The following is a 72,089-nucleotide window of genomic DNA, read 5'->3' as shown; positions in this document are numbered from 1 at the left end:
TTAGGAGCATTATTTTATGATTTTTCAGCGTATTTTAATCATGACTATACGTCGGTTTGGTGTCGGTTCAGGTTGGCTCGGAGTCATGATTAAATGCGAAGTCATTAGGCGTCATAGTCGCATCTTTTGAACTAAATTGCGTAGTTGGTCATGTTTAAGCTATTGCATATTTTTCATAGCCCACTTAGGTTGCAGCGAGCCTGGGAACGATCCAATCCAATCCATTTGGTAAAATTACGGGACATTTCATTATGCCAATTAATTATTTTACGTGCATTAAATAGAAAATGATTATTTTGAGATTTATGCAATATGGCTTGTGGTTCATTCACTATGTGAGAGTGTTATTTTATACGGTCGCCAGTGACCGATCAGTTCAGTATGGTACCACCCGGTCGCCAGTGACCGGCCAGCTCAGTTCAGTTTCAGCCTCCCCGGTAGCCAGTTACCGATCAGTTTAGCTTAGTGCAGTGGCCACAGGCGTAAAACATAATCTCAACAGAAAATTTTATCAGTTATTTCAGTACAGGCTCCAAGGAGCAAACATTTTTACTGTGATTATCAGTACATTTATGCACGTATTTTAATTGCTCAGTACAGATTATTTTTCAGTATGCCTCAGGACAGGATATGTTAACTCATGCATATTTTAAATTCAGATTTTTACTCGTTAGATGCGATTTATGCATGCTGAGTCTTTAGGCTCACTAGACTTGATTGTTGTAGGTACTGATGAGGCCAGGGCCGAGGGCGGGGACCAGTGAGCTAGCTTGGGTCGGCAGTAGTGGCACCCGAGGACCTCAGTGCAGCAGTTGTTATTTTATTCCGCAAACAATTTTTATCAGTCGTTGGATAATTTTTAAATTGTTATTGTTGGCAAAACTTTATTTTCTTCCGCTGCTATTATTTTAAACATTGAACTTGATTCCCCAGTGATTTTATGAATGAGGCCATTTAAGTTCTTTTAAAAAGAAAATTTTTAATTTTTCCGCAAATTTCAAGAAAGGAGTTTTAGGCCCCTTTACAATTGGTATCAGAGCGGTGGTTCTGTATAGGGTTTCACTACTACTGACCGCGAGAAGCTCACGAAGCCACGTCTTCGGTCTGTAAGTTTTTCAGTTCAGCATTTTGTTCAGCATTTCAGTTAAAGCATGAATTATTTTGTCAGCATGCTTCCAGATTTTCAGTACTTCAGTGTTCATTTAAAATAAAGTATGGAATTATGCATGTTAGTTACGTATGGGTTATGTTGGAACAGTATGCCCCCTAGACGCATTTTAGAGCGCAATAGAGAGGAGGAGCCTCGCCGAGAGGACAGGGAGGAACGTAGACCGGAGGGAGACCTACCACCTCCTCCACCGCCACCACCGGACATGAGTGCCCAGATGTTAGTTGGGATGGCACAGTTCTTCGCACAGTTTGCGGGGGGCAATGCCGCAGCCGTAGCCGCAGCCGCAGCCAGGCCGACAGGGCCCGAGGCTGTTTATGAGCGATTCATGAAGATGCGCCCGAAGGAATTCTCTGGGACATCTGACCCCATGGTTGCTGAGGGATGGATCAAATCCCTCGAGGTTATCTTCGAGTTCATGGAGCTGGGAGACGCAGACCGAGTCCGGTGTGCCACCTACCTGTTCACTGGAGACGCCCGCTTATGGTGGGAAGGAGCTTCGGTAGCCCTGACCTTGGCTACACTTTCTTGGACCCGCTTTACGGAGGTTTTCTACTCCAAGTATTTTGCTGAGGAGGTTCGCACCAGGCTGACCACCGAGTTCATGAGCCTGAGACAGGGGGATATGACGGTTACGAAGTTCATCCGTAAGTTCGAGAGGGGCTGTCACTTTGTGCCCCTGATCGCGAATGATGCCAGAGCCAAGCTGATGCACTTCCTGGTGGGTTTACGGCCGATCTTGCGCCGGGATGTTAGGGTATCTGACCCTGCTACTTATGAGATTGCCGTCTCCAAGGCCTTAGCCGCAGAGCAGGATCTGCGGGATATCGAGAGGGATCGCCAGGGCAAGCGCCCAGTCCAGGCACCGCACCGCCCTCCTCCTCATCAGCATCAGCAGCAGAATAAGAGGCCTTTTCATGGATCGCCCAGGAACCGAGGCCAGCAGCAGCAGCGGGGACACCCAGCCCCAAGGACTCAGGAGCACCCAGTTTGTCCCAGGTGCTCACGTCGCCATCCTGGAGCATGTATGGCTGGCTCAGGAAAGTGTTTTAAGTGTGGTAGTCCAGACCACATGTTGCTGCAGTGCCCTCAGAGGAATCTGCCTACCCAAGGCAGAGTTTTTGCTCTCCATGCCGCGGAAACCAACCCGGAGACTATGTTGTTGACAGGTACCTTTAAACTTTAAGTTATTCTTCGAATTTCAGCATTTTGGGAATCGGGATTTAGAATTTTGAACTTAGAACTGTTATAGGATTGCATGCTCTACTCAGATTTATTTCAGAGGAATTAAGCTAGAGGAACCTTGACCTTTGCATGTCTATAAGTTTAGATCTTGTAGTGGGATTCAACTTAGAGCTCCGCTCTTTCAGGGAGAATTTTTATATCTGGTTCCGCTACCAAGGCCTTGATAGATTCAGGGGCCACTCACTCATTTATTTCGGAGGTCTTTGCAAACTTTCTCAAGATCCAGACCATTGGGCTAGATATAGCCTTTTCAGTAGTGTTGCCGTCAGGCGAGGAGATGGCAGCCACCAATGTTATCCGAGATATAGACCTTGAGCTGCACGGTAATCTTGTTTATGCGGATCTGATTGTGCTACCGATGCGGAATTTGACATCATCCTAGGGATGGACTGGCTATTGAGGAACAGAGTGTTGATAGACTTCCAGCGGAGATCCGTTCTTGTCCGACCGCCTGGAATGGAGCAGTTCGTATTTGAGCCGGACAGGTACTTTCCTTTACCGCGCATTATTCCTTATGTTCAGGCTAGGAAACTCATGCATAGAGGGTGTCGGGCATTTCTAGCGATCTTTTTATCTGTCCCCGAGGAACCCAGCCAGTCAGCCTCAGATGTTCCGATTGTCAGAGATTTCTTAGACGTTTTTCCCGAAGACGTCTCTGGTATGCCACCCGAGAGAGAGGTGGAGTTTTCCATTGAGCTTATGCCAGGTACGGCTCCGATATCCAAAGCGCCATACCGACTAGCACCGACAGAGATGGCAGAGCTTAAGAAGCAGATTCAGGAACTTCTCGACAAGGAGTTCATTCGCCCGAGCTTTTCTCCATGGGGCGCGCCGGTCTTATTTGTGAAAAAGAAGGATGGCTCGATGAGGCTTTGCATTGACTACAGGGAGTTTAACAGGGTTACAGTGAAGAATAAATACCCACTGCCGAGGATTGAGGATCTGTTTGACCAGTTGCAGGGAGCTTCGATTTTCTCCAAGATAGATCTGCGTTCTGGTTATCACCAGTTGAGGGTGAGAGATGCTGATGTCTCGAAGACAGCTTTCAGGACTCGTTATGGCCACTACGAGTTCCTAGTGATGCCGTTCGGTCTGACGAATGCACCAGCGATCTTCATGGATCTAATGAATCGCGTATTTCAGCCGTACCTCGACCAGTTTGTGATAGTGTTCATAGATGACATTCTCGTCTACTCCAAGAGTCGGGAGGAGCACAGCAGGCATCTGACCACAGTGTTGCAGACATTGCAGAAACATAAAATATTCGCAAAGTTCAGTAAGTGCGAATTCTGGTTAGAGAAGGTGGCGTTCTTGGGCCACATTGTTTCTAGCAGTGGCATTGAGGTAGACCCGACGAAAGTTGCAGCAGTCAGAGATTGGGTTGTGCCTCAGAATGCATCGGAGATCCGCAGTTTTCTTGGGCTAGCAGGATATTACAGGAAGTTCATTCAGGGATTCTCATCCATTGCCGTTCCACTCACAGCACTGACCAAGAAAAATGTAAAGTTTGTGTGGAGCGAGGAGTGTCAGAAGAGCTTCGATACTTTGAAGCAAGCTCTTATCTCAGCACCCGTTTTGGCTGTACCGTCAGGATCTGGTGAGTTTGTCCTTTATACCGATGCTTCGAAGCTTGGTTTAGGTGCAGTTTTGATGCAGCATGGGAGAGTGATAGCGTATGCTTCTCGACAGCTGAAAATCCACGAGAAGAATTACCCTACCCATGATCTGGAGTTAGCGGCCGTAGTTTTTGCTTTGAAGATTTGGAGGCACTATCTGTATGGAGAGAAGTGTCAGATCTTTACCGACCACAAAAGCCTCAAGTATTTCTTTACGCAGAAGGAGCTGAACATGCGTCAGAGGCGTTGGTTGGAGCTTGTGAAAGACTACGATTGTGACATTAGCTACCACCCGGGTAAAGGTAATGTAGTTGCGGATGCTTTGAGCAGGAAAGTCGCAGTGATGGCTCACTTGACGATTCAGAAACCTCTTCAGATTGAGATGCAGAAGTTTGATCTTGAGACTTACCCTCGAGGTAGAGTTCCTCGTCTATCTACCTTGACCATTCAGTCTTCCCTTTTGGACCGTATTCGCAGTGGTCAGACCGCAGATGAGCAGTTGGCACAGTGGAAGAAGAGAGATGAAGCCAAGGGCAGTGTTTTGTATGCAGTCAGCGACGGTATTGTGAGATACCGAGATAGGATATGGGTTCCCAGCAGTGATTCTATCCGAGCAGACATCTTATCTGAGGCCCATACGTCCTCGTACTCCATTCACCCTGGGAGTACGAAGATGTACAAAGATCTGCAGCTATTGTATTGGTGGCCAGGGATGAAGAAGGACATCAGGCGTTTTGTATCCGAGTGCCTGACTTGCCAGTTAGTGAAGGCCGAGCATCAGAGACCAGCAGGTTTGCTCAAGCCTCTTCCTATTCCCGAGTGGAAGTGGGAGAACATTACCATGAACTTTGTGACCGGATTGCCGAGGTCAGCCAGAGGATCGAATGCTATTTGGGTGATTGTAGATCGTCTTACCAAATCAGCGCACTTCTTGCCTATTAAGACGACTTTCACCATGATTCAGTATGCAGAGCTGTATATCCGAGAGATAGTCCGACTCCATGGTATTCCGGTTTCTATCGTATCCGACAGAGATCCCAGATTCACTTCCTCATTTTGGAAGAGTTTGCATTCGACTTTGGGTACGAAGTTGCTGTTTAGCACAGCTTTCCATCCGCAGACGGATGGGCAGTCAGAGCGAGTTATTCAGGTTTTGGAGGATCTTCTTCGCGCTTGCGTCATTGATTTCTCTGGGAGTTGGGAGTCGAACTTACCATTAGTAGAGTTCACCTATAACAACAGTTTCCAGTCGTCTATAGGTATGGCTCCGTATGAAGCGCTGTATGGCCGCAAGTGTAGATCTCCTGTTCATTGGGATGAAGTAGGAGAAAGAGCAGAGTTGGGTCCAGAGATTGTTCAGCAGGCAGCAGATGTAGTAGTCAAGATCCGTGATAGGATGAGGACTGCTCAGAGCCGACAGAAGAGTTATGCCGATAAGCAGAGGAGAGACTTAGAGTTTGCAGTGGGCGATCATGTCTTTGTGAAAGTGGCACCTATGAAGGGTGTCATGAGATTTGGCAAGAAAGGGAAGCTCAGTCCGAGATTCATTGGACCGTTTGAGATCCTGACAGAGTTGGGACGCTTGCTTATCGTGTGGCTCTTCCGCCGAATCTGGCCTGAGTACACAATGTCTTTCACGTCTCCATGCTGAGGAAGTATATGGCAAATCCTTCGCATGTGCTGAATTTCGAGCCGTTGCAGCTTACTCCGAACATATCTTATGAGGAGAGACCCGTGCAGATCCTAGACAGACAGGAGAAGAAACTTCGGAACAAGCTCGTTAAGCGAGTCAAAGTCAAATGGCTCAACCATTCAGAGGAGGAAGCTACGTGGGAGTCTGAGCCGGAGATGAGAAGTCGATACCCAGAGTTATTCGGTGAGTTCTAATTTCGAGGACGAAATTTCTTTTAAGGGGGGAAGGATTGTAGAACCCGTAAATCAGTCTACGTTTAAGCCATGCATAATTCTAGATTTTTAAATTTAATTGACTTCATTGCATGATTATTTTAAATGCATTTATTTGAAGTTAAGTTAGCTAGCAAGTAAGTTCATTTAAGTTAGCTAGGGAGGTTTGAGGATTTAATTTAATTATTTGAGGTGATTAAGAAATGAACTCATTTAAGTTATTAAATTAAGGGGTTAGCTCACTAAATTATTTAAAGGATTAGTAAGGCTTTCAAGGATTATTAGTTGACTAGATAACAAACACTTCCCACTCATTTTATTAGCATGATTTCGGCCCCTTGGATTTATTAAGCAATTCATTCCAACTCATCAACTTTGACCAATTCTTTGCATGTAATTAGTAGGATAATTCTAGGATTTTTGGGAGCACAATTTAATTAAATAAATGGACATATCCTAGACTAGAAAATAAGCAAAAATCGGCCACTACCTCCTAGAAGCATCCACCAACTCATTTGATATCAAACCATAATTCAAAATTCAAAAATGAGAAGACTTGGTCTTGATTCTTTCCTTATATCTTGCACCCACTTCCCTCACCCTCCTAACCATTTTTCCCCCCCTCTCCTTTTCGAAAATTCAGAGTGAATTCACACTCATTTTCAGTAGAAAAATCCTGAGTCATAGCTAGGGAGAAAGGGAGAAAAATCGAGAGCAAGAAAGGTAGACAAGAAGCGCTCCATCTCCTCCGTGCCGCGTCGTCGTCGTTTCGTTCGTTTTCTTTCGAAACAAAACCAGGCATGTCTAGATTTCTTTCAAACCTCAATCAAGTCATATTATCATTTATTTTTCAGTACATGATCATGTTTATTCAAGCAAAAACCGAGATACATGTCAAAACATTTTGGAACAACACATGCAGAATTTTCGTTTTTCCTTGGCATGCTTCACGTTTTTCTTGGTTTGTGAGTTTCAGGTGATTGGTTCGACTCCAGGCTCCCAAGGCGACTCCTAGACACGTAATAGGATGCATTAGGACCATTTTGGTCCATTCAAACCAGCCCCATGCTTGCTGGAAATTCAGAATGACAGCAAGTTCCCATAGGCGCAGATTTGTGTTTCGAAATTTCAGTTTTGTGTCAAGGGGTTTGGATCTGATCTTGGCTGCCCTAAGGGCTCTTATCCATGGTTGGATCACTTCCCTAACATGTCTAAGACGTGACTAAGTCGCCCTTTTGGTGGCTTTGTCCATGGCTCATCGGTTTTTAAATAATCAACAAGAACAGCCCCTTTCCCCATTCAGCTTCTTCCTTCGTTCAGCATATGGTTTCGGTTTGTGTTTGCTTGGTGTGGATCTTGGTTGGCCTATGGCCCTTAGCCATGGTTCATATCATGCTCCTAGATGTCTAGATCGTGCCATGGTCAAGCAAATGGCCATTGGAATGACACGAGACATCGATCATAGCATAAACACTACACACGCACGCACGTTGCTCTCGGTTGGACCCTTCGGTTTAGTTTTGGTGTGATGCGGATTGTGGCTGGCCTAGGGCCCTTAGCCAAGGTTCAAATCTTTACTTGGGATGTTGGTAAGAGTCTCTGGTCGGTGGTTCACGCCCCTAATGGCCTATAGTCTCGAAACCAACGCAAGTCTTGTAGTTGCGCAGCTGCTGGAAATTACAGCATGTTTCTGTATCGTTTAGAAGGCTCGTTTGAGTTCTTGGTTGGCTTTTAGCCCATGGCCTTGGACTGGACAGTGCCTCATTGAGTTGGGAAGGTCATGTTTTTGACCGTTCGTCATTCGGATCATTTTCGAGGTCGTACGAGAATTTACGGTGCAATGTGCCAAATTGACTCTCGAAAGAGCGTTTCGTGTTTTGGCCTCCATTCCACCTAGATTTCGACCCTATCATTTTAGGAGCATTATTTTATGATTTTTCAGCGTATTTTAATCATGACTATACGTCGGTTCGGTGTCGGTTCAGGTTGGCTCGGAGTCATGATTAAATGGGAAGTCATTAGGCGTCATAGTCGCATCTTTTGAACTAAATTGCGTAGTTGGTCATGTTTAAGCTATTGCATATTTTTCATAGCCCAGTTAGGTTGCAGCGAGCCTGGGAACAATCCAATCCAATCCAATTGGTAAAATTACGGGACATTTTCATTATGCCAGTTAATTATTTTACGTGCATTAAATAGAAAATGATTATTTTTGAGATTTATGCAATATGGCTTGTGGTTCATTCACTATGTGGGAGTGTTATTTTATACGGTCGCCAGTGACCGGCCAGCTCAGTTCAGTTTCAGCCTCCCCGGTAGCCAGTTACCGATCAGTTCAGCTTAGTGCAGTGGCCACAGGCGTAAAACATAATCTCAACAGAAAATTTTATCAGTTATTTCAGTACAGGCTCCAAGGAGCAAACATTTTTACTGTGATTATCAGTTCATTTATGCACGTATTTTAATTGCTCAGTACAGATTATTTTTCAGTATGCCTCAGGACAGGATATGTTAACTCATGCATATTTTAAATTAAGATTTTTCCTCGTTAGATGCGATTTATGCATGCTGAGTCTTTAGGCTCACTAGACTTGATTGTTGTAGGTACTGATGAGGCCACGGCCGAGGGCGGGGACCAGTGAGCCAGCTTGGGTCGGCAGTAGTGGCACCCGAGGACCTCAGTGCAGCAGTTGTTATTTTATTCCGCAAACAATTTTTATCAGTCGTTGGATAATTTTTAAATTGTTATTGTTGGCAAAACTTTATTTTCTTCCGCTGCTATTATTTTAAAAATTGAACTTGATTCCTCAGTGATTTTATGAATGAGGCCATTTAAGTTCTTTTAAAAAGAAAATTTTTAATTTTTCCGCAAATTTCAAGAAAGGAGTTTTAGGCCCCTTTACACGGTATTTGCCTCTGTCAAGAAGTCTCGCCGAATATCATCACCAGTAGGAACACAAATACGACCTCTAATGTCATCAAACCGTCTCCATTCACTCCAAACTCTGAATTACTTCTCTCCACAGCCCTGGCTCTCAACTCTGACAACTGAACATCAACAGCCTGCTCTCTACGGATCCTGTCCGTCAAAGTAGCCCGAATGACCAACGCTGAAAAGCGAGCAATGGTCCCCGGAACCACCAAAGCTATCTCCTCTCGCTGCAAGTCTAACAACAACGGCTGCTGAATCATCGAACTCAAAGAAGAACTCGATTTACGGCTCAAAGCATCTGCTACAACATTCGCTTTCCCTGGGTGGTAACTAATCGTCACATCATAATCTTTGACAAGGTCTAACCACCTCCTCTGCCGCATATTGAGCTCTTTCTGAGAGAACAAATACTTCAAACTCTTGTGGTCCGTGAAAATTTCACATTTTTCGCCATACAAATAATGTCTCCAAATCTTCAAGGCGAAAACCACAGCTTCTTCAAGGCGAAAACCACAGCTGCCAGCTCCAAATCGTGCGTAGGATAATTCTTCTCGTAATCCTTCAACTGGCGAGAAGCATAGGCTATGACTTTCCCACGCTGCATCAACACTGCTCCAAGACCCTTCTTCGACGCATCGGTATACACAACAAAATCCTCTGAACCACTGGGCAAAGCAAGAACAGGAGCTGTCGTCAACTTGTCCTTCAACTCTTGGAATGCACTCTGGCAATCATTGGACCACTCAAACTTCACAGTCTTCCTCGTCAGATTGGTTAACGGCAGGGCAATCTTAGAAAAATCTGAGATGAAACGACGATAATAACCTGCCAACCCAAGAAAACTGCGTACCTCTGATACAGTGGTAGGGATAGGCCACTTCTGAATCGCCTCAATCTTTGCTGGATCAACAGCTATGCCATCCTTCGAAACAACATGGCCTAGAAAAGAAATCTGCTCCAACCAAAACTCACACTTCTTCAACTTAGCATACATCCTCTTCTCTCTCAACAACTGAAGAGCAACTCTGAGATGCTCTGCATGAAGCTCTCTGGTTTTGGAATAGATCAAGATATCGTCGATGAAGACAATGACAAAGCTATCCAAATACGGCTTGAACACACGGTTCATCAGATCCATGAAAACTGAAGGAGCATTGGTCAGACCAGAAGACATCACAAGAAACTCATAGTGACCATACCTGGTCCGGAACGCTGTCTTAGGGATATCAGATTCCCTAACCTTCAACTGATTGTAGCCAGACCGAAGATCAATCTTCGAAAATACAGTAGCACCTTGCAGCTGATCAAACAAATCATCTATCCGTGGCAACGGATACTTGTTCTTGATAGTCACTTTGTTGAGCTCCCTATAGTCGATACACAGCCGCAATGATCCATCTTTCTTCTTGACAAAAAGAACCGGAGCTCCCCAAGGCGAAGAACTCGGTCGAATAAAACCCTTGTCTAAAAGATCCTGCAACTGCGTCTTCAACTCCTTCATCTCGGTAGGAGCCATCCTATACGGAGCCTTAGAAATAGGAACCGTACCTGGAGCTAGATCAATCACAAACTGAACATCCCTGTCCGGCGGCAAACCCGGCACATCATCCTCAAACACATCAGCAAACTCCCTCACAACATCGATATCATCTATATTCAACTTAATCATTCTATCCACATCCACAATCGAAGCCAGAAACACATCACAACCTCTACACAGCAACTTCTCAGCCTCAAGACAAGAAATAAAAGGAAGGACCAGCGAAGTACCTGCACTGGCGAGCGTACCTTCCCTATTGCCATCATCTGCAAAAGTCACCGTCTTAGCAACGCAATCAATCACTGCACGATAAGTTGATAGCCAATCCATGCCAAGTATAACATCAAATGCAACCATCGGGATGACAATCAAATCAGCAAAAACCAAACGCCCATCAATTTGAACAGAGCACGCATACACAATCGATGTCGGGCACAACACATCCCCCGAAGGCAAAACAACATTGAACTGGAGGGGAAGAACAGAAGGAACTATACCCAAAGATCTCAAAAACAATTCAGACATAAAAGAATGAGTAGCACCTGTATCAATCAAAGTCGTAGCTACTCTGCCTGAAATTAAAATAGTACTAGAGATCACAGAAGAATCATGGTTTATACCTTCCTTGGTCATCGTAAAGATGCGACCCTGCACCTTATCCTTGCTCGCTCCCCTTGGACAATCTTTAGCAATGTGGCCAGCCGTGTCACAACGATAACACATATGAGTGCCAAATCTGCACTCTCCTCGATGATGTCTGCTGCATTTAGGACACAGCGGCTTCTCAGGATCAACTGGAACTAGCGGTGGTCTAGGACTCGATTCCATCTTGCCCTTCCCTTTGAAACGATCCTTGCCTCTCTGATTCGAGCCCTGGCCTCTCTGAGCAACAGCTTGATGCCTCTCCTGCCTCTCTCTGGCGATATCCTTCTCGTCTTGTTCGGCCAACAACGCCTTAGACACAATCTCTTTGAAAGTCACAGCCTTGGACATGTTGATATCTCTCCTGATCTCAGCTCTAAGGCCTCGAATGAAATGAGCACCTTTATCTTTGTCATTTGAAGCAATATACGGAGCAAATAAACAACCCTCTTCGAACTTGAGAATGTACTCACCAACGTTCATGCCTCCCTGTCGAAGCTCCAGAAACTCAGTCACCTTCCTAGCTCGAAGTGCGTCGGGAAAGTACTTGTCATAGAACAGGTCTGTGAACTCTTGCCACTTCAAAGCTGAAACATCGACACCAACCTTAGTGGCATTCCACTAGATACGTGCAGCCTTTATCAACATGAATACTGCACAGCTGATCCTGTCTTTATCCTCATACTGAAGATGGTCGAAGATTGCTTCAAGCGCCTTGACCCACTCGACAGCCACTAACGGATCAGTGCTACCTGCGAATTCCGGTGGATCCATTCTCTTAAAAGCAGAAAAGACGGCATCAGTGCCAACTTCCTGAGCTACTTGGCCTCTCACTTGGCCTCTACCATGTCCTGTTCCTTGCAATCGAAGCAGCTGCTGAATCTGTTCGGTATGGACTTTGGCCTGCTCTTTAAGAAACTTGCCGAACTCGTAGACAACTCTCGAGGAAGAACTATCCTCACCCTCTGACGCCTTACGCTTAGGAGGCATACTCTACAATGTGCTTACAAAAGACAAATCAATAGATAACAATGAATAGATGCAAAAGAAAACATACCCGGACAGTTGAAAGTAGACGAAGTCATATGCATTGGTCCGAAGAACGGTGCTCTGATACCACTAAATGTGACACCTCGACCCGTTTACAATAAAAATAGCAGCGGAATTTAAAATTTTCTATCAAATGGAAGAAGTTTCAAAACACATCACCATAAAATGTTTAAAAGTAAATAAATGATCATTCAAATGATATAACAAAATACAAAATATCATTCCTATGATCATGATCCAAAAATACTTGCAAAATAACATCTTCCTTCCAACTTCGTATGCATATGACTCCGGGCCACAATCAACGTTCTGGTCCGTCGTTCTTATCTGCATCACATGAAATAACTGAAATGAGTATAAAACTCAGCAAGTGGAACTCTTACATAGCAATGATACATAGAATAATCTGTAAAACATGGCTTTGAAAACATAAAATACCATCAACTCTGAAACATGTATATCGTAGCAATAGCATAACAATGAGATGGTATTTCTCTTTACTATGGTGGATTGATATCAATAGTAACTCTGTCTGTGGTGCTCTTATCCCATCGATATAAATCGACAACTCTGAGGGATATAAGCCTATGGTCGTTGATCAACTAATTGCATGCAATCTCTGAGTATGTATCTATCAATCCATAAAACATTTAAACTCTTTCTTTGGGACATTTCATCAAACACTTTGATATTCTTTCCCTTTTGTATTCCCTTCTCAAAGTTGAGACATCAGTTGCCTCCACAATATACAACAAAGGTATCAATACATAATAGTGAATCAAATGAAGAGAATAACACAATAAAACCTTTGAAACACAATACATATATAATCATGTGAGCACAAGGGATGAATTTCCACTTACAAACCACAAGAACACCTTGAATCTATAATCTTGGTACAAAACCTACAACAATAAACCATGTATTGAATTCAACAACTCAATAATCATAAACCCATATCAATTAATCCATAAAATCAACACATCACCAAACCCATGATTTCTCCCAACTCCAAAACCAAGAATAAACTAAACCAAAAGCTTACCTTAGCTTTCTTGAACCCAAAATAACCTTGCTCTCACTCCAATAATCCAACAAGAGGCTAGAATCAAGAGAACAAAAGAAAGAAAATGGAACCCTAGCTCACCCCTTGAGAGAAGAATCGAGAATGAGGGAAGAAATGAGAGAAAATAGAGCAACACTTGTATATAAGCACTTAAAACTCCAAAAAACACGCTTTTTAAAAAAATCGCTGGCTGCTCGGGCGGACATTTTTTTTCCGCGCGGGCGCGGAACTCTCGGCCAAAATACCAAATTTTTGAACAAGGCCCGCCCGGGCGCACAAACATTCCCGCCCGGGCGCGCACTCTGCGCACTGCCACTCCAAAGATCGCTTCTGAAACGCCTCTTCCCTTCATAATTTGGAAAAGTGGTAAACTACAAAGATCTATGTCTTATCTTAAATCCCTCAAAATTTCAGATCAATTGGACGTCTGAGAAAAAAGTTATGCCCATTCTCCCAACATGTGTCACTGGAGGAACGTCGAAACACACGAAACACTTCGGGGCACTTTTGGCTTACCTTCCACAATGATTTGAACAAAACTCAAAATAAGAAAGTTACACCTCTATGTCTTATCTTTCTAATGAAAAAGGCCTCACCTCATTTGGATCAATATACAATTTATCATGAATTTAATCGTAACGCCGCTACAAAAGCACTACACATCATCTATAACCAACCATACTATAAATCATAAATCGAAACTCTTAACATCCAAACTATACCTAAACTTGACCAAGTAGTCAATAAAATTATGAAAACTTAAACCGTACCGTACACCAGGCTTGGCTATTACAAGAGATCTGATAAAGAAAATGAAACTGATTCAGAAGCAAATGAAGATAGCTCGGAAATTGATATGAAATAGGCTAACATCGGATGATGACTATTGGTATTTGAAGCCAAAATTGAGTTTTTAAGAGCTATTGATTGGTATATACGGATGTTGTATAGCCAATAATTGTGATTGATTCTATCACAAGTTATTTTGAATAGAATTTTGATATTATACTTCTTAAATGACTCCTCTAGTCGGGGATCAGAATCAGTAAAAGAAAGATAATTCAGAATGAAGACTATTCTGTTGTTATAAGTGTAATAGAGTAGTTAGAATATCGAAGAAGCTATCGGGGAGACTGAGTCTGATATGAAACAGAGATTCCCAGAGTTATTTCACTGATGTGAGTTTTCTGAGTAGCTTCTATTATACATTTCTTCTGATATGAATTGATTGCTTGTGATTTCGGGGACGAAATCATATCTTAGAGGGGGAGAAATGTAATGCCCGAGATTTTGATTCTGTTAATATGAGATTATTGATTATGATTGATTTAATTTAGACGGGCTATTACGAGACCAGATTGGCCAAAACATATGAAGGGTGCAATTTTGAGACAGAATTATTGGCGCCCGAGCGCCAATGTGCAACGGGAGCACGCTTCGGGCAGAAGATGCGGTGCCCGGGCGGTAGTTTGTGACCGCCCGAGCGCCAATGTGTAATCCGAAGGAGCTCGGACAGAGAATGCCGCGGCCGAGCGGTAGTTTAGCACCGCCCGAGCGCCGACCGAGATTCAAGAAAAAGAGACACGTTGCCTTAACATGCAATTGGGATATATATATAACGTTTATCCCTTCGAAATCATTCAGCCAAAAATCGAGAAAGGGTCTGAGGAATTGTGTTGAAAATCCTTACGCCTTTTGCGAGAAATCCGTCCGTCTGATTTTGAATCCGACTTCGGTATTGAGTTCCTAGCATCGTAGGCTACAACTGGACGTAAGTTTTACTACGTTTTGACATGTTTTAGAATTATGATATTGTCAGAATTGAATGGAACTCATAGATGTTGTTCTTGACATGTTAGACATCATAGAATCGAAGTCAGATTAAGAAACGGACTGATTATGGAATTGTTGTGATTTTCTGAAGTTAATTGATTGAGATATGATATCAGATTGTGTTAGTATCGATTATGAATTGAGAGAATTTTTATCTGGTGACGTGGTATTGACGGAGATACTGAGTTTGTACCGTTGTACCGTTGATTTTGAATTAAATCAAGATTGATCAGATTGTTATTGATTTGAAAGGTATATTGATATGAAATTATTGTTATTGTCATTGCCAGACAGGCTGTGAGTTCAGAACTTCGACTGAGCCAGAAACCGACGAACGAAAGGTATAAGTCAATGTGGTATTGGGACATCGACTCAAGTAGGATGTACTTGAGTTTCTCTAAATCACATACTTTACTTTATTGCATTGATATTGCATTGATTTGATTGATATACTTGTTCTCTTGATTTATAGATAGCAGGTATCAGACGGGAAATCTTGTGACAGAAGTGCCTGATAGTGGTGGGATCGCCACGGGCACATTGCACGATGTTACAGGATAGTGTAGACATCTTGGGACGGAAGTGCCTTACAGTGGCGGGATCGCCACGGGCACATTGCACGATGTCTCAAGATGGGATATTAGCGATAGAGCTACAGTCCATGACGGTTAGGTCAGGACACCAGATGTTGGTTATATCGAGTAATAGGATTGGAATTCTTCTATTACGGAATTCGATATATGAACACCATATTTGGTTATATCGAGTAATAGGAACAGAGTTCCTTCTATTACGGAATTCGATATAGGAATACCACATTTGGAAACCGGGATCCCTAGACTAGGATGGAGTCTAGTCTGAAACGTGGAGTCACGTATATGTTTGACAGTCTACGATTGTTTATGTTTCAGATTTTGATACATATATCTGTTACCTGATTACATGCTTTATATTTGTTTATATGATTGCATGTTTCATTGATTTATACTGGGATTTATTCTCACCGGAGTTATCCGGCTGTTGTCTTGTTTGTATGTGTGCATGGAAACAGGTGGGATAGGATCAGGGTCAAGAAGAGAACGAGGCTGGACTAGATAGCGTGGAGATCCGGGCTTCGAAGCAACTTAGGATTCAACACTGATATATAGTTGAATTCTTGTAGATAGTACAAGATTTATATTTTTATGTTTAATATGTAATTTGAATTGAATTACATTACGTTTCCGCTTTGTATTTTAAAAAAATTTAGACCCTGTTTATTATAAATGTTTGAATTATTCCTAAAGACGATTAAGGAATGAATTAGCGTCCGGGTCTCCACATCAACCCTCCTCGTGTATCCTAAAAGCATTTAAATTTCAACATATAAAATTTTAAAGGAGTAAAAACTCACAGAGTTGAGGCATGACTTCTCGAGCTTCTCAAAGTGGCAGTAACACAACTCTTTCGGGATCCTTCGCTCTGATACCAACTGAAACATTCACTACTTTTAACTTTAAAATCCTACTAAATTTATGTGTATATATATATATATTATATATATGTTACTAATAATCTACCTTAGTGTGCAGCAGCTAGGATCACTCACGAGTTGTTTACATAGTAAGCTGAAGACCTAACTGATCGCACAAACTGAATCAGTCTAACTGTTACGTAAATTGAGCAGTCCAGCTGATTGTCCTGTTGATAAGTGGTTCAGCAGGAGAACCTCAGAAGCCTGGCCAGCCGAAGAAGTGTTCAACTGATGAAAAAACCCAGCTGATCAGTCCATCTGAACGAGAGTGAAATCAGTTCCACTAACGAGCCAACTGATTTCACCAGCCCAACGGAAGATCAGTTCTGCTGACAAGTTCAAAGCATCAGTCAGAGTGTTTCAGTTGGAGATGTAGACAAACTCTTTTAGTGGATTCCAGCTATGCATGAAGGTATGTTGGAAACCAAATTTCAGTGATTTGACAAACTAAGCATCGAATTTGTTGGACTAACTGATCAAGTTACCAGGCTTCGAAAATCAACTATCACTTGCCTAACTGATGATTAATGTGCTAAATATTAAAGGCATCTGATACCAACGCAACTGATTTACGCAACTGAATGGGCAGTCAACTGACGGATCAGTCGTAAACCTATCAGTCGTTATATTCAGTCAAAAACACTCAAGCTATTATCCTTCAGCTGATCTCCCAGTTTTACACGTCATCAGTTGAGAACGACAACCGACAAATAGTACAACAGACTGCAACTCATAGTGGAACGCCTCATTTCAGAAATTGCAGTGTACGAATGTCAGAGAATATTGACGTGGCAATCAACGGATATATGGATTCAAACATTATTTAATATTACCGTTGAGAGGGAAGCCTATAAATAGGTGAAAAAGGCAGCTGAGAAGAGACAACACGAACTACTATTCTATTCAAGCTTGCTGTTATTTTTCTAAACTCACAACTCGTATTCAAATATCGAAAGCTCACTCTTATCAGATTGATCAGTAGCAATCAAGGATACATTTACGAGCTTGTTAGCACTTTGAAATCTTTGTTAGATTCATTCAGTCGTGTTAAATTTCAGTCACGCACTGTAAAAGTTTTTGTGAACTAAGAGTTTCAGTTTTGGCAGTTTTAAGTCCAAACTGAAGTGGGTCAGTACAACTCTTGTATTCGATCAAAGTCTTTTAGTGGAAATCCTATCTTCGTGATAGAAGGGGTGACGTATGAGTTATTCTATCCTCCGAACATCCAGAAACAAACCGTGTGCATTTTCATTTCAGTTATTACTTTCAGTTAGCTATTCTATCTCTCAGTCAGTTTACTTCCGCAACTGTTTTTCTCAGTTAAACTGATTGTTATCGACTGACGAGATACCGATTGTCAGTTTGTCACTAAACTGAACCCAATCTTCGAAAAGAATTTATAATCCGTGAGTGTTTATTCAACCCCCCATTCTAAACACTTATCACCTACTAACCGATCCTTTCAAGGTACAAAGCTATTGTCCAGTCAAATGAAAATAATGAACGTTGCATCAGAGCATTAAAGACAAAAAGTTTCGGAAGGGCAGTCCAAAAGTCGAGACACAAAGTCCAAGAAACGAATTCAAGATGCAACAGATACAATAAATGAGTCTCACTGTACGTTCAGTTTTTCCGCCTATATAAAGATAAGATCAGTGAAAACTCAACAAGAGGTGAGAGAAAAGAGAAGCTTCTACGCATATACGAGAGAAAATAAAGGGTACACAAATTGCACATCAGCTTTCAGAAGCAATCAGCCCAGAGAGAACTCTTCACAGTCATATCAGCTTAGATTAGAAGCTTATTTCTCTCGGTGTGTGCGAGCATCCTTGTTCAGTTCTCACACAAAAACACTCTCAACCACTCAAATACAGTCTTGCACAAAGACGTTAAACTTGTGTATGTAGTCTTTGACACATAGACGTTAAAGAAGTGTTGGCTGGAAGGTGCTGCCTTCAGTCGTAGATAGGAGTTCAGTTAGGCAATAGTGTAAGTCCTAGCTGAGTGGTTTTGTACAAGTGTTTGTATAAATCAAAGTCTTCTAGTGGATCCAACCCCAGTTTACATAAGTTAAAACGTTTTCTAATAAAACAGTTTTCTTCACGAAGGATTACTTCGAGTTTCTTCTGTTTGGTTTTAATAAAACTCGATTTAATTCATCGGTGTTAATATTTTTAGAATACGAGCTATTGCAGCTAATTGGAGAATATAATGTTTGAAATGCCTTCGAAGGCTCTAGCACACTTGATCCTTCAAAATATAATATATACAAGCTAATGCGGAAAATAATATCCCTCGGGAGTGTACTGCCGGACTCGATCTATCCAAGTGTCAGTGCCTCCCTCAATATCATCCTCACCTGCAGCCATCAAAACTTAGTAAGTCTAATGACTCAGAACGCTCTAAAAATACGTAAAAAATAATACATATACAAGAACATGCATTAAAAATCATACTTTTATTTAAAATAGCTAACGTAAATTTGTAAGCAAAAATAAATGATAAATCATTTAATCGTAAAACTTTCAATCATCATATATCATTTTAGGTGAAGTTTTATCCTTGAAAGTGACTAGATGTAATCGTATCATGCGGTCAACTGATCATTCTCAGCTCACCATTGCGTATGAGGACGGGCACTAGGCACTGCCGTAAATTGAAATACGATCGTCGGGCTCCCTATGGGACATTCTCCTATAGACGGGCTCCCTCTAGGGCATTCTCCCTCACGATATTCCCAAACATATCACATCATATTTGTCACAATCAATTCACATCCTTCAAAATATTTTCTTTCTTTTTTATTAATAAAATACCGTGTCCTTCAAAATTCGTAAAATAGTATTTTAACATGAAAAATCGTACAGTTTCAGCACAAATCATAAAATTTCATTTTTTCATCATAAACGTTTTAAAATATCATTTAACATGTATTATGATTCTTCGGGACACTGCCAGACCTTTCGTACTACCCGGGACGCAACATGACAATTTTACCGTTGGACTAAAAATTACTGATTTTGGCTTTTTCTTAATTTTATTGACTCGAGCCTATCCCAAATCATCGTATAAGTTTAAATTTGTTCTCTAATTTTTTTCTTAGAAACTCGAGCCTTTCGATTTAGTAACTTAATGACTAAACCATTAAGCGTTTTTAACCCGAATAAATTCAAAACTTAATAATTTCTTCTCAAATTTGAAACATAAACTTTTCATTCCTAAACTTAACATGACATCTTATAACACCCCCATAAAAATTTCTTAGACGTAAAATTAAGTTTCTCAACTAATTTCCCAATTCGTTTTAAAACCTAACCATATGCCCCATTTTTAATCTGAATCGACTCAAAACATAAACAAACTTTACCAAACTTGAACCATATCTTATTAACACCTAACCATACCCTATGCCACCCAAATCAAATCATTTAAGACCCTCAGAAGAGCTTAGAATGCCTATTGAATTTTCTGCACAATTAATCAAACCCTAGTCCAAGCCAACTTCAAATCCATCAAGCCTAGCCCTTAACCATCATGTCCAGACCCTATGTAATAATCCTAGGACCTATAATGAACCCTAGAACTCTACTGGACCAGCTTCTACAGCCCTAGCAATTGCAACCTTAAACCCGCGCCCCTACAAGCCTTAAGTGACCAATATCTCACGCTCCTTCCCTAGCCTTTGCACCAGCCTTCCCTTGGCCTATCTAGGACCATGACTAGATCGCCTTTTGACCCATGGACACGCCCCAACATTAACCCACATCCTGCCCCTTGAAGAAACCTAAAACCGAAACCCTAGTTCTCATATGATCTCAATTTTCGTTTCTTGTTTTTCTCTTGCTGTCCAGCCATTAGGCAAGCCTCTATGGACCCTTAATCATGCTGAAAATTGTTCTCTTTCATAACCCTATCATGGCAGCCCTTTTGTGCAACATAACCATGAATTTAAAAGCATAAAAATAAATTTTTTTCATGTACATGCCTCAAAATCGAAAATAAAAAGAAGGTTTCATATTATTCATGCAAACATGATTAAACACACATAATATGTTTTGAATGATGCAAAGAGAAGGTTTACAAATGTGCGTTTGCATTTAAAACACTCGAAATACGAATACCATAGCGGTGGAACGTCTGTGACTAATGGAGTACTATTTCTATTTTTTTCTATCACTTTTTCTTTTCAAAACCCCACTAAAAACTCACCTTGTGATGCAAGAAAGTCGGGTGATCGTTGTTGGAAGAAAGAATGAGGAAGAAAAGCGAAGAACGATGGAGGAAAAAAATCGTAAACTTATTCCTTGCAAGTCTCTTGAAAGTTCGGCCTATTCCTTCTTCTCTTTCAATTTATCTAAAAGGTAAGCGTGTATTTCGGGGTGTGTGTTTAGGATTTTAAAGTTTAGTTATTTAAACAAAAAAACCTTCTTAATTACTTAATTAATGGGATTAATCAATCCTAATTTTTAAATAATTAATTAGGCTCATTAAGATTTATAAAATTATTAGGCCCCAAATTAAAAGGTTTAAAATATTTATTTTCAAAAAAAATCCCTTATAAAATACATAGTTTCATTGCTCCCACTATTTAATTTAAATTTGAGTTTAAAAATGCTATAATTCTTAAATTATTTGAAATGAATATCTTCTTAACTTAAAAAATACAATTTAGTTTTTGAATCTTTTAACACCTTAATTGTAAGACCCTAGATTCGACGACTGTTCTCATTGTATCAAGACGGGTCTTTCCAGCGTGCTTATGTCCTCACTCACACGCACCCTGGAAAACTTTCCAGGAGGTCACCCATCCCAAAATTTTCCCAAGTCAAGCACGCTTAATTTTGGAGTTCTTATTTGATGAGCTACCAAAAATAAAATGAACCTTCTTGATATGAGTAGTACATATCAAATCTTTTAAGCCCTCTTCAACTGCGCAGTCGCATACCTGAACAGTTTCGGAATCCCTCATATTCCGGTATAAGATCGGTTCATTCATGTTCCCTCCGTCTAAAAGCCTGCCAGGAGCCGCTCATTGTCCGTGCAACCTCATGGCACCGGCGATCACCCCCTCCCTCTTCGACCCCAGGCCTCACATGCCCACCAGCTTCCGCTTGGTTCGTCCCCGAACCACGCTGTACTCGGAGAGGTCGGCTATGATACCAACTATAACGCCCTAGATTTGACGACTGTCCTCACTGTATCAAGACGGGTCTTTCCAGCGTGCTTATGTCCTTACTCACACGCACCCTTAAAAACTTTCCGGGAGGTCACCCATCCCAAAATTTTCCCAAGTCAAGCACGCTTAAATTTGGATTTCTTATTTGATTAGCTACCGAAAAGAAGATGCGCATTTTTTATGAGTAGTACATATAAAATCTTTTAAGCCCACTTCAACTGCACAGTCCCATACATGAACAGTTTCGGAATCCCTATCCTTCCGGTGTAAGATCGGTTCATCCATGTTCCCTCCACCTAGAAGCCTGCCAGGAGCCGGTCATTGTCCGTGCAACCTCATTGCACCGATAATCACCCCCCGCCCTCTTCGACCCCGGGCCTCACATTAATTGTCTCCGATCCTCCGTTCCGGCCAACCACCGATATTCGTATGAATATATTTAAATCAAGAAATAAAACTAAATTACATAATTAATCATTTATTCACTCAAAATATATATATATAATTCATGCATCCAAAATCATTTAATTAAAATATTTTAGCAATTTAATAATTTTCATTCATGCGGTCTATGTGGACTGATTTAAGGACGTTACAATACCAATGGTTGAAGATTCGATCATGATATATGAGTTGAAGGAACCATACTGTATGCTAAACATATAACTTAAGGTTCTTGCAGGAACTATCAGTAATACCTAGGTTATCATGAGACGATGCTAGTAGACGCTATTACCATAATCCAATGGATGCAATCAAAAATGAGTTATGACATTTTTATCAAGGTGTTGCTGAAAAGAATATGGCTAATTAGAGTAAACTCGAATAACAATAAATGTTATTCTGATCACTTAGAGTTGTAAACTCATAACTAGCTGTATTCCTAAACCACACACAAGTATCGGATTCAGTGTTCTCGTTGAGAAAGTAAAAGTTCAAGGAGTTGAATTTGACAACTGTAGTTTGATGGAGATCAAACAAAAAGCTTATGTAGGAGTTTATAAGTTGGTTCTATAAGATGGAAGAAATGGAATTTAGCTTAACTGCTAATTGAGGAAGGAGTGTGAAACGGTTTGTTTTGGTGAAGTAGTTCACAAAACTAGAAATTTTCAAATATGGACAGTGAAAATTTTGATATTCGAAATTTGCAATTTTTATTATATGAACAAGATTTCTATCCCTTGGTACATCGACGATGTCGGGTCGTCAATCGAAGTCATAATGAGTTCATAATTATTTATTTAGTGAATTTAAAATTATTAATTAAATAATAGTACTAGTAGTAGTGACTACTAATATGTACAAAATTCTCATAAAATATTCTAGAGGGATTTAAAGTTAATTAACTAATAATTTAATTTAAAAATTAAATAATGATTATTTAATTTTAACTAATGTGTCTATGCATATATTATTTGTACAATATGTGTATATGAAGATATAAAGATGTGTATGAAAAATAAATATATAATACATTATAAAAATTTGATTAATACATGATATAATAATAAATTGAGAATTTTATTTAATAAAAAATAAAGAATCCTGGTGGGAATAAGATTAGGAATTCTAATGGAAGATGAACTCCTGATGTGATTAGTAATCAATTTCTATAAATATTTCATTGAGAACCATATGAAATAAGACTGATTTAGCACACAAAATTTTGCTCCCTCACTTTCCACATACAATTTTCAATCATCGCTAAGTTTTGGAAGAAAAATTTCGCGGTGATGATGTCTCAACGTAAACATTTTTTAGGATCTCTAGTGTGATTTATACAAGGAATTTAGTCTCCGACAGTGGACTTGATTAGGCGATCAAGAGAAAGGAGATCCGTTCAAAAAGATATAAACACACATATATATAATCTAAACACTCTATGAATGTATAATTCATAGGACACTTAAGCTGCGTTTGAATGTTGAAACAAAATTTTTAAAACTTCCTTTGCATCTTATGTGCGAGAAACGGTGCCTCAACGTCGCCTCCCTCTAGCAATTGAATCTAAATATCTAATTTTTTTTTATTTTTAATGAAAATTAGAAAAACAACGTTGCCTTCAATCGTGAACCTAATTCAGAGATTGAAAAACGGAGGACGATCTAGTTGATTATTCACATGGATTTACAAAAAGAATATTTCAACCTAGAAAGTGGAATAATTGGAGCCAAACGTTTGACGCTAAAAGTAAATAACTCTAAGTCACCGAAAAAATTTTGATAGTCAAAGTAAAATTTCTTTGAATTTTTTTTAAAAGTTATGTGACGTCTGGGTGTGAAAAAGTGGTACATTACAGATGAAATGATGCAGTAATAATTCCACGAAAATTAGTGAGCAGTTGGTTTCGTTGTTATTTGTATAGCATGAATCCTGAGCCACACAGAAAGATGAGGTAGTGAAACCTCGGCCAACTGTCTTTGTCTGAACACCCAAATTCACAACTTTGGACATAATTTCCGTTCTAGTCATGGCTGCTCCAACTGCAACTCCACCTGCTTCCTATTTTCTTTTACTAAGGACCCAAAGCAGCTCTGCACGATCACTCGGGCCCAGGCCAAGAAAAACCAGCCCCTGTAGCCGAATCCTGGTCCGGGCCGTGCAAGATTCGGGTGAAAGAAAGAGGGCGCCTCCTGGTGTCGACACTAGGATTCATTGGGACAATGAGGAGGAAGGATGGATTGGTGAAAGCACGTCGGGATCCACCAAGGAGCAGAAGAAAGAGGAAGATGATCCTCTGGGCAAAAAGTTCTCTGATTTGCTAAACAGTTCATCTGATTCTTATTACCAGTATGCAGTCTATTCTTAATCTTCATCATTTAAGTTTATTGGCTAACAGTTGTTTTGTTTTCTTGGATTTGAAGTTGCTATAGAACTTCCAATCAGAAAGGATATTACCTAATTGAATTTTCAGATTCCTCCTTGAACTCGCCAAAAGAATTGATAATATCTTTGAATGGTACCAATCAGGTTCTTGGGAGTTCCTGCAAATGCTGATTTGGAAGAAATTAAAGCAGCCTACCGGAGACTATCGAAGGAATACCATCCGGACACGACTATACTGCCTCTAAGAGCAGCATCGGAGAAATTCATGAAATTGAGAGAAGTTTATAATCTCTTGAGTGATGGCGAGAAGCGCAAGTTTTATGACTGGACGCTGGCTCAGGAGGCAGCTAGCAGGGAAGCTGAGAAAATGAGGATGAAGCTCAAAGATCCATATATTCAAGATTTGGAAAATTTCGAATCAATTCCAGATATGGTGGATCGACTCGGAGGGAGGAACATGGAGCTCAATGATCAGGCGAAGCAAGCTCTTACTTTCGATATTTTGGTCATTATATTTGCCATATGTTGTATAATATATGTTGCATTCTTCAAAGAACCTTACTAGTGATAACAGTGGTAGACATGGAGAAGCATGTAAATAAAATCAGCCAAAGAAAAAACATAATGCTGTTTGTTGTACATGTGAATGGAACACAAAATTTCTCAACAAGATATCATCAATCTGAAAATCACACAAAAACACATCAGTAATCCTATACGCTCTTTTATTTACATGTAAAGAACAAGTTCAAGACATGGAATGACGTCTTCTCTTCTGAAAAAGAAAACGACTTTCAGAACTAGGCTTGCCTCCTCCTATAGGCTTATCCTTAATCCAGAAAAACGAATGGAGCTTGCTTAGCTTCTTAGTAAATGACTTGAGTAACTTGTTGAACGGGTGTGCTTTCACGAGCTCTTTTTTCATTGTGACCTGATACTTTTCAAGATCCGTTAGCCTCATTCTCATTCTTGCAACTTCAAGCTAAGTTCACGGTTTTCCCCCTGACTGAAGCGCCGCGGAAGTTTAAAGATTTTATTTTGGCAATCAAAATGTTTGGACACTCGTATGATTTAAATTGAATAAACATACATAGGATGTTAAAGAATATACCTTTAGTGAATTTTTCACTTCGCACCAACTACTCAGGTGTTAGCGGACGTAGCTTTTGTTGTAAATTCCTACGTACGTTCTTCAAGTCTTCTTTCTTCAATCTCCTAATCCGGTCCACGACTGGAAGATTAGTTCTTCTTCAAAATTGCACTAGTAATTTTGAAGATATTTTGCGTAGAGATAGAATATGAAGAAGAAATCGACTCAATATTATTAATTAGGACAAGTCGAATTTTTCTTGCAAAAGAAAAGGGATTTCGAGAGCAGCACTAGAAATTGGGAAGAGCCAATGTATATATTTTCTTAAAAATACTTTCGGATGCATGTTATGTAAATAATCAAAATCCTTATTATTATTTCTAATCATTTCTTTACTTAATTAATTAGATCAATTATGTTAATTAAAGATTCCAAAAAAATTCATCCCATATCATGGTCGATCTCGATTTTTAATGAAAATATTTTTGAGAATATCATGTATTAATATTTTTTTTGTTTTGTGTGCAAGGTTTTAAAAATTATGGTATTATGAATATTTCCATATTACATAAATCAATACCTTTATAAAAACTTAATGGGCTCAATTTAATTATTAAAGTCCATTTGAACTTTAACAAATTAGTATGATGTGCTTATACTCTTATAAGCTCATGATCCATGCTTCCATTATATTAATCTCATGATAATCCCGTTCGGCGATCCAATATCATCGATGTGACAATTTCAATGTGTTTGTTATTTTGATGCATACTATAATTTCGAGAACACCAATGTCTAAATAAAGCAGGTGCATTCTCTTTGACGGTCTTTAGCAGTCATGCTCTCAAAATTTTTATAAGCTTTTATAAACTTTATTTATAAGCTTATCAATTGATCATATCAAACTTATTTTTTATAAATTCAATTCATTGAATTTATAATCTCAATAGGAACAAGTAAACCAGTGCTTGTGTGATCCTCAATAATTCAGGGATACAGCTAGTCGTGAGTTTACAACTCTTTGTGATTCAGGACAATTTTCTTTATTCGGGCTTACCCTAATTTGCCCACGTTCCATGTACCAATATTTAATCATTAAAATGATGGAAACCATTTTCAGATTAAACCCATCGAATCATGGTAAGAGCGTCTAGTAGTATCGTCCCAAGATTCCCTAGGTATCACTGATAGTGCCTGCAAGAACCAATCAGTTATGATTAATGTACAATATGGTCCCTTCATCTCATATATCCCAATCGAATCTGCAACCATTGGTTCATCGAGGGTTGCATATTAATTCAATAGCTATGTGATACAATCATGAAATATTTGTAGTGTTATCGCATGCACAACTAGAGAACTCCTTCCCTAACGTACATCTTACACTCAGGCAAGAGATTTCATGCACAATTATTTCATTAAATCACATAAGATATCCACACCCGTAAGTGAACAATGAATTCCCAACTACAATGCACTGGATTCTACACATTTCGCAATTGCACCCAACCTCGCCACATTGTGACCTTCGCGGAGTTGGTAAACGAGTCAAAGAACAATCCTAGTATGTAGAATCTCAGTGTTGTCCCGGGTCGTAAGAACTAATCATGTACAATCACAACTAGGGATTTTTCCTCTCGAAGAATGATAAGCACTTGAAAAGTCCGAAGGAAGGTTGTTATCTACAATCATCGTATGATTACCCATCTGTATGACGGAACATCTCTATATCCTTACCCTGAAATACGGTACACAAGATCACAGATGCTAGTCTCAAGTTCAAGCGGCCTATTCTTATTTTAGGCGGCTGAATCTACTAGGAACGAATTTAGAATATACAATGTTTTCAAATGAGTTTCAAGATCGAATTACGATTCATTTGTGTTAAAGTATAATCAATGACTTTATCTATACTGATTGCATGAGTATACAGATAAAGTAAAATAAAACCATGAAGTTAAATTATATTAAAATTAAGATTGTTTATTACACTTGAGTTAATAAATTCCCTAGCCAACCGTTGGCTTGAATGACATCTACTCTAACATCCGTACCCTGCGCCACTACCACAACGCTGGCTAAATTGTTGTCGTTCATTGATCGAAAGAAAAATCAGTTGTGCCCCCAAACTCCATTCATGGCGTTTCTTAATCTGATTTCACTAGTAGAAAAATCGAATTTTACTTCGACAGGCGTTACTTCGGCAATAATAAATTACGAAGTAATACATTACCAATAACTTCAGTAATAACACAAGCGAAGTAAAATAATATATTTTACTTCGGATGTTTAAAAACACGAGCTTCACTGTATTTTTTTATTATATTTTACTTCGGCATGTCAATGTTGATGAAGTAAAAAATAAGGAAAATAAGTTCATACTGAAGTAAAAAGATGAACTGATAAGTTTAATTAATTTAATATCGATTATATCATATATCCTTCAGAGGAGCTCATTTCGATCGATCCACATTTTCCTTCAAAATTAACCCTAATTTCAGTCTTCTTCGCTTCGAACCGTGCCGCGCCGCCGCCATTCCATGCACCGCCGCCGTTCCACCACTACCACCACCGTTCCAAGCACCGAGAGGGAAGTTGCGACTGGAGATACACCACGTTCGCTTCAAACCACCAACACCACCGCCGTTCCACTCACCGAGAGGGAAGCAAAACACCACAACCACCACCACCGTTCAAATCACTGAGGCAGAAGAAGCGACTGAGATACACAATCGCCGTCCCCTGCGCCTTTGTTTCTTCTCCATTTTGATTGGAACGATATTGGTTTACCTGTGTTAGTCCGTCACCAGTTTTCCGAGGTATGGTATTGATTGGAACGATAATTGGTTAATTTCTTGTTGTCGCCTTGGTTGTCCATCTCTGGGTTCCTAATTTTCGGCACATGTGAGAGTAATTCAAATCAAAATTAATTAAGAACAATGTTGCTTTATTTTCATCAATAGGTAGTCTTCTTTCGTTTTTTTTGCGTTCAAGAAATTAAATTGAAAATGACATTATTAAATGTAATATTTTCAGGTTTAGATCAAATTTATTGTTATATATTTCTGGTATTTTGTTGTATTGAAATGGATAAATCTTGGATTCACTCGGATAAAAGGTCAAAACCGTACGAGGGGTGTGGAACTGTTTATCAGAGGTTGTTTAGAGAATCCCCATATTGACCCCAATTTAATTCATTGTCCTTGTTGCAAATTTAAAAATATTAAAAAAAGACCAGCTAAGTCCATTCGAGAGCATCTTTATTTCCATGGTTTTAGTCAAAATTATGTGAATTGGATTTGGCACGGTGAGTCTGCTGAAAGTGACAAAGTAAATTGGAGCACCAACAAGGAGCCAATTGGTAACTATCACAGGAGACTTTGAAACCACTAATATGTGTGAGGCAGCTTATGATAACTATACAGAAAATCCAGAAGCGTTTATGGAATTTTTGGAGGAAGCAGAGAAACCTTTGTATAATGGATGTAAGCGTTACACAAAGTTGAGTGCAATTGTGAAACTATACAACACCAAGGCAAAGCATGGGATGAGTGACGCTCTATTTTCCGATCTACTAATGGATTTTGGGGATATGCTACCAGATAATCACAACCTGCCAACCAAAATGTATGATGTAAAAAAGACATTGAGTTGTTTGGCATTGAGTCATGAAAAGATTCATGCTTGTTCCAATGATTGCATTCTTTATAGAAGCAATATAAAGACTGCGTAAACTGCCCTAAATGTGGCTTGTCACGGTGGAAGCTAACCAAGAAGAACGTTGAGAATAAAGGTGTTCCTGCAAAGGTGTTGTGGTATTTCCCTCCCATACCAAGATTTAAGCGCATGTTTAAATCTCTACATACCTCCAAAAATTTAACATGGCATGCAGAAACCACAGGAGTTCCCGGTCAGTTACGTCATCCAGCTGATTCACCATCTTGGAAGTTGGTGGATCATATGTGTCCCGACTTTGAAAGTGAACCAAGAAATCTTCGCCTGGCACTTGCAGCTGATTGCATTAATCCTTATAGCAACCTTAGTAGTCGGTACAGTTGCTGGCCAATTATGTTGGTCACCTATAATCTGCCTCCAAACATGTGTACGAAGAGAAAATTCATCATGCTAACTATGCACATTTCAGGGCCTAAACAGCCAGGAAACGATATAGATGTCTATCTTGATGTGTTAGTTGAAGATTTGCAACGATTGTGGGATGGAGTTGATGGTGTCTATGATGCTTAACGAAGACAATTTTTCACTCTTAAAGCAGTCTTATTATGGACCATCAATGACTTTCCAGCCTATGGTAACCTTAGTGGATGTACTACACATGGTTATTATGCATGCCCAGTATGCAAAGAAGATACTTGTGCAAAGCATTTGGAAAATGGGAAGAAAATGTCATTTGTTGGTCATAGACGATTCCTACCACGGTTTCATCCATATCGGAGGCAAATGAAAGAGTTCGATGGTATCGAAGAACATGGAGAATCATCTACACCATTATCTGGGGTTGCTTTGTGTAGAACCCGTAAATCAGTCTACGTATAAGCCATGCATAATTCTGGATTTTTAAATTTAATTGACTTCATTGCATGATTATTTTAAATGCATTTCTTTGAAGTTAATTATTTTATTATTTCAGTTCAGTAGTTTGATTTTTAGCATTTCAGTTATTTCAGTGAGGCCGGACTGGAGTTGGAGTTTTGAGATAGAATTTAAGATCCAGAAAATATTTCCAGAAGTTAATTTAGCTAGCAAGTAAGTTCATTTAAGTTAGAAAGGGAGGTTTGAGGATTTAATTTAATTATTTGAGGTGATTAAGAAATAAGCTCATTTAAGTTACATAATTAAGGGGTTAGCTCACCAAATTAATTAAAGGATTAGTAAAGTTTTTAAGGGTTATTAATTCACTAGATAATTATTTTTCCCTTCCTTTTATTTAGTGAATTTCGGCCACCCCCTTAGACTATTAAACAATTCATTTGCCTTGCCACCTTTGACCCTTTCTTGTATTTAATTAGGAAGATAATTCTTTGATCTTTCTAGCACCATTTAATGATCTAATTAGCATTATCCTATCCTAGTCTAGCATGTAAAAATCGGCCATCACCATTCTAGAAACACCCAACATAGACTTGATATCAAACAACCATTCAAAATTCAAAAACAGAGGGAGACTTGGTCATACATTGAACCCCTTTATTATTGGATCTCCCCCTCACTCTCCTAACCATCATTCCCCCTCCCTCATTCACGAAATTCAGAGAATTTTTCAGTAGAAAAACCGTGGGAATTCAGTAGGAAGCAAGGGAGGAAAATCGAGAGTAAAGAAAACAAGAGAAGCGCTCCACCTCCTCCGTGCCGCGTCGTCGTCGTTTCGTTCGTTTTCTTTCGAAACGAAACCAGGCATGTCTAGATTTCTTTCAAACCTCAATCAAGTCATATTATCAATTATTTTTCAGTATATGATCATGTTTTATCAAGCAAAAACCGAGATACATGTCAAAACATTTTGAAACAACACATGCAGAATTTTCGATTTTTCATTGGCAAGCTTCACGATTTCTTTTGGTTTGTGAGTTTCAGGTATCGGATCGACTCCAGGCTCCCAAGGAGACTTATATACATGTAATAGGATGCATTAGGACCACATTTGTCCATCAGTTTCACCCCATGCTCGCTGGAAAGCAAAAGAAATGACAGCAACACCATTTGTGTCCCTTTTTGAGTTAGAAAATTTCAGTTTCCTGTCATGAGGGTTTGATCTGATCTTGGCTGCCCTAAGGGCTCTTAGCCATGGTTAGATCACTCCCCTAGCATGTCTAAGACGTGACTAAGTCGCCCTTTTGGTGGCTTGGTCCATGGTGCATCGGTTTTAATCAAATCAACAAGAACAGCCCCTTTCCCCATTCGGCTTCTTCATTGGTTCAGCATATGGTTTCGGTTTTTGGTTGCTTGGTATGGATCTTGGTTGGCCTATGGCCCATAGCCACGGTTCATACCATGCCCCTATATGTCTAGATCATGCCATGGTCAATCAAATGGCCACTGGAACGACGCAAGACATCGATCTAAGCAAAACACTACACACGCATGCACGTTGGTTCTCGGTTGGAGTTTCGGTTGAGTTATGGTGTGATGCGGATTGTGGCTGGCCTAGGGCCCTTAGCCATGGTTCAAATCACTCCTTGGGATGTTGGTAAGAGTCTCTGGTCGGTGGTTCACGCCCCAATGGCCGGTAGTCTCGAAAACAACACAAGTTACACGATTGTACAGTTGCTGGAAAATCACAGCAAGTTGCTGTGTCGGTTCGGTGGCTCGTTCGAGTTCTTGGTTGGCTTTTATCCCATGGACTTGGACTGGACAGTGCCTCATCGAGTTAGGAAGGTCATGTTTTTGACCGTTTGTCATTTGGATCATTTTTGAGGTCGTACGAGAATTTACGGTGCGATGTGCCAAATTGACTCTCGAAAGAGCGTTTCGTGTTTTGGCCTCCATTCCACCTAGATTAAGCTATTGCATATTTTTCATAGCCCAGCTAGGTTGCAGCGAGCCTGGGGACGATCCAATCCAATCCAGTTGGTAAAATTACGGGACATTTTCATTATGCCAGTTAATTATTTTACGTGCATTAAATAGAAAATGATTATTTTTGAGATTTATGCTATATGGCTTGTGGTTCATTCACTATGTGGGAGTGTTATTTTATACGGTCGCCAGTGACCGATCAGTTCAGTATGGTACCACCCGGTCGCCAGTGACCGGCCAGCTCAGTTCAGTTTCAGCCTCCCCGGTAGCCAGTTACCGATCAGTTCAGCTTAGTGCAGTGGCCACAGGCGTAAAACATAATCTCAACAGAAAATTTTATCAGTTATTTCAGTACAGGCTCCAAGGAGCAAACATTTTTTTTCTGTGATTATCAGTTCAGTTATGCACGTATTATAATTGCTCATTACAGATTATTTTCAGCATGCCTCAGGACAGGATATGTTAACTCATGCATATTTTAATTCAGATTTTTACTCGTTACCTGCGATATATGCATGCTAAGTCTTTAGGCTCACTAGACTTGATTGTTGTATGTACTGATGAGGCCAGGGCCGAGGGCGGGGACCAGTGAGCCAGCTTGGGTCGGCAGTAGTGGCACCCGAGGACCTCAGAGCAGCAGTTGTTATTTTATTCCGCAAACATTTTATCAGTCGTTGGATATTTTTAAATTGTGATTTTTGGCAAACTTTATTTTCTTCCGCTGCAATATTTTGAAATATTGAACTTGATTCACCAGTGATTTTATTAATGAGGCCATTTAAGTTCTTTTAAAAAGAAAATTTTTAATTTTTCCGCAAATTTTCAAGCAAGAAGTTACAGGGCCTCTGCACTTTGTTTGACAAGCTTTCTGACATAAGGTGTGTTTTCGGAAAGAAGATTAGTGTGTAAGGTAAAAAGAAAAAGAATGCAAAGGACAATAATTTGGAAGATAGTAAAGAAGAAAAAGATTTTGGATCAACAGATTTCAGAAAATGTTGGAAGAAGAAATCAATTTTTTTCAATCTTCCTTATTGGAAACACCTGCATGTTAGGCATTGTCTCGATGTGATGCACATAGAGAAAAATGTCTTCGAATATCTCATTAATACTTTGATGAATGTTAAAGGAAAAACCAAGGACAATGTGGCAGCTAGGTTGGACATGGTTCAAATGGGAGTTAGGCCTGAATTGACACCTAAATTTGGTGAAAAAAGAACATATCTTCCTCCTAATGCATGCTCATTCACAAAAAAAGAAAAGTTACAAGTTTGTCAGTCGATAATGGATATAAAAGTCCCAGAAGGTTTCTCATCGAACCTGAAAATCTTGTATCCTTGTCTGAGTTGAAATTGATTGGCTTGAAATCTCATGATTGTCATGTTCTAATGCAGCATTTCCTGCCAATACTCATACGTGATGCGTTACCAAAACATGTTAGATATGCCATCATAAGATTATGCTTCTTCTTCAAAGATATTTGTTGCAAGGTGATTGATGTAGCCAAGTTAGATAAGCTGCAATCTGACTTGGTTGTTACACTCTGCTTATTGGAGCAGTATTTCCCCCCTTCTTTCTTCGATGTCATGCTTCACTTAACAGTTCATCTTGTTCGAGAAGTTCGATTATGTGGACCACTGTACTTCCGGTGGATGTACCATTTGGAAAGATCTATTAAGGTGTTTAAGAGTTATGTAGGTAGTCGAAAACATCCGGAAGGTTGCATTGTTCAGAGATATTCAGCCGAAGAAGCAATTGAGTTTTGTTCGGAATACCTAAATGACCTTGATCCTATTTGGGTCCCTCAATCAAATCGCGATCCCAAATCAAACATTCCTGGCTTCTTAGCATGCAAAACACCAATTATAGTGCCACAAGTTGACCTTCAACAAGCACATTTGACTGTGCTGGAAAATACAGAAGAAGTATCTCCCTACATTATGTAAGTGTATTGCATTAATCTATAATTCTGCACCCATGTGATTGTCAATATTTAATATCCAACACAAATTTCTATATAAATATTTCCACAGTGAAAATAAATATTTCCTGAAGTCAATGTTTCCGAGAAAAGAGAAAGATGAAAGGTGGATACAAGATGCTCACAATAAGAAGTTCATTGACTGGTTTCGTGCAAAGGTTAGGTGGATAAATCTGCTTTATGCATTTTGCGGTGAACAGTTTGTAGCTAGTATTTTAATCACCCTATTCTAATTGTATAAATGTCAGGTGGATGTTGAAATAGATAGATGCAATGGTGGAACGACATCAACATTGACATGGCTGGCTCATGGTACACGTGGGCAAGTCATTAAGTATAGTAGTTACGTGATAAATGACAATTTATACCAAACAAAGGCACGGGATGATTAGAGAGTTTGCCAAAACAGTGGGGTTTCTCTAGTTTCTAGCACCATGCTTGTCTGTAGTGCCAAAGATAAGAATCCCTTGATAACTGATGTGACTTTCTATGGAGTGATTGAAGAAATATGGGAGTTGGACTATCATCAATTTCAAGTTCCTATTTTCAAGTGTGCGTGGGTTGCAAATGACAAAGGAGTAATCAACAATGATGAATGTGGATTCACCTTGGTCAATATGAACAAAATAGGGCATAATAATGACTCATTTGTCCTTGCAAGTCAAGTCAATCAAGTCTTTTATATTGATGACCTATTACAAAAATGGTGGTCAATTGTACTCCCTGTGCCAAATCGATGTTACGAGGGAGATGATGATGGTTGGACTAGTATTCCTGATTCTCGACCAATTGATGATGTTGATACTCATTGTATTCCGGCTCATGAAAGTTACTTTAGATCAGAAACTGAGGGTGGCTGAGAAACGAACAAGAAAAAATGATGTTTTTCACTTTTATGTCATGTTTTTTGTTATAATATAAACATAACCTCATTGCTATTATTTATGTCATGTTTATTATTTATTCAGGTTTCTACAAGTCATGTTTATTATTTATGTTATTATTGTTTCTGTTATTATTTATGTCATGTTTATACATGTCTTATTACAATTATTGTTTATGTTATTTTAATGGTTAATGTTATTGTGTAGGTTTTAACATTAGTTTCATTCATGTAAATATGAAGAAAAAAGATCAATGGGTCGTAAAAAAAAGGAATCAAATGCTACAGTTGAGATGATACAAGGAGTACATGATGATAAGCTAAATGAAGTTACTAATGCAGAGCACCCTGTACTTACTGATGGAGAAGAACATCCTGTAGATGTGCAGAGGAACAAGCGAGGCCCTACGTTGATGGGTAAACTAATTGCTACTGCCAGATGGGGGAAAAAGCAAAGATTGAGTATGATGACATGGGGTGGCCAGCATACAATGCAAATGGAAGGGCTTTACAATCATACATTGGTTCTATTGATAGAGCCATGGTGCCAATCAGTATAAAGTCATGGCCTGAAGTTCCAGAAAACATAAAACAAAAACTGTGGGAAGAGATCTCGGTAAGTACAGGCTTCAATTTGAATTTATAGTCATACTTGCACCTCTAACTAATCTGTTTTTGTTGCATAATATCTTTGAACTAGCGCCAAAAAGTGAGTATGCTGTGATGAATTCAGCATCTCAGAAGTGGCGAGATTTCAAAAACAAATTGACTAGTAGATTTTTTTGGCCGAACAAAGATAATCCTGAAAAGTTGATTTCTCCACCAAGTCAGTATCAACTCCCAATAGCAAATTGGAAAGCATTTGTGGATGCGAGACTGGATCCATCATAGGAGGTACTTTAATAATTGATATGTTTCCTCACGAATTTATTAAATTCAATACTTAACTGAGCCAACATTATGATGTAGGTTACTCATGAAAAACAAAAACAACGGACCATGCATTGTAAATATCACCACACAATGTCTCGCAAGGGTTACATCGGCTTGCAGGCTGAACTGGTAAGAAACAGAGCAATATATTTGTAATTTTTAGCATGTTCTTCATGTTATTAAACATATGAATTTTGAAATTGTAGCGGAACAAAAACTTGGTTGCTGAAGATGAGGAAGTTGATAGATCTATGCTTTGGCGTAATGCTCGAGAAGACAAATCTGGCAACATAACATGTTCGGAGACATCAGAAGTAGCTGAAAAAATTGTAAATGTTTAGTTTTATTCAATCGCCATATTGCCTAGATAAATAACACTGTAGTTTGTGAATTGATTTTTCATGTCTCCAATTGTAGGATGAATTGTTGGAAAATAAAGGCAAAGGAGAGTTCAAATCTTCTGGAATGAATGACGTGTTAACCGCTGCCTTAGGAAGCCAAGAACACTATGGAAGGGTTCGAGGTGTGGGAGGTTTCGTAAAACCACAAGTATACTTTAAAACTCCAAGAAAGAAGAGAGAAACAATCTCAAAAGCTGTGATTGAAAATGTAAAAGGACAATCGGAGAAGACTAAAAGTTTGAAAGCTGAATTGGAGATGCTGAGGTCTCAACTTGCTGCTGTGATTCCATTAATCAATGATCGATCTTCTGAGACTGTAGCATCAAACAAGTTCTCAGGAGTGAAAGACTCAAAATTTTCAGATGATGTGGAAGAAGTTTATGATTGCGGCACTTCAAATACGAAGGTTGTATGTCTCTGAATTTAATGTTAATTAAATTCTATTCACCTCCATATAAAAATATATCATTTCTTTTTGTTCTTGAAAGGGAAAAAATGTCACCTGACTGTAAAAGAACGCGAAAACGTGGTGGCTTATGGCAAAATAATATCAGAAGGAGGTCCAAATGTTATGATTCACCATGTTCCACTTGGGGAAGAGAACTTCAAGGTATCTATTGATGTTGTCTTAGATGAAAAAGCACAGCTTCTGATCCCAATTAAGTTTGGACCAACAATCATCAATGATGCTGTTGGAGTCATTGTTGGTTGACCTAAAGAGTTGGTTATTTTTCCAACGACAAAGGTACTTTAGGTTTTCATTTGACTTTGTGTTTGCAATTGTCAGATATGTTGCTCGAACAATGTTTTATTTTAAAATACTTGTATGAATAATATTTTAAATTGTAGAGGAAGGGGAAACCTCAATCATTTGCGCTTGCGGATGTTCCTGGTCAGCGCGACAAGTTCAAAGAAATTGAAAAAACATTACCCATGTCGTGCAAGTATATCTACTCTCATGTTGTTAGATTGCTGAATGAATCGGATACCATATACATAGAGTTTGAGGATGCTATGTTTGGACATCCTAAAAGCATACGGTTGCTAAGAGAAGATATCTTACGCTTTATGGAGATGAGGGAGATAGGTGCCAGACAAATTTTAGTTTACATGTGGTATATATAATGTCTAACTTACAATATTTATGCATTTATATAATATTTTTTGTGGTACTTGTTCATATTTTGAAAATTTTCTAAACGATATATTTGTGCATCTATATCTTGCAGTCACCTCTACAAATATTTGAAGGAAAAAGACAAGGCTGACTATTTTTCGTTTGTCGATCCCGGTAATATACCTACATGCCCGATTGGCACAGATGGCCGTGACTTATCACAACATATTGCTGACCAGTTGGAAGCATTGTGTAGAGATAGCATCTGCCTCATCCCATACAACACTGGGTAAGATTTTAGTTATTTATAGATTTCTACTTCATGATAGTCAATGTTGTAATTTCATTTTTTCAAGTACCATTGGATCTTGACTATCGTCAACGAAGATAAGAATATGATATATTTATTGGATTCTATGTCTAACAGGAACCGAGATGATACATGGAAAACTATTGTGACAAAGTAGGTAGTAGCTTATGTTGATTTTGAATACATTAACTTATAAATATGCAAAAAAATAACTTCTTACTTTTTAAAATGTAGTGGGGTGAAGATGTACAATGCCTCGAAGGGTATTTCTAAAGGGCCAGGTTTTAAAATATTGACGGTATGTATCGTACTTATTTATGAATACATGAATTGATAGTTGTTATTAATTAGATTGTGATTGTTGCATTAACTTTTCAATTCCATTATAGGGTAATCTAAAACAAAGTAGTTCTGTTGAATGTGGATATTGTGTGATGAGGTACATGAAAGAGATAGTCGATTGCGATGATCCACAGTTGGAGAAGATGGTGAGTTTCTTCTTGGGATAAATTTGTTGATTGATTGAGATGAATTGTTGCCATTAAGATATATTTTATTGTTGAGATAATGTGTTGCCATTGGGATATATTTTATTGTTGATATAATTGCTTGAGATGAATTGTTGTCATTGTGATATATTTTATATTAGTGATATTTTAGGTGAACACAGTAACTTGTTTGCCTTTGGATTCTGCAGATTTATATTAGTGAAATATGGATTTTGTATTCAGATTTTAGCAGTACCGTAGATGCTAAAATTCAGATTTTGTATGTAGGATTCTTCAGTGTGAATAACCACTGATATTAGTGAATAACCACTGATGTTAGCCGAGTCAGAAACCATAGGCTCTTCAATGAAAAGTTTCATGAATTGGTAGCCAATTCAAAAGCCATATCATCTTGAATAACCACTGATATTAGTGAATTGGATCTAGAAATTGAAAAGTTTCATGAATTGGTAACTCTTGAAAACTATACAGATCCCCATGATTCTTCAAATCCGTACCATTGCATAATATTGCTTTTACCTATCTTCTTCGTTCATTTTCCTTTGTTGTATCTACAGAGAGTTCTTAAATGCTTTAATTAAGTTCCCTGTTCTTTTAGTTTGTAGTTCCAGTAATACAAATTGAGATACAAAACTGTTATGGAATTGTTAACTTGGTGAACTTAGCAATGAAAAGTCCACTCGTAAACGAAGTTGATGGATCGAAACGCAGTGTCTTTGGTATTTTTGCAAGGCTAACCCTTTGCATCTTCTATCTCTACCAATTCTGTAAAAACGGTTTTCCTTCTTGCATAGCTTTATATCCAAGTTGTCATCTTCATGTCTTCACTGCCTTCGTTAACTTGCAGCCGAGAACTGGAAATGCATATTTTGTGATTTTTGGACTTTTCTGCCGAGAAATGGTACATTCACATTAAACAAAAACAACTCAAAACAGAAATTCTAGACATTTTTTGGTTATATGATTTTTGGACTTTTCTGTCCAAGCATCTGTGTTTTCAGTCGAGAACTGGTACAGTGATATTGTATACTGATGCACAATCAGATTTTCCTTTGAGTCGATTCATGGTTGCATGCTTCATTAATTGGTTTTTCAGTTTTGTGAAGTTCTCACACACGGCTGTTAGCATATCTGTTATTTTTTGTCATTATATCTCCATTGTTTTTTATTTAAGTGCCAATATATATGTAATATGTTCAGATTCCATCAATTTAAATACTTTTTAAATATATATCTGTCAATTTTTATTTAAAATAGAAGAATCTAATGTATTTTTTTTTAAAATTTCAGTTTGCAGGATGCATCAAGAACCAATTTTACAACCAATCTCAATATGATGAAATCAGAAGTGAATGGAGTGAATTTGTCTACTCATATGTAGGTGCTTAAATGGATGGTGTATGTTGGGATAAATATTTTGTTTGTCATTGTGGATTTTTGGATATACTTTTGGTTTTGTGAATATATTTTTGGGTTATTTGTGGATTAATGAATATGTAATTGTGGATTCGTGGATATTCATCATATTTAGATGGATAATTTATGAATTTAATTATATTAGTGTATTAAGTCATATATTGCGAAGTCATTTTTAACAATTACTTCATCAAAATAAAAAATAATGAAGTGTAACAGATAAATTACTTCGTTGTTATTTGCAAATTATGAAGTAACATAATATTAAATACTTCGTCAATAAGAAATCAGACGAAGTGATAGAATTAATTTACTTCACCATTGTTCTGTAAAAACGAAGTTGTTTTGCGCAATTACTTCACCAAAATACAAATTATTGAAGTCTTTCGAACTACTTACTTCGTCACTAAATGTAAATTGTGAAGTAACATAATATAAAATACTTCAACAAATAGGATAAATGCTGAATTTATAGATTATATTTACTTCAACAAATAGGATAAATTGTGAAGTTGTTTGCGTTTATATTACTTCACCAAAATACATAACTACGAAGTCTTTCACATGAATTACTTCGTCATTCAATGTAAATTGTGAAGTAAAATATTATAAACTACTTCGCTAAATAATAATTAAGACGAAGTTATATATAATCTATTACTTCACTATTTACAAAAATCGATGAAGTAAAACACATTTCTTACTTCGGCGCCGGTCCAATTCTGGACCGGTTTTCCTTCGAAAACCGGCCAAAGACTTCAGTAATTTCAATCATACAACTTCGGTTATTATGCGAAGTAAAAGATACATCTATTACTTCACATCCATATACTTCGGCAATTAACTACCTTATTACTTCATTGAATACGCGAAATAAAAAGCAATTTTTCTACTAGTGAATTTGTTCAAAATGTAGCACTTGAACTGCCATCTGCACTGGTAACCGTTCATTTTGAGCTGCATGACTGCAGCTTACTGAAAGAGTTTTGGCAGTCTATCGTTTTGCAAAGCCTATATCTTTCCTAGTCCCTTATATTTTGATGAACCTATTAATTCATCAAGAAAATGAGGAACATTAAAAACATGATGTTTACACAGAATATAGTTAAGTTTTTTGAAGGTTGTAACTGGTTTACCTTAAGAAAGATATCCACAGCTCGGTATATCTGTCTAATACCATACGAGCATGGTCTGGAAGTAATTCTGCAAGTGCTATGAATCTTGATGGGGTTAAATTTGAATCTAGTGCAACTTCTGCAAGATAATTATCCAGTAGTTTTGACACTTAAATGACAAAGCTTTGTTTTGGAGATCCCGTGCTGTCAAATCCATAGATCATCTCACTTTCATCCCGTAATTGGCTATGATCATCTTCATCATCATCCTCATCAAGATTCAAGAAAATTGAGAAAATCCTCAGGACTGAATCAACATCTTACAAGGGGCCATGGTTGATTCCATGCGAACTTGCATGAATAAGAATGTCTTGATCTAGAATTGCTTGGTCCAATTGTAGACCAATCCGCCACTCATGATCAGTTCTGCATGATGTGGAAGCTGATGATGCTATTGCGTATTTCAACAAAAATGAAAGAAACCTCATTGAAATTGTGCTCTTTCTTGATTGGGATGGTAGTAAACCGACAGCCATTTCAATGGTGACTCGTTGCTTCTTCTGTAAATCAAGATCTGAGATACTCCCTTTAACTAACTGCGTATCTCTAGCCACAAGGCCATGAAGAGAGTTCTAGGCATAATTTATCAAAATTTGGCACACGAAATCTTGTTTCAAGCCCTTTGTTTTGACAGCTGAAAGAATTAACCCTTTGGAAAAAATCGAGGCTCAACATTAAGAGTGACATTCCCCACCAATCTGCATGATTTTCTGCACTGGGTTTTGATGGTATGTTATGATCCAGCTTAGACAAGTGAAACGTCTCCTCTTTTTCGTTTTCTTAAAAAGTACTAGAATTTTTTTTTTCCTCGTAAATAAATATACTTATATACAAACGTTTTAAAATACCTTGTCACCATTTTTAAAATAAAACATCCTACTAGTGCTTGAAAATCCAAAGAGAGAAGTCAAACATGAAATCGTAAATCGTTTACCAAACCTAGAAAGCAATAATTAATTGAAAAGTGTAGCCCATACTACCTCTCAAAAATCTCTCAAAATCATAAAGTAAAATGCCGTAGAAATCTTTAACTTAAAGCGATAAACTTAAATGCGGAAATAGAAGCGCTGGTCCTCGGGTTATGTGCACCGACAGTCCAGCAAGTCACCCGTCAAGACCTCCAATATCATTGCCATTAATCCCACCTGCATCAACACACCTAGTGAGTCTAAAGACTCAACACGTCCTATCTTTGGTAACAAGTAATACGTAATACAGTTAACATATAACAGTGAAAAATACTTGTACTTAAAATATCATTTTCATGAGGATGCATAAACTTAAACTTAAATATTTTCGTAAACATTTTCATGATGCATAAAAACATTTTCAAAAGACATAAACATATCACTTAAACATATTCATATTCATGTCCATATTCGCATTCCTACTCATGTTCGTGTTCATGTTCGTGTTTGTTGAATTCAGATCGTTGATTGTGACTTTCATATACGTGTTAGGCGATGGATCCATCTACATGTAACCACAGTACTGGGCGGCGGGGGACACCAGCAACACTCTCACCGGTCAACTGGGCCCTGGCCTTACGTATTATCATATCATCATATACATATACATATACATATCCGTATCCAAGGAAATACGATCGTCGGGCTCCCACTGGGACCATAACCCTCACGATATCTCCAACATATCATCGTGTTAGTCACAATCCCTTCACATCCTTCAACATATTATCATCACTTAATAAAAATCATGCATATAACATTTTTCATTTTAAACCAAGCATGCAACATGTCTTTTAATGTTATTGTTTCATCATGAAAATCCATAAGCATTTAAAATGAACATTTTAACATTTTAAATCATAAACATATAAAATAATCATTTTACCCTGTAAACATTCATAAACATTAAAAATAATCATGTTAGCATATAAAACAGCAAATAGGGCACTGCCATGACGTTTACTAATTTTCCGGTGTAAAAAGACCGTTTTACCCCTAGACGTGACATTTTACGTTTTTGACGTTTCCTTGATTTTCTTGACTCTAACATGTCCCAAATAATTATTTAAGCTTAAATTAAAATTCCCATAATTTTATGTAACTTAAAAACGAGACTTTTTAATTAATTCGTATTCGGACGTGTTTGAAGGCGTTTTAATTCCGAAAAATCCCAAACTTTAATATAAAATTCCTAAATTCTAAGTTTAGTCTTTTATATTATTTTAGTCCCCATGAACCACGAATCGACCCCCGTGAGCCATTGTTCAAGTTTTAAAGCTTAGGAAACCCTAATATGACACATAAACTTCGACCCCGAGCCATCTCTTGATTTTATCAAGTCACCCCCGAGCCATGTTGGTCCAAATCCTGACCAACACCCTAGAGTACCCTACTGGACCTAAGTAACACACGGAAACCACCCCAAACAGAAAATCGAAGCCCTCACACAACTACCCTAAGCTGGCCGAGAGTTACACCTTGACAAGGACTCTTGTTCTAACTTCCAGGACTCTAACCTACCGAGCCACCCCTGAACCATCGTGATGAGCACTCACTTAAGTCCCCAAGGAGTCGACCTAACCCAGCCCAGGCCCCCTGGACCGCGCCCACAAGTCTGCAACAAGCACAGAAGTTGCGCCCGTCCATGACTCTTCTCGGGTAGGAGTCCTTGCTGTCAAGGACTCCTCCCAGCCTCTTAGCTCGAGTCCTAGCATGGCTAGGACACTTCCCTTGACTCCATCACGACCTTGGCTAGCCCCTGGAACCAGCCAACGCCCAGCCTAGCCGTGAAGAACAAAAACCGAGCCCCTTGCTTCCCATGACAGCGAGTTGCTTCCCAGCATGCGTTTGAATCGTGTGTGGTGTTTAGGTGTCTAAAATTCATGTAAAACCATACCATAACCTTCCCTAGACATGGGAGCCCCTTTATGCACACAAACAACACAATTTGGATCAAAAATCCCACTTGAAACTTACATGATACATACAAAAACGAAAATACATAATATGTTACTTGTTTTTCATGTTTTTCATGCATAAAAGAATACAATGATGTGATGATGGTTTTGAAAGGAAGAATAGGCGTGCCTTTGAGTAATCAACGCACGATTTTACGTTGAAGATTGCGAAGAACGGAGCAAGACCTTGGCTAGACTCTTCCTTGTAGAAATCTCGATTTTTCTTCTTCAATATCGTGATGTGTGTGAGCCGTGTGTCTTGGGGTGAATTTTCAGAAGTGAGGCGTGTGTTTGTGTAGGGATTGTAGGATTTTGGGGAGCTAATCATGTGTTATATAGTTTATTTAAATACTAACTAGGCTTTAGGCCTATTAAGCCTCTAAATTAAGCCCATTAGTTTAATTAGGATTTAAATAGAATATTAAAATAATTTTTGGTTACATAATTTTGTGAATTTAATAGCCGGGTTGCTAAAACGTTCGAGTTTTTGTTTGAAAAACCAACACCGATAAAATCTACGTCCCGACGTATAAAATCACCTCAAAACCCTTATTTTCAAAAATACTAACAAACATCGGCCATATTTTAAATAATTAAAATAATCATTTAATAAAAATATTTTACATTTTTCAGCCCTCGGTCCCCGTTCCTCGATCGTCACTTGAATATTCCTAAAAATACAATTTTTATGCATGATGACAATAAAATCTCATTTAGCGTATAAACCAGTATGTCACATAATTAGTTAGCAACTAAAGTCGATTAATTACTAAATTTTCATAATTTCCTAGATTCGCATGCAGTTGGTTTACGTCGTCTTAATTTTGGACCTTACAATTCCTCCCCCTCTTAAATAGGATTTCGTCCTCGAAATTTAGAACTTACCGAATAGATCTGGATAGCGGCTCTTCAAGTCTCTCTCGGTTTCCCAAGTAGCTTCCTCTTCCGAGTGATTCAACCACTTGACCTTGACAATTGGAATGACTTTGTTCCTCAATCGTCTTTCTTGTCTTGCTAATATCTGGACGGGTCTTTTTTCATATGTTATATCTGGAGTTAGTTGAAGAGGTTCATAATTAAGCACATGTGACGGATTCGACATGTACTTCCGCAGCATCGAAATGTGGAACACATTGTGAACTACTGCAAGCGCTGGTGGCAATGCCACTCTATAAGCTAGTGTCCCAACCCTCTCCAAAATCTCAAACGGACCTATAAATCTTGGACTAAGCTTGCCCTTCTTGCCAAAGCGCATAACACCCTTCATGGGTGCTATTTTCACAAATACATGATCGCCCACTGCAAACTCTAAGTCTCTTCGTCTTTTATCGGCATAACTCTTTTGTCGGCTTTGTGCAGTCTTCATTCTATCACGAATTTTGACCACAAGCTCAGCTGTCTCTTCAATCACATCTGGACCAATATCTTTTCTTTCCCCAACCTCCTCCCAATGAATAGGAGATCTACACTTCCTTCCATAGAGTGCCTCAAAAGGAGCCATCCCTATTGATGATTGAAAACTGTTATTGTAAGTGAACTCCACTAGAGGTAACTTTGATTCCCAACTGCCTTGGAAATCAATGACGCATGCTCGCAGTAGATCTTCCAAAATCTGTATAACCCTTTCTGACTGACCATCGGTTTGAGGATGAAATGCTGTACCGAATAATAACTTGGTCCCCATCGCCGCATGCAGAATTTTCCAAAAAGAAGACGTGAATCTCGGATCTCTGTCAGAAATAATAGACAATGGAATCTCATGCAGACGAACTATCTCTCGTATGTATAACCCTACATACTGAGTCATAGTGAATGTCGTCTTAATAGGTAGAAAATGCGCTGATTTCGTAAGACGATCAACTATCACCCAAATGGCATTCAGTCCCTTAACAGTCTTAGGCAATCCCACAACAAAGTCCATGGTGATATTTTCCCATTTCCACTCGGGAATAGGGAGTGGCTTCAATTTTCCTGCGGGCCTTTGATGCTCTGCTTTGACTTGCTGACAAGTCAAACACTCGGATACATATCTCAAAATGTCCCTCTTCATGCTTGGCCACCAATATAACAACTGTAAATCTCTATACATCTTCGTACTGCCCGGATGAATGGAATATGGCGTGTCATGGGCTTCCTTCATAATAAGATCTCTCAAAGAATCGTCACTAGGAACCCATAGACGGTCTCGATAACGGACTAAACCATCCACCACTGAATATAAATTCCGGCCCTTGGCTTCATCTCTTGCTCTCCACTTTTGCAACTGCTCATCAGTAGACTGCCCATCACGAATTCTGTCCCTCAAAGTCGACTGCACTGATATTGTAGCAAGATTAGGGGCCTCACCCCTAGCATACACTGTAAGCTCAAACCGCTGTATCTCGGACTGCAACGGTCTTTGGAGTGATAAATGAGTGATAACTGCTGCTTTTCTACTCAATGCGTCTGCCACTACATTAGCTTTCCCCGGATGGTAGCTAATGTCACAATCATAGTCCTTTACCAATTCAAGCCATCTGCGCTGTCTCATATTCAACTCCTTTTGGGTGAAGAAGTATTTCAAGCTTTTATGATCAGTGAATATTTTGCACTTCTCCCCGTAAAGGTAGTGTCTCCAAATCTTTATTGCAAAGACTACTGCTGCAAGCTCAAGATCATGAGTAGGGTAGTTCTTTTCATGAATTTTCAACTGTCTTGATGCATAGGCGATAACTCGGTCGTTTTGCATAAGAACTGCGCCCAAACCAAGCTTAGAAGCGTCGGTATAAAGAACATACTCCCCTTGCCCTGATGGCATAGATAACACTGATGCTGATATCAAGGCTTGCTTCAACTTGTCAAAACTGTCTTGACACTCGGGCCCCCAAATAAACTTCGCATTCTTCTTAGTCAAAGATGTTAAAGGCACTGCTATAGAGGAGAATCCCTTGATGAATTTGCGATAATAGCCAGCTAGTCCCAAGAAACTGCGAATCTCGGTAACACTCTTCGGTACTGGCCACTCTTTCACTGCCTCAACTTTACTTGGATCGACCTCCACTCCCCTACTAGAAATAATGTGGCCTAAGAATGCCACTCTATCAAGCCAAAACTCGCACTTGCTGAATTTTGCATAAAGCTTTCTGTCTTGTAGAACTTGCAGTGCTGTCCTCAAATGGCGACTATGCTCCTCTGTGCTCTTGGAATAGATCAATATGTCATCAATGAAGACTATAATAAACTGATCCAGATACGGCTGAAATACGCGATTCATGAGATCCATGAAGATCGCTAGCGCATTGGTCAACCCGAATGGCATGACCATAAACTCATAGTGCCCATATCTCGTGCGAAATGCCGTCTTGTGAACATCAAACTCCTTAACTTTCAATTGATGGTATCCCGATCGCAGATCAATCTTAGAGAATATCGATGCTCCTTGCAACTGATCAAATAAATCTTCAATTCTTGGCAGTGGATACTTATTTTTGATAGTAACCCGATTAAGCTCACGATAATCGATGCAAAGACGCATGCTACCATCTTTCTTTTTCACAAATAATACCGGAGCACCCCATGGAGAGTAACTAGGGCGAATGAAACCCTTGTCTAGCAGTTCTTGAATTTGATCTTTCAATTCTTTCATTTCAGCGGGTGCTAGACGATAAGGTGCTTTAGATATAGGAACAGTGCCCGGCATAAGATCAATAGAGAATTCCACTTCACGATCGGGCGGAATGCCAGAAACGTCTTCGGGAAAGACGCTAGGAAAATCTCTCACAACATCAACATCTTCTAAAATCTGACTGGCAGATGCATGCGTGGTAGTGACACATGCCAGGTAAGCTTGGCATCCACGCTTAATGAGCTTCCTTGCACATAGACAAGAGATGATGTGCGGCATTTGCCTGTTTCTTGCCGCCTCAAAGACAAAAGATTTACCACTAGGCGGTCTAATAGATACTGATCGCTGACGAAAATCAATCGAAGCTCCATTTGCTGATAACCAATCCATCCCAAGTATAATATCAAATTCGGGCATAGGGAGCACAATAAGATCTGCCCGAACTACATCCCTGAATAAACGAAGCTCCAGATTCTTGACAATCTTAGATGTGAGCAATTGATCACCGGATGGAATAGAAACTTTGAAACCCAAACCCATGTCTTGAGGAGTAATATTCAGTCTTTTGATGAAGGTTTCTGATATGAAAGAATGTGTAGCTCCTGAATCTAGCAAAGCATGGGTAGCTACACCTAGAATGATGATCCTCCCAGCGATGAAAATTGTCTTATATATCTCTTCGCGTTGAATCTTAAGGATTTATTATCATTAATTCCCAAAATTATAAGAAGATTGCGCGTTGAACTTAAACATTTCTTTGAAAAAATTGCACCTTAGTCCCTCAATTTTTTGAAATTTGCAAAATTGACCCCAAAATTTTCGAATTATTGCAATTAAGTCCTTATATTATTCTGAATTCTGATTTAGCCCTTCATGTTTCGAAAATTGCATTTTTGATCCTTAAGATTTTCGGAAATTTCACTTAGGTACCCTATTTTTTCGAAATTCCACAATAGACCTCAAAGTTTCGAAAATTGCTCAATAACCCCCAAAATTTCGAAACCTCCCTAAATTATGATTTTCTTTAATTTTGGCCCTAAAACTTTTTATTTGGAACCATTTCATCCTTCACATAAAATAGGGCACACAATTCAAATCACTTTCTATGGTTCTAGAATCATCACTTAATTCTAAGTAAGTAGAACATGCAACCTAATCTTCAGTAGGTTAATTCTACATTCCCAAAACAATTATATTAACCAATTTAACATTTCATGCAATAGTAAGCAATATAAAAATGTTAAATGACTAGGTTACCCGTGATGAGTGTAGTGTCTGCCTCTTCCTCAGCTTCCTCAGCGTTCATCACATAAGCTCTTCCAACCGTAGGTGCTTTCTTCTTCGGGCAATCGGAAGCCTTATGCCCTTCTTGCTTGCAGATGAAGCATTTATAAGATCCCCACATGCACTTGCCAAAATGAAAACGGTTGAACTCCTTGCAAGGTTGCTTATCGGCAGGCTTTGGCGCTGAAGGTGGTGGCTTTGGTGGTGCTGGTTTCTTGACTTGACCTTGGGGCTTTTGAGGCCCTTGAGGTCTAGGAGGACCCGTATATGGCTTCTTGTTGGGTTGGTTATTATTCTGATGTTGTTGCCTCTTACGCTGTAATTCAAAGTCAATGTCCTTTAGGGATTGCTCAGCCTGATATGCATAGGTAACTGTTGTGGCATAATCTCCAGGACGCATCATCATGACCTTATCTCGAATGGTAGGTCGTAGGCCATCCTTGAAATGTCTAAGCTTTTCTTCCGCATCCCTAGCAATAAGGGGTACAAAGTGACAACCCCTATCAAATTTCTTCACAAAATCAGCAACAGATACGTCTCCCTGGCGGAGGGTCATAAATTCCCTCTTTATCCGGCTTCTGACATCAGCAGTGAAGTATTTCTCATAGAATTTTGTCTTGAACTGTGCCCAAGTGAGTGTAGCAAGGTCAACACCATGCTCGGCTCCTTCCCACCATAAATAAGCGTCATCTTGAAACAGATAAGTTGTACACCTCACACGGTCAGCATCCCCCATGTCTAGATAGCGAAAATGTACCTCGAGTGAACGAATCCAACTCTCAGCGGCAAAGGGATCAGTAGTGCCAGAAAATTCCTTCGGCCCTAGCCTTCGGAACTGATCATAAATATCATGTTGTGGCCTAGGTGGCTGCTGTGGCTGCTGCTGCATCTGCTGTAACTGCAGCTGTAGCTGTTGCTGCTGTATCTGCTGCTGCTGTAACTGTTGCTCAAAGAGACGAGCCATACCCTCTAATGCACGAGTAGCAGGATCCCCTGGAGGAGGGGGTGGTGGTGGTGGTGCATTTCTTTGACTATTCCCTCGGCCATTAACAATGTTCTCTCCCTGATTCTCGATAACAGGTACACGTCTAGGAGGCATTTTATCTTAATGTTTTCCAAATTCTAACGTAACCAACATGCAATTAAATCTAAGTTTTCTAATCATGTAACACATCCTAACTTAATTAGCATTTTAAGCATGCAAGGCAATACTACTCAAAAAGCTAATAAACATGTATCATAAACACATTATCCATAACGTCATGCAGGTTAAATCATATAGAATCACATGAAGCAAGTAAAACTTACAACTTGAGGCTTGACGACTGACCTTCCCGGCGCAGATGGTGGCACAACCCTTTACATGACCTTTGCTCTGATACCAACTGAAACGTCTCCTCTTTTTCGTTTTCTTAAAAAGTACTAGAATTTTTTTTTTCCTCGTAAATAAATATACTTATATACAAAAGTTTTAAAATACCTTGTCACCATTTTTAAAATAAAACATCCTACTAGTGCTTGAAAATCCAAAGAGAGAAGTCAAACATGAAATCGTAAATCGTTTACCAAACCTAGAAAGCAATAATTAATTGAAAAGTGTAGCCCATACTACCTCTCAAAAATCTCTCAAAATCATAAAGTAAAATGTCGTAGAAATCTTTAACTTAAAGCGATAAACTTAAATGCGGAAATAGAAGCGCTGGTCCTCGGGTTATGTGCACCGACAGTCCAGCAAGTCACCCGTCAAGACCTCCAATATCATTGCCATTAATCCCACCTGCATCAACACACCTAGTGAGTCTAAAGACTCAACACGTCCTATCTTTGGTAACAAGTAATACGTAATACAGTTAACATATAACAGTGAAAAATACTTGTACTTAAAATATCATTTTCATGAGGATGCATAAACTTAAACTTAAATATTTTCGTAAACATTTCCATGATGCATAAAAACATTTTCAAAAGACATAAACATATCACTTAAACATATTCATATTCATGTCCATATTCGCATTCCAACTCATGTTCGTGTTCATGTTCGTGTTTGTTGAATTCAGATCGTTGATTGTGACTTTCATATACGTGTTAGGCGATGGATCCATCTACATGTAACCACAGTACGGGGCGGCGGGGGACACCAGCAACACTCTCACCGGTCAACTGGGCCCTGGCCTTACGTATTATCATATCATCATATACATATACATATACATATCCGTATCCAAGGAAATACGATCGTCGGACTCCCACTGGGACCATAACCCTCACGATATCTCCAACATATCATCGTGTTAGTCACAATCCCTTCACATCCTTCAACATATTATCATCACTTAATAAAAATCATGCATATAACATTTTTCATTTTAAACCAAGCATGCAACATGTCTTTTAATGTTATTGTTTCATCATGAAAATCCATAGGCATTTAAAATGAACATTTTAAAATTTTAAATCATAAACATATAAAATAATCATTTTACCCTGTAAACATTCATAAACATTAAAAATAATCATGTTAGCATATAAATGTCCGGTGTAAAAAGACCGTTTTACCCCTAGACGTGACGTTTTACGTTTTTGACGTTTCCTTGATTTTCTTGACTCTAACATGTCCCAAATAATTATTTAATCTTAAATTAAAATTCCCATAATTTTACGTAGCTTAAAAACGAGACTTTTTAATTAATTCGTATTCGGACGTGTTTGAAGGCGTTTTAATTCCGAAAAATCCCAAACTTTAATATAAAATTCCTAAATTCTAAGTTTAGTCTTTTATATTATTTTAGTCCCCATGAACCACGAATCGACCCCCGTGAGCCGTTGTTCAAGTTTTAAAGCATAGGAAACCCTAATATGACACATAAACTTCGACCCCGAGCCATCTCTTGATTTTATCGAGTCACCCCCGAGCCATGTTGGTCCAAACCCTGACCAACACCCTAGAGTACCCTACTGGACCTAAGGAACACACGGAAACCACCCCAAACAGAAAATCGAAGCCCTCACACAACTACCCTAAGCTGGCCGAGAGTTACACCTTGACAAGGACTCTTGTTCTAACTTCCAGGACTCTAACCTACCGAGCCAACCCTGAACCATCGTGATGAGCACTCACTTAAGACCCCAAGGAGTCGACCTAACCCAGCCCAGGCCCCCTGGACCGCGCCCACAAGTCTGCAACAAGCACAGAAGTTGCGCCCGTCCATGACTCTTCTCGGGTAGGAGTCCTTGCTGTCAAGGACTCCTCCCAGCCTCTTAGCTCGAGTCCTAGCATGGCTAGGACACTTCCCTTGACTCCATCACGACCTTGGCTAGCCCCTGGAACCAGCCAACGCCCAGCCTAGCCGTGAAGAACAAAAACCGAGCCCCTTGCTTCCCATGACAGCGAGTTGCTTCCCAGCATGCGTTTGAATCGTGTGTGGTGTTTAGGTGTCTGAAATTCATGTAAAACCATACCATAACCTTCCCTAGACATGGGAGCCCCTTTATGCACACAAACAACACAATTTGGATCAAAAATCCCACTTGAAACTTACATGATACATACAAAAACGAAAATACATAATATGTTACTTGTTTTTCATGCATAAAAGAATACTATGATGTGATGATGGTTTTGAAAGGAAGAATAGGCGTGTCTTTGCGTAATCAACGCACGATTTTACGTTGACGATTGCGAAGAACGGAGCAAGACCTTGGCTAGACTCTTCCTTGCAAAAATCTCGATTTTTCTTCTTCAATATCGTGATGTGTGTGAGCCGTGTGTCTTGGGGTGAATTTTCAGAAGTGAGGCGTGTGTTTGTGTAGGGATTGTAGGATTTTGGGGAGCTAATCATGTGTTATATAGTTTATTTAAATACTAACTAGGCTTTAGGCCTATTAAGCCTCTAAATTAAGCCCATTAGTTTAATTAGGATTTAAATAGAATATTAAAATAATTTTTGGTTACATAATTTTGTGAATTTAATAGCCGGGTTGCTAAAACGTTCGAGTTTTTGTTTGAAAAACCAACACCGATAAAATCTACGTCCTGACGTATAAAATCACCTCAAAACCCTTATTTTCAAAAATACTAACAAACATCGGCCATATTTTAAATAATTAAAATAATCATTTAATAAAAATATTTTACATTTTTCAGCCCTCGGTCCCCGTTCCTCGATCGTTACTTGAATATTCCTAAAAATACAATTTTTATGCATGATGACAATAAAATCTCATTTAGCGTATAAACCAGTATGTCACATAATTAGTTAGCAACTAAAGTCGATTAATTACTAAATTTTCATAATTTCCTAGATTCGCATGCAGTTGGTTTACGTCGTCTTAATTTTGGACCTTACAACAAGCACGAAATTAGCTGGTCCTTACATGCATTATTCGCAATCAAATTTATCAAACTACTGACAAGTTTAATCTCATCAGACATCGGTAACAGGTTTTCTCAATTATGAAGCACGGGTATTGAGTTTAGTATACTTGGGAGGACAATATCCTTAAGGTATACTTCAGTCTTGGATTTAAGATTCTTCTCAAAAAATTCTTCTACCATTTCAAGAAAATGTGCTGCGCACTGCAGCATAGCAACGTTAGTTAGTGTAATCTCGATGTTTACCCCGTAACAGAACTTTGCAGCTAGCTCAAATGCCTGTGATCCACCAGGAGTACCAGAGAGATTTAGCCTAATATACTTTGGAATCTTTTCCTTCCAACAATAATTTCCGTATTCTACCACTTCGAGAAACGAGAGGGAACTGCAAAAAAGATGGAAGCTTTAATGGCCAATATAATCGATTTCCTGATTCTATAGCTCTTACTTTGTCAAGAGCAAAATTTGTCTTTCCAACTTCAATTGTTAGATCACTGGAAACGTTAGATATCGGCCTGCAGCACGAAAGAAGATCCAATCAACACAGTTTAATTACATTGAAAAACAGAAGAAAATCGGAATAATTTCATCATCTTTTGTCCTACACATGCATCCCCATATACGAATTTAATGATACTGAAGCTTATTCAACACTTCTATGAAACATGCGGCCTGTGTTACTCATCTTAGTCCTCAAAATATTTCGTTATGTATGATGGACCATTAGAACACTCGAAACATAAATACAACAATCGTGTTGCTTTAAAAGGCATTGTCAGTTTGAGTTTGAGCTAAGTTGTGGTGTTCTGATTCCATGGAAACGGTGTTTATATTGTTGTGTTTGATGGGAAACAAGATGCATTCTGGGGCCTCAACAACTATTCTTGATTGTTCCGTACATGTCACAGACATTATTGATACCAATCATAGGTATCAACTTTCATGACAACGCACATGCATGTTGCGATCAATACACTGGAAGTTTTGAACTTTTGAGGTGCTATTTCTTACCAGTTTTACGTGAGTCAATAGTTTGATCTGTCACATTCAATAATTATAGCTCTAAAAGCGAAGTTCTACCAATATATTCAACACAAAGGATCAATGCAAATTATACACTGGGATTCTTGTTTTCAAGTGTATCACACTCAATAATCTGACATGCTTGTACATACAAGCCGAAGCCTCGGAACCGTGTTATATCAAGTTACCATAGCTCGATCAAATTTATGGGTCTGGATCGACTTGGAACAGGCCAAGAACCAAAAACATACTACCCCACTAATTCACCTGGTTGATGGGCCACGTGGAACCAAAGCTGGAATTCTAAAATGGGTAAAATGTCTATTCTATTTCTAAGGAACAGTAGAAAGACAGGATCACGTGAACGATGCATACATGTAGTAAAGGACTAGATGAACTAACATGATCAAACATATTATTTGATTTGTTATAAGGATAAAAAAGTTCGGAAAACCAAGAAAATTTTACAGTTCAGTAACATTTCTTGCACTTGAACTAGGACGAAAGGACCTCTATCCTGATATACTCGGCTTCGGTTCAGCAACCTTCATAACACCCATTACCTAAATAACCTCCAAACTTCGGGTTTACCTAGAAATATGTTGCCATTTTTTTTTTCTCTTTTTCCGGTAGAATTAAAAGTTAAGAGTGTTTCAAGAACTAATAGAGAATTAACCATTCACCCATTGCGGCAGCACTTCTTCCACTGTATTAGCTTATTCACCCACTCATGCGTACGTGAACTGTTGGACTAATGTTATCAGCCTAAGATAAAAAAAATTTGTTTTGACGTTCAAAACATTTTTTTATACGTTGTATGATTTAAAATATTAATAGGATGTTTAGATACGTTTATTTTTACGTATTTAATATTGGACACCAAATCAGTCATATATTAGCGAAGTTGGTCATTCTTGTAAATCTCTACAAACAAATCTTCTTTCTTCTTCAATCGTCAAATAAGGTTCACGATCAGAAATTTGATTATTCGTATAGATCGAACTGGAAATCTAAACGAAATTTGCGTCTAGATTAGATCGTCGGAATTTCAAAAAACAGACAGTGGTGCGACGGTGCGCTGATGGAAGGGCGGCCGAATGTCTTCTCCAAAATTATGTGTTAGATGATTTTTGTGAGGAAGAGAGAGGGAATAAAATTTTCGAGGAACAAATTTTGTTGTAAAAGTTATCTTATTTTATATAAACCTTAATGGAATATTTATAAGTTTTGATTAATGATCAAATCAAGAATCCTACTTGGATCAAGACACTGTTATTCTATTATTTAAAATATCTTATATATGTATTTTCTAATCTTGAGAATACAATGTATAATCAAATTTTGATGTGTATATATGTGTGTTGTGTGTGTGTGTTTTGTGTGTGTGTGTGTGAGTGTGTTTTAAATTAAATTACTTTTATTTAATTACTCAATTATTTAATTTGTATATTTTTTACTATTCTAGAATATTTCATGAAAATTTTGCAATTAAGAGTCACAATTACCAATATTATTATTTAATTAATACATTCTAAATTTACCAAATAAACAATTATGAACTCATTATAACTCCGATAAACGATCATAGAGCGTCGATATGTCAAGAGTGCAAATCTCATTCATATAATGAAAAATTAAATTTTGAAGGACAAAATTTTTTACTTATCCACTTTTTTTTTCATTTGTGAACTCCTTCAATCAGCTGGCAATTGCACTCTCCTCACATAATTAGTTGTTAAGATAACATCCACATCTTCCATCATATAGAATCAATCTAACTTTTTTTAAAAAGCAATCTGTTTGATTTCATCAAACTACACTCGTCAAATTCAACTCCTTGCGCTTGACTATCTCAACGAGAACACATAATCCAATACTTATATGACCCTCAATGGTTCAGGGATATAGCTAGCCGTGAGCTCAAAAATTCATGTGATTCATGATTAACATTTATCTTTATTCGAGCTTACCCTAATTAGTCTAATTATTTCATCAACCTTTTGATCAAGAATTTCAGAAAGCAAGTCTGATTGCACCCATCAGTAGTCAAGTCTCATTGTGGTTAGCATACATTATGGTTTATTCAACTCATATATCTCGATCGAATCTAAAACAATTGGTATATCGAGAGTTGAAAATGAATTCTATAACGATGTGATATATATTTGAGTAGTAACAGTGACATCATATGTGCAACTGAGGAAAACACATTTCCAAAATGCACGTCTTACTCTAGCTAGAGATTCCTTGTATTATTAACTCATCAGATCAGGTAAGATGGTGTACAACCATAACCGCATACTATTCTTCTTGATAAATGATAACAACTTGGACAGTTTGAGGGAGGTTTGTTCAGTGCATCATTAAATGATCACCCATGTAAGGTCTAGGAAATATGAACTACGTAACCTGACAGCATGCAATCTAGAGTTTTATTTAAAATGTGTTTAAATGATTTTTATTCATTTAATGCATGATTATTGCATGGTTAAGTGTTATCACATGGGTATTTTAAAGTTTCACGCATTAGGGAGTTTAGATGCATTGCGCGCTAGAACGAGTATCGGAGATCGGGGATAATCATGAAAATATTTTTTTATTGAATAATAATTTTTAATTTTTTAATTTGAGGTGTATTTAAGTATGATTTTTGAAAATGGGCCTTGGTTGTGTATTTTTACTCGCTGAGTTATATTTTTAACCGGTACGCAATTTTTAACGATTCGGAGGACTTCTTGAAGGTTCGAGCAATATTTTCAAAAAAATACAAAATAAATTATTTTTCGGGAGTGTTATTGAGTTTGATGGGTTTGTTTTAATGCTTAATAGGCTCAAAACCCTTTTAAATTTTAATAGGGCCCATTAGTGCATGTTTTATTAACTTAAACCTAACCTAATAAAACCCAAAACCTAAATACACCATTGGCCGCCCCCTCCCCTCATTCAGCAGCCTCCATACCCTCGGTTTTCAGCACCAACCCGCAGCCACCTCGTTTTCCTCAATAATTTTCTAAGAAAGCATCTTTCCCGCTCCTCCGGCGCTAGTCCCCTGCGTAGTTCTTCGAGTTTTCAAGCTTTTAATCATCAAGGCATGCCATGTATCTTCTTTCTCATATCATTCCCGTCGTGTATATGATGTGATGTGTGTTATGTATATAGATTGCTCGGTCCTTGCATGATATCACGTTATTTCATTCGGTTTTGACATGAACCCGCATGTTTTTGCTTACATCTCACGTTTTTCTTGATTTTAAAGTAAGGGGATGCCGTATATTGATCATAGGGGCTGTGTAAGCCGAAGAACAAGGTGTCAAAGGGCTAGAGTCGAGTAAGGGTCCAAAATTTGTTGAGGGCCGAACTTTTGTCCTGTGGTTTGGCTCGGTTGGGGCTAGGTTGGAAGAATTAAGGGCGCCGACCGTGGAAGGGCCGTTCTTAGCCATGGACCAAACCTTTGTGGGTTTGAGTCATGGTCTAGGGGTGGCTCGAATGCTTCTGGTTTGGTGTTAGGTTCGGTCAATCGAGTTGTGTGCGAGTTTGTCTCGGTTGGAGTTCCTTTGGTGGCTAGCGAGTGTTTGAGTCATGCAGCTTGCACGGGGCTGTGAGCTCGGGTCACGTCGATCCAGGAGTGAAACGTCTGATATTTGTTTGCTTAAAAAGTACTAATTTTTTTTTAAAAACCTATACCAATTCGGCCGAAACATATACATATATATAAAATATTTTTGCACCATTTTCAGAATAGTAACATTAACATCATAATCACCTGCATCCATCACACCTAGTGAGTCTAAAGACTCAACGCACCATAATCTTGATAACAAGTAATACATATACAAATCACATGCAACAGTGAAAATACTTGTACTTTAAAATAACATTTTCATGATCATGTGAAACATAACATTTTCATAAAATCATAAACATATCCATATCATTAATCATTTTTATCATAATCATTTCCTTTTCCCATCATAAGTATATACGTTTTCCTTTTTTTTGAATTTGGATCGTTACTTGTGACTTTCGTATCATCATAAGGTCGATGGATCCATCTATCATAAAACCACAGTACTGGGCGGCGGGGACATCAGCAATACTCTCACCCGTCAACTGAGCCTTGGCCTATCATCACATGGAAATACGATCGTCGGGGCTCCCTCTGGGGCTTTCTCCCACAGACGGGCTCCCTCATGGGCCTTCTCCCATGAATGGGCTCCCTCTAGAGCCTTCTCCCATAAATGGCTCCCTCTGTGGCCTTTTCCCCTCACGACATCCCCATTCATATCATCATAGCATCAAAATAGTCACAATTACTTCACCTCCTCCAATGTTTCATATTATCATAACTTTATGAAAATCATGCATAAAAAATCATTTTCTTTTGAAACCAAGCATGCAACATATCTTTTAATTATCCATAAATTAATCATAAAAATCAATAAACATTTAAAATAATATTTTTTGCAGATAAAATAGCTTTCAGAGCACTGCCATGACGTTTACTAATTTTTTAGGTGTAAAATTACCGTTTCACCCCTGGACGTAAAATTATTTGAATTTGATTTTTTCTTAATTTCATTGACTCTAACATGTCCCAAATAAAATTATTTAAGCTTAAATTAAATTTTTTATAATTTTATTTAGCTTAAATACTAGACTTTTTAGTTAATCTTTAATTAGTCGGTTTTAATAACTTTTAATCCCGAATAATTTCAAACTTAGAAATAAAATTCCTAAATTTAAAACCTTAGACTTTTAATAATTATTTGGCCTTCGTGAACCATGACTCGACCCCCATGAGCCATGTTAGAACCCTTTAGCCCTTTGAAGACCCTAGACCGAACCCTAACCAACATCCCTCGAGCCATCTTGTGTTTCCCTCGAGCCGCACCCAAGCCACCCCAAGCCAACCCTTTCCTAGACCTTCTATGGACCCTAATGGACCGACATGACCCCATGACCCAGCAATTATCCCACTGCAATCCCTGCCTGAAGACAAGGACACGCGCGAGCCCTACTTCCATGCGCCCAATATCCTAACACCACTAGGACTCCTCGCTCTGATCACCACCCATGCCCAGCCACATGGAGACCCTCTCTGGGCCCTCTTAGAACTTCATCTAGCCATCCTAACCAAGCCCTAACCGCCCTGCTGCAGCAGCCTCTCGGCCGCGCGCCCTCGCGCATGGGGAAGAGTTCTTGCATGCATTGAATCTTCCCTTGCTGTACACGAGTCCTAGCCATGCTAGGACTCTACCTCACCCTCAACCACGTCCAGCCCGAGCCTCGATCAAGCCCTGGTCGAGCCGTGCGTGGGTCATCCCTTTAACCGAACCCTTGTGAGCCGAAACTCCAATTTTCGATCAAACCTTCTATCAGCTTGTGTGCACCCCCTAAGACATGGTCTAGGGACGTTTAAACATTCCTCTTCCCTTTTAGTGTCTTTATGGTGGCAACCCCTTCATGCAACAATAAATCAAGTTTTGGAACATAAATTCATGAGTTTAACACATGTATATGCATAATTACGAAAATAATTATAAGAAAATCAAGCATTTCATACAAACGTAATGTGATAGACGAGAAAAAATAGATGTATGGCGTGACTTTGCGTATTTTACGCACGAATTTACGTTGACGATGAAGAACGACGACGAGGAGGGCCTATGTTTGAATTTTCCTTGAAAGCTTCAAAATTGCTCTTCAAAAATATGATGTGTGTATCGTGTAAATTGAGGGGAAAGTTTTGGAGAAAAAAATCTGAATGTGGATGTGGGGTTTGGAGGGTTTAGGGGTGGGTTTGTACATTAAATATTTTAATTAATCTACCAATAGGCTTAGGCCCATTAAGGGGGTTAATTAGGCCCATTAGTGTTTAATTAAAATAATAAAAATAATTTTGTTTAAATAAGTTTGCGAATTTATTAGCCAGGTTGCAAAAACGTTCGTATTTTTGTTGAAAAACCAACACCGATAAAATTTATGTCCCTCGGCGTATAAAATCACCTCACAACCCCTTATTTTAAAAAATATGAAAAAGTATCAATCATATTTTAAATAATTAAAAACAATTATTTAATAAAAATATTTTTCATTTTTTTCAGCCCTCGGTCTCCGTTCCTCGATTGCAACTCAAATAACCTTTAAAATACAGTTTTATGCATAATGAAAACAAAATTCTATTTAACACATAATCATGCATGTCACAAATAGTTTATGCCATTAAAATCGTTTGATTAATCATTTTTCATATTTCCTAGATTTGCATGCTGTGGAATTACATCGTCATAATTTTTGGACTTTACAAGGATGGTCCAGGGTTTGTCTAAGGGATGTTAGCTTGGGTCTGGTCTTCAATGTTTAGGTCTAGGATCGTTGAATCGCAAGTTTGGGTGGCTAAGGTTCGGCTTGTGTACTTTCCAGCGACTTGCAAGATTTGTTCATAGGTTCTAAGGGGTCTGGAACATGTGATTTAGGGGCTGGATGTGTAATTTCGAGTCACGGTTTAAGTTGGGAAAAATTTGATTAAGTTTCGGGTTTACTTGGGTTGAACCGGGACCCCAATCCAAGTTAAAACGAATCGTTTATGTTTTGGAACAGACTCGAGCTTACTTCTAAGAATTGCTTATAAATATGTTTTGGGGTGTTTTAAGAAGTTTGGTAAGTTTCAGGTCGAAATTTTGAGGTCCAGGGGTAAAATGACCATTTAGGGTTTCCAGGGGCAAAATGGTCATTGTGCACCTGGGTCGAGTTTTTAATCCTGGTAGAGCCCTATGCACGATTTTACATGTTTTTAAATATTTATGTTATCATGGACATGATTTTTATGTAAATATGAAAAATACGCTGCATGCTTGCTTTTAAGAAAACTTTACGTATATGCATGGTTTTATTGAGTGATGAAGATGATGACATGTTTTAAAGGATGAAAGTTGGTTGTGACTAATACGATGAAACGATGACATGTAAGGCCAGGGCTCAGTGGACGGGTAATGCTGTCGCTGATGTGCCGTCCGCTGGGTACCACGATTACACTTAGATGGATCCATCGACTGACATGATAATACGAAAGTCACAACCAATGAGAAAAATTTTAAAAAAAAGAGGAATGAACACGTATATGATGATATGTTGAGATATGCATTGACTCGTATGCTTTATTATGTTTACGTTTACGCTTTTACGATCATGAAATATATTTTTATTACAATATTTTTCACTGTTGCATGTTATGTATACGTACTCGTTATACCGTTACAGGTGTGTTGAGTCTTTAGACCCACTAGATGTGAATTATGCAGGTGAGCATATCGATGAGGAGACTGGAGATGCTGAAGACTGAGTAGGCGGGGTTGGATGTGCGCACGCTAACCCGAGGACCTCATTTCTTCCACACATCAAGTTTATAAGATATGAATGTTTTGGATATTTTCATACTTTGTCTTTTTATATGTTGATGGTCCGACAGGAGTTTTGGAAATATTTTTAACTGCATTAATTTTTCAGTATGAAATTTCTCTTATTTTAAAACGTGAATTTTCAGCAGTATTGCATGCATTCATTTGGAAATATAAATTCTGAGTAGTAGCTTAAAAAAAATCTAGCAATATTTTGTATTTTTGTAGTAGTCGTTTCAACCCATCTATAAGAATAGTCATCTTTATGCCCTTACCAATGAAACATGTTGCGTATATAAAATATTCTAGTCTAAATCTCAAACAAAATTTATCCTTATTTTAGGCGGCTGATTCAACTATTAACGTGTTTAGAATATATGGCATTACGTTGCGAGACAGACCTCATGGTACCAATTATATAATCAAAAGATTTTTCTATGCAGCTTGTATAGGTATAAAGATAAAATAATTATCATAATTAGATAAAATCGTAAAATATTATTAAAATAAAGATTGTTTTTATATAAGATTCAATAAAGACCAAGACACAATTTGGCTTGTTGAACACCTACTCTAACAATCTCTCACTTGTCATACAACCAATTACCAATAGATTTTAGACTCATTGCTTCACGATGCTTCTCAAACAATGGTCCTGGCAAAGGTTTCGTAACTTGATCAGTAATATTATCTGCAGATACGACTCTCCCAACTGGTATGTCTCATCTTCCCACAATCTCTCAGATTCTGCGGAACTTCCTCAGTATATGTTTGGATGGCTGATGAGACATCAGCACCGGTCTTGTCAAAATAGACTGGGACTAGATCGACTGTTTGAGGAATGACATCTAATTATTGAACAAAATTTCTCATCCAAACAACCTCATTTGCTACATCTGATGCAGTTATGTATTCGACCTCAGTGGTTGAATCCATTGTGGTATCTTTCTAGAAACTCTTACAATATACAATGCCACCATTGAGTTTGAATAAAAATCCAGAGGTTGAATTTGAATAATCACCATTGGATTGGAAGATTGAATCACTCTTCCAATTTTATTTCTCTATTTCTCTAAACCAAGAACAAATTCTTATTTCTTCTTTACTACTTAAGAATGTCCTTCACGTCTTTTCATTACAATGGATCGAGATTCAATTGATATCTACTTGCAACACTTAGTACAAATGCAATATCAGTTCGAGTAGATATGTGAGGGCCCGTGCTCCTGATTAATTTTTAATTATTAAACAGCAAGGATTTATAAGCGTAAACAGCGAAAACGAGTAAAAATTTTCCATTTTGGGTCTACACAAATTTCGGCATGACCTCCTCGTAAATAGGACATACCAAAAATTTCAAAACAACACATTTACTTGAAAATAGAGTCCGTTAAAACAAAAACAATAACAATCGTACACAGAGCCAGCCAGGCCCGATCACACCAAATAGGATTCAACTGTAGAACCCGTAAATTAGACTACGTATAAGCCATGCATAATTCTAGTATTTAGATATGATTTTATTGCATGAGAATTTAAATGCTTTTCTTTAAATTTAATTATTTGATTGCAGTAGTTTAATTGTTACCTTTTCAGTTAATTGAGTGAGGCCAGACTGGAGTTGGAGTTTGAGATAAAATTTAATATTAAGAAATCATTCCTAAAATTTATTTAAGATAAATAATAAGTTAATTTAATGTAAAAGGGGGTTTAAGGAATTATTTAAGTAATTCAAATATTTAGTCATGCATGCAAGATAAGGTTATGCCATAATCAATTTATTAATTCATTAAAATATTTAATGGGTGGATTAAACTCTAAAGATTTAAAATACATTATCTAAGCAACATTTCCCTCCTTTTTAAATGATAAAAATCGGCCACCCCATTAGGAGATTTAAAATATATTGTCAACTCTCCATCTTGATTCTTTCCTTAACCATTTCTTGGAGATAATTCCTTCAACTTTAAATCTTCAATAACTATTAATTAGGCAATATTCCACCCCATTCTAATCAAAGAATTCGACCACCTTCCATACAAGATTTAAATAAGTTGACAACTCACAAACTTTGATATCTTTCCTTATCCCTTCATGGTAGACTAATTCCCACAATTTTAATTCCCCAATAATTAATAATTTGGCAATATTTCACCCCCATTTATCTAGTAAAAATCGGCCACTTCAATTTAAAAGATTTAATTTTTGGCAACTCACCATTTTTGATATCATCCCTTATTCTTTTTTGGGAGATAATCTCCTCACCTTTAATCTTCAATAATTAATCATTAAGCAATTTTCCTACCCTTATTTGACATGAGGAAATCGGCCACTCACCATAAAATCAAATCAAATCATAACAATTTCCTTATCTTACAAACACTAGGATAGAAAATATTTTACCTTGCCATTTAAACTCCCATTTAATTGATAACCTTCCCATTCATTCCTAGACATTTCCCTCACCCCATATTCTCGAAAACTCTGAACATTTCAGCAAGAAATCGTGAGTCCCAATGCAAGGTAAAACAAGAGAGAAAGTGAGAAAAGAAGAACACTCCGTCTCCTCCGCGCCGCATCGTTGTTTGTCTTTTGTTTTCTTCAAAACAAAAATCCAGGCATGTATATGTTTTTATTTGCTCCTAAATCTAGTCATATACGGATTTTAACATCCCATGTGCTTGATTTTTAACCATGAAAACCGAAATGCATGACAACAAGTTTTGAAGCATGCACAGAATTTTCTCGCCTCCCTTGTGCACTTAACGTTTCTGGTTGGTTTTGATGGTTCAGGGGTTGGCTCACGTCCAGGCTCCCAAGACTGCATCTAGACATGTACTAGGACATGTTAGGATTATATTGGTCCATTCGTTCAAGCCCCATACACGCTGGAAAGTTAGAAACGACAGAAACTCCTCCATATTGTCACAATGAATCTCGATTTTTTTGTTTGCTGTCAAGGGAGAAAGTTTCTGATCTTGGCTGCCCTAGGGGCTATAGCCATGGTTAGAACACCTCCTTATTATGTCTGAGACGTGACCAAGTCACCCTTTTGAGGCTTGGTCCAAGATGGAATCGGTTTTTAAATCAAAACAAGAACAGCTTCTTTCGGCCCTTCATTTTTCCTGCATGTGTACTTTCGAGTATTTAGTGTGGTGTAGATCTTGGTTGGCTTTTTTTTAGCACTTATCCACGGTTCATACCATACCTCTTGATGTCTAGATCATTCCATGGTCAATGAAATGACCACTGGAATGACACGGGACAGCAACGGAAGCAATACACCCCACGCACGCAAGGGTGCCTCTCGGGTGGGATTTTTCAGGTGATTCATGGTCTGGTTTGGATTTTTGCTGGCCTAGGGACCTTAGCCATGGTTCAAACCATTCCTTAGGATGTTGGTAAGAGGTTCTGGTCGGTGGTTCAAGCCCCAATGGCCATTAGCCTCGGAAACGACGCAATGGAACGCTAACACTGCTGCTGTAATTTTGACAGCAAGTGTGCTGCGGTTCAGAGGTGAGTTTCGACTTCTCGTTTGGCTTTTAGCCTATAGCCTTCAACTGGACAGTACCTCATCAAGTTAGGAAGGCCGTGGTTTTGGCCGTTTGTGATTCGGTTAAGTTTAGAGGTCGTACGAGAATTTACGGTGCAATGTGCCAAAGTGACTCTCGAAAGAGCGTTTCATGTTTTTGGCCTCCATTCACCAAAATTTGAAATACTGAAATTTTAGGTGCATCATTTCATCATTTTAAGAGTATTTTAATCATGACTAAATGATGGTTCGGTGTGGGTTCGGGTTGGCACGGAGTTATGATTAAATACTAAGTCATTGGGCGTAATTGTCTCGTTTTTTTGGAGTCAATTACAAAGTTTGGTCAAGTTAAACCATTTACATATTTTTCATGTTAGATTTGGGTCGCAACGAGCCTAGGAACGATCCAACCAATGTGGTAAAATAATACAGGATATTTAATTATGTCATTTAATTATATTACGTGCATAAAAATATAAAATATTCATTTTTTAGATTTATGCGAGATTGCTTGTGGCCAGTTCACTATCATGGAATTATTACTTCACCCGGTGGTCACTTACCGGTTCAGTTCAGTTCTGTTCCACCCAGTATACTGTGGCATTAGTCTGATCAGACGATTATTACATCACCCGGTGGTCACTTACCGGTTCAGTTCAGTTCAGTTCAGGGGGCCACTTGCGTAGAACATAATCTCAACAGAAAATCATTACATGCTATTTTATGACCGGGCTCTACGGAGCAAACATTTCACTTACGACTTTCAGTTCAGTTATGCACGTATTTATAATTATTCATGATGCGATTTTCAGTTCAGTTATGCTAGTATTATAATAAATCATGACACGATATTTTCACTTTGCATGCGAGTTTATTTTTATTACTTGTTATTTACGATATATGCATGCTGAGTCGTTAGACTCACTAGACTTTATTGTTGTAGGTACTAATGAGGTCGGGATCGAGGGCCGGGACCAGTGAGCCATCTTGGGTCAGCAGTAGTGGAACCCGAGGACCTCATTTCAGCATTTACTATTTTATGCTCAAACATTTTACCTTTGTTGGATTATTTTAAATTGTTATTTTGCAAACAAATATTTACTTCCGCTGCTATTTTGAATATTAAACTTTATCTATCAGTTGAACTATGAATAAGACATTTTAATTATTTAATGAGGCATTTTAATTATTTAAAAAGAAAATTTTAAATTTTTTTTGCAAATTTTCAAACACGAATTTAATAAGGCCTTTATAACTGGTTTCAGAGCCTATGTTCTTGTAAATGGTTGTACTGCTATTGACCATGAGAAGCTCATGAAGTCACGTCTTTGGTCTGTAAGTTTTACATTTACGCATTTTATTTAAAGCATGAATTATTTAACAACATGTTTTCATGAAATATTTTACGTCCAGATTTTTATTGTTCAGTATTTAAATTTTAATAAATTATGGAATTATGCATGTTGGTTACGTATGGGTTATGTATGGAACAGTATGCCCCCTAGACGCATTTTCGAGCGCACTAGAAATGATGAGCCTCGCCAAGAGGACGGTGAGGAGCAGAGACAGGAGAGACAGGGACCTCCACCCCCTCCACCTGACATGAATGCCCAGATGCTAGCTGGGATGACTTAGTTCTTCGCACAGTTTGCAGGGAACAATGCTGTGGCACCCAGGCCGACAGGGCCCGAGGCTACTTATGAGCGCTTCATGAAGATGAGGCCGAAGGAGTTTTTAGGGACGTCTGATCCCATGATTGCCGACCGCTGGATCAAGTCCCATGAGGTTATCTTCGAGTTCATGGAGCTTAGAGATGCAGACAGAGTTCGATGTGCCACCTATTTATTCGGAGGAGATGCCCGCTTATGGTGGGAAGGAGCGTCAGTAGCCCTGAACTTGGCTACGCTGAGCTGGACACGCTTCACGAAGGTATTTTACTCCAAATATTTTACTGACGAAGTGCGTTTCACGTTGACCAGGGAGTTCATGACCCTGAGACAGGGAGATCTGACTGTTACGGAGTTCATCCGTAAGTTTGAGAGGGGCTGCCATTTTGTGCCCCTGATCGCGAACGATGCCGGTGCCAAGTTGAGACACTTTCTGGATGGTCTACGGCCGATCTTGTGCCGTGATGTTAGGGTGGTTGGCCCTACTACTTATGATGTTGCCGTCTCCAGAGCTCTAGCTGTAGAGCAGGACCAACGTGACATTGAGAGGGATCGCCAGGGGAAGCGACCGATTCCAGTACCACACCGCCCTCCTCCTCCTCAGCAGCAGCATCAGAATAGGAGGCCTTTTCACGGCCCGTCCAGAAGCAGAGGCCAGCAGCAGCAGCAGCTGCGGGGATGCCCAGCCCCGAAGAATTTTGAGCATCCAGTCTGCCCTAAGTGCACACGCCGCCATGCCGGAGCGTGTATGTATGGCTCAGGGAAATGTTACAAGTGTGGTAGTCAAGACCACTTGCTGCTGCAGTGCCCTCAGAGGAATCTGCCTACCCAAGGCAGAGTGTTTGCTCTCCATGCTACGGAGACGTACCCGGAGACCATGCTTATGACATGTACCTTTAAGCTTTAAGTTTATGTTTGGGATTTAATATTTTGGGTTAAGATTTTGAACATAGAATTGCAGTAGGATTGCATGCTCTACTCAGTATTATTTTCGGGAATTTAGTTTAGAAGAACTCTGGCCTTTGCATGTCTATAGGTTAGTTCTTGTGATTATTGGGTTCAGCTTGATATTCCAACCTTTCAGGGAGAATTTTTATATCTGGTTCCGCTACGAAAGCCTTGATAGATTCAGGGGCTACTCTCTCGTTTATTTCGGAGGTCTTCGCTAATTTCCTCAAGGTCAAGACCGTGGGGCTAGACATAGCCTATTCAATAGTATTGCCTTCTAGAGAAGAGATGATAGCTACCAATGTGATCCGAAACATAGATCTTGAGCTTCATGGAAACCTTATTTATGCGGATCTGATCGTGTTACTGATGCCGGAGTTTGACATCATACTAGGGATGGATTGGCTATTGCGGAACAGAGTTTTGATCGACTTTCAGCGGAGATCTGTTCTAGTCCGACCGCCTGGGATGACACAATTCTTATTTGAGCCAGACAAATACTTTCCTTTACCGCGCATTATTCCTTAATTCAAGGCTAGGAAGCTCATGCATAGAGGGTGTCGGGCGTTTTTAGCAACTTTTATATCTGTCCCCGAGGCACCCTGTCAGTCAACCTCAGATGTCCCTGTTGTTAGAGATTTTCATGACGTTTTTCCTGAGGACGTCTCTGGTATGCCACCCGAGCGAGAAGTGAAGTTTTCTATTGAGCTTATGCCAGGCACGGCTCCGATATCAAAAGCGCCGTACCGGTTAGCACCGACAGAGATGGCAGAACTTAAGAAGCAAATTCAGGAACTTCTGGATAAGGAGTTCATTCGGCTGAGTTTTTCACCATGGGGCGCGCCAGTCTTATTTGTGAAGAAGAAAGATGGCACTATGAGGCTTTGCATTGATTACCGGGAGTTGAACATGGTTACAGTGAAGAACAAATACCCACTTCCGAGGATTGAGGATTTGTTTGACCAGTTGCAGGGAGCTTAGATATTCTCCAAGATAGATCTGCGTTCCGGTTATCATCAGTTGAGGGTGAAAGATGTTGATGTTTCCAAGACTGCTTTTAGGACTCGTTATGGCCACAACGAGTTCCTTGTGATGCCGTTCGGTCTGACGAATGCGCCAGCGATCTTCATGGATCTCATGAATCGCGTATTTCAGCCGTATATTGACCAGTTTGTGATAGTATTCATAGACGACATTCTCGTCTACTCCAAGAATCAAGAGGATCAAAGCAGACATCTGACCACAGTGTTGCAGACCTTGCAGAAGCATAAGTTATTCGCAAAGTTCAGTAAGTGCGAAATCTGGTTAGAGAAGGTGGCATTCTTAGGCCATATTGTTTCTAGCAGCGGTATTGAGGTAGACCCAGCGAAGGTTGCAGCAGTCAGAGATTGGGTTGTGCCGCAGAATGCATCAGAGATCCGCAGTTTTCTTGGGCTAGCAGGATATTATCGGAAGTTCATTAAGGGATTCTCCTCTATTGCCGTTCCACTCACATCATTGACCAAGAAGAATTTGAAATTTGTGTGGAGCGATGAATGTCAGAAGAGCTTCGATACTTTGAAGCAAGCTCTTATCTCAGCACCAGTTTTGGCCATGCCGTCAGGGCTCGGTGAGTTTGTTCTGTATACCGATGCTTCGAAGCTCGGTTTAGGCGCAATGTTGATGCAGCATGGGAAGGTGATAGCATATGCTTCTCGACAGCTGAAAACTCATGAGAAGAATTACCCTACCCATGATCTAGAGTTGGCCGCCGTAGTTTTTGCCTTGAAGATTTGGAGGCATTATTTGTATGGAGAGAAGTGCCAGATCTTTACCGACCACAAAAGCCTTAAGTATTTCTTTAAGAAAAAAGAGCTGAACATGCGTCAGAGGCGTTGGTTGGAGCTTGTGAAGGATTATGACTGTGACATTAGCTACCACCCGGGTAAAGCTAATGTAGTTGCGGATGCATTGAGTAGAAAAGTCGCAGTGATGGCTCATTTGATAGTTTCGAGACCTCTTCAGACTGAGATTCAGAGGTTTGGTCTAGAGACTTATCCTCGAGGTAGAGTTCCCCGTCTATCTACCTTGACTATTTAGTCCTCTCTTCTAGACCGTATTCGCAGTGGTCAGTCAGCAGATGAGCAGTTGGCAAAGTGGAAGCAGAGAGACGAGGCCAAGGGCAGTGTCTTGTATACAGTGACGACAGTATAGTGAGATATCGAGACAAGATGTGGGTTCCTAGCAGTGATTCTCTCCGAGCAGATATTCTATCAGAGGCCCATATGTCGCCGTACTCTATTCACCCTGGGAGTACGAAGATATACAAAGATCTGCAGTTATTGTGTTGGTGGCCAGGAATGAAGAAGGATATCAGACGTTTTGTATCCGAGTGTCTGATGTAGAACCCGAAAATCAGATTACGTATAAGCCATGCATAATTGCCAATATTTATAGTAAAAATGAATTTTTATAAATATATGAAGTGTTTAATCCATTTCTATAATTGTTAAGCCATGATTATTTATTTTAAAGAGAGATGTTTAGTTTTTCAGGATAAATATACGAGATCGGACCGGAGTTTGGTGATTAGAGTAAGACTAATAATAAAAAAATATTCCTAAATTTAATTTAAGGCAAGGAATGATTTAATTTAAAGAAATAGAATGTTTTAGGATTTATTAAATTAATTGGAGTTAAATTATTAAATAAGTTCTATTAGATTCAATATTTAATTAAAGCTTAAATTAAAATATGTAAACAAATGGGGATAAATTAATTTAGATATAATATATTCAAGAAATTAAATATAGCATCTAAATACTTAAAAGTTAAACCATGGAACGTTCTATTCTAAATTGTTAATTTACTAAAATATATAATGAGTGTGTTAAACTTTAAGTAATTTAAATACAAGAATTTAAAACACTATTATACCATGCAAGAATTGGTGACAACTTTCGGTCAAATACTAGACACATTCAAATAGTTAGTAACTCCCCATTCAAGGCACTTCTAAATGGACATCAAGGTGAATTCATTCCCTCATTTTAATTCTTTAATTAGTAATAAAATTCAAACACAATAATACACGTTAATTCTTTCTCAATTCAATGTGTTAACAAATAAAAGAGAACATGCAACAAAAGTGAGAAAAAGAATCGGCAGTAAGGAGAATAAAGAAACAATTCAAATCCATTTCACTCCTTCACTTGTAACCTCCCACCTTAATGCATATTATTACACCTTTAACACCTCCTATAACACTCATCTTCATTGTATAGCAAACCCATACTCTCCCCTTCGAAAAAGTAGCAGAAAAACAGCAGCTTAGAACCGAGACTCAGCAGCAGAAATAAGAAGAGAAAACCAACTCCGGTTCCGCCGCTCGTATTCGTCGTATTGATTTGTTTTTGCCAAAACATATTCCAGGCATGTATATATGGTTTCTTGTCTCTTCAATCAAGTCATATAGATAATTTTAAGCCATTATATGTTCATGATTTAAGCAACAACTCGAAATTTGACAGCAATGTTCTGAAAATCTGCACAAGCCTTCTCGGCCCTATGATATGTATTTCACGGTTGTGTTGTTTTTGTTGCTTACAGGGAGTTGCTCGGTTCCAGGCATTCAAGGCTGCTTCTAGGCATAATTTAGAGTGCGTTAGGGTGTTATTGGTCCATTGGTTTACATCCATAACCTAACAAATACAGAAATGACAGAAACTTTTTCCAAAGATACAGATTTGAGCCACGGTTTTTTTTTTGTTCTTGGTTGGTTAAGGAGTGTGTTCGAATCTTGGCTGTCCTAGGGACTGTAGCCATGGTTAGAACCCTTCCTTATCATGTCTAGGACATGACCAAATCAGTTTTTCCAGGCTTGGTTCACGGATGCTTCAGAGTTATACATAAACATGACAAGTGCCCATCGGTTTTAAAATTATGATTTTCTGTACGAGTATGGTTTCGGTTTTTGAGTGTTGATTGGATTATGTTTGGCTTCTAGCCCATAGCCATGGTTCATACAACTCTCCATCATGTCTAGATAGAGTCATGGTCGATCAAATGGCCTTTGGAACGAGACAAGACAGTAAAATATTTCAATACAACACACTACACAACAAGTGGTGCTCTCGGCTGGTATGCTGTGATTATCCTAGGTGTTTGCTTGGGTTGTGGTTGGCTTTTGGCCCTTTGCCATGGTCCAAGTCATGCCTTAGGATGTTGGTAAGAGTCTTTGGTCGGTGGTTCAAGCCAATGGTCATTAAATTTCAGAGTTTACACAACAAACACACAAGCTGCTACTGCTGTATTTTGACAGCAACTTTCAGTTTCGGTTTTGGTGCTTGTTTGAGTTCTTGGTTGGCTTTTAGCCCATGGCCTTGGAATGGACAGTACTTTAATGGGTTAGGAAAGTCATGTTTTTGGCCGTTTGTGATTCGGTTGAGTTTAGAGGTCGTACGAGAATTTACGGTGCAATGTGCCAAAATGACTCT

The 72,089-nt window shown here is 38.8% G+C and overlaps 2 protein-coding genes, 2 long non-coding RNA genes and 1 pseudogene across 4 annotated transcripts; 4 read left to right on the top strand and 1 right to left on the bottom strand.

Annotated features, from left to right (window-relative positions):
• Positions 1–24,035: 24,035 nt before the first annotated feature.
• On the top strand, positions 24,036–25,184 carry LOC142553905 (NAD(P)H-quinone oxidoreductase subunit T, chloroplastic). The gene is made up of 2 exons (XM_075664444.1): positions 24,036–24,476; positions 24,657–25,184. Exons 1-2 carry the CDS (start codon positions 24,157–24,159, stop codon positions 25,075–25,077), a joined length of 741 nt encoding a protein of 246 aa, XP_075520559.1. The 5' UTR covers positions 24,036–24,156; the 3' UTR covers positions 25,078–25,184.
• Positions 25,185–25,260: 76 nt separating this feature from the next.
• On the bottom strand, positions 25,261–54,630 carry LOC142553904 (BTB/POZ domain-containing protein At1g03010-like; annotated as a pseudogene).
• Positions 33,991–34,393, top strand: LOC142553908 (uncharacterized). The gene is made up of 3 exons (XR_012822045.1): positions 33,991–34,075; positions 34,167–34,272; positions 34,363–34,393. It is a non-coding gene; the product is annotated as an uncharacterized LOC142553908 (long non-coding RNA).
• LOC142553907 (uncharacterized) lies at positions 35,732–36,252 on the top strand. Its single transcript, XR_012822044.1, has 3 exons — positions 35,732–35,891; positions 35,967–36,059; positions 36,137–36,252. It is a non-coding gene; the product is annotated as an uncharacterized LOC142553907 (long non-coding RNA).
• Positions 36,979–39,773, top strand: LOC142553906 (uncharacterized). The gene is made up of 7 exons (XM_075664445.1): positions 36,979–37,076; positions 37,181–37,446; positions 37,561–37,737; positions 37,876–37,911; positions 37,993–38,056; positions 38,148–38,246; positions 39,558–39,773. The coding sequence occupies exons 2-7, from the start codon at positions 37,265–37,267 to the stop codon at positions 39,654–39,656; spliced, it is 657 nt and encodes a 218-aa protein (XP_075520560.1). The 5' UTR covers positions 36,979–37,076; positions 37,181–37,264; the 3' UTR covers positions 39,657–39,773.
• Positions 54,631–72,089: the final 17,459 nt, after the last annotated feature.

This window comes from Primulina tabacum, chromosome 8, assembly GCF_025594145.1.
Source record: "Primulina tabacum isolate GXHZ01 chromosome 8, ASM2559414v2, whole genome shotgun sequence".
NCBI classification, from domain to species: domain Eukaryota; kingdom Viridiplantae; phylum Streptophyta; class Magnoliopsida; order Lamiales; family Gesneriaceae; genus Primulina; species Primulina tabacum.
The sequence above is the reverse complement of the archived record's forward strand: the minus strand, read 5'-3'. Positions and strand labels throughout refer to the sequence as shown.

Bases quoted from the DNA above. Each gene is read 5' to 3' on its own strand.
- LOC142553905 (XM_075664444.1), top strand. From the start codon at position 24,157: ATGGCTGCTCCAACTGCAACTCCACCTGCTTCCTATTTTCTTTTACTA. The intron at 24,477-24,656 runs GTATGCAGTCTA...GGTACCAATCAG, and splicing joins TCATCTGATTCTTATTACCA to GTTCTTGGGAGTTCCTGCAA.
- LOC142553906 (XM_075664445.1), top strand. From the start codon at position 37,265: ATGTCGTGCAAGTATATCTACTCTCATGTTGTTAGATTGCTGAATGAA. The intron at 37,912-37,992 runs GTAGGTAGTAGC...TTTAAAATGTAG, and splicing joins TGGAAAACTATTGTGACAAA to TGGGGTGAAGATGTACAATG. The intron at 38,057-38,147 runs GTATGTATCGTA...ATTCCATTATAG, and splicing joins CAGGTTTTAAAATATTGACG to GGTAATCTAAAACAAAGTAG.